The sequence below is a fragment of the Pogona vitticeps genome, chromosome 5 (genome assembly GCF_051106095.1).
Source record: "Pogona vitticeps strain Pit_001003342236 chromosome 5, PviZW2.1, whole genome shotgun sequence".
NCBI classification, from domain to species: domain Eukaryota; kingdom Metazoa; phylum Chordata; class Lepidosauria; order Squamata; family Agamidae; genus Pogona; species Pogona vitticeps.
In genome coordinates this window covers 123,279,836-123,351,924 of record NC_135787.1, presented here as the reverse complement: position 1 = coordinate 123,351,924, position 72,089 = coordinate 123,279,836, and the positions used below count along the sequence as shown (strand labels likewise).

Sequence of the window (72,089 nt, the reverse complement as noted above, 5' to 3'; positions counted from 1 at the left end):
CAGTAGGTGCAGGTGATGTGCAGAAAGGCTCAAAGGAATATAAAGTATAGGAGGTGTGAAGACCTCTTTTAGCAAGAAGAAAATAAGAAATTTGAAAGGAGGAAGAGATGTCAAAGGCCAAAAAAGGAGAAAGCAAGAAGTGAGGCACCTGCTGGGCAAGAGAAGAAAAACTGGGAGGAGGTAGAATATAACTGTTAAGCTCAAAACTAGAAGTAAGTCAAAACTAGAGTAGAACCATTGAATCAGTGGAGATTTAGTCAGTCACTTGCTCCATGAGTTCATTGATTCAATGGGCCTATTCTAGTTGCGACTTATTACATTAAACAACAGGATATCAGCCAATATCTACACCACTAAATTTTATCTCCATGGAAGCAAACAAAGCAGCACAGAGGACATACTCCAGCATCCTCCCAGAAGTATAATTCTGCATTAGAATCAAGTGCAATATCTCCCCCTCCCCCAATAATCTTGTGGCTTTCTTACCAGCATGTTGACTAACATCAAAACCATGGCCCTGGCAGCAGGGTGAGGTCACCAGAGATGAGTAGGTCTATTCTGTTGATTTCAAGGGGGTGTGCTCCAGTTGGAATTAACATTGGACTTAGCCCACATGTTGAGACTTTTTAAAGCCAAGAACTGTCTCAGAAAATTGGAAAAAATGTGAAAGGAATTGGGCAGCTTAGCTCCATACAGCAGTCTGAGAGATGCAGATCACATTAGTTTTGTACTGGAGTCTGCAAAGATGTAATCCCTCAAAGAATTTCAGATATTTCAGGCTGTTTTTATTTGCTCAACAAGAATCAGATTCTTCAGTGTGTTCTGACATCTTCCAGGTTATGTTTACCTTCCTTTTTCTACAACAGAATGTCCTGCTTCCCAAATGTATCATATGTGGGTTTCTGTGAATACATATAGTCAATATACATACTCAATGGAGAGGGAGCAGCACAAGAGATGGGACTTGTGTGTGTTCACGCCCATCCACCCACCCATCTGTGTTTCTTAGTAGTATTATCCTAATAAATGGGAAAGTCTTTTAATTGTTATGTTTTGTCTTCCACTCTGATGTACCATTTAGAACTATTTTTACAGTCCATAAATAGGATCCATGAGATTTATAAAAGAGAGGTTAATGTTTTGCATTCTTTCTCAATATATAAAAGAAAGGCAATTCAGAGACACTCTACATGCATTTCAAAGAAGTAATTTATTGATGAGATGAGCTTTCAAATATGAAATTTCTCCTCATTAAATTTGAACCCCTGTATGCAAATCTAACTTGAGGAAATTAGAAAATTGGTTATACTCATGAAGTAAAATATGCATGATGGATGCATCTAATATCCTGCCTTTTTAATATTCTCCATTATAGTTACCTTTTTTTCCTATTCCCATCATTAATTAAAAATTAAGACAATAAAACAGTCAGTGAGGCAGCAACAAATCACAGTAGCATCTTGAATGTCTAACTACACTAACAGGGCAATTGAACACTAACAATACTGAAGGATAAGAACTGAGTTCAAAACATCTCAGCATGTTTTAATACTGTCTTTAAGCTAACATCATTCCAGAGGCAGCAAATAAAATGAGATTAAATAAGAGATTCAAGCCTTTTAACTTTTCCTCCACAAGCATTGTCAGTTATGACTTGAGAGTCATTGCATAGTCTGATTTTGCGCTACTGCCGAGCAAGACCATTCCTACAGCTTGGGATGAGAGGTGAGCAGCTCCAGAATTACTGTGCAGGATAAGACAGCAAATGAGCTTTTCCAATTCATTGGTTACACTCCAGTGCATTTTCCCTTTCAGGGTTCATCAAAAACAGTTATTTAAACTCAGTGTGGCAGTGCCACAGGATTCCGTGTTGCTAAAGTATATAGTGAATAAATCATGCAATATTTCACACAAGTACAGCAAATGGATGATAGCAAATATGAAACAAGTTGATAGCAGCCAAGGCTTCTATGTTAAGCTTTATATATAAAGCATATTTCAGATGCTGGTTGTGTCTCATTGCCACCAATGCCTGTCATGCTAATAGATACCTAGTAACATAAGTAAAGACATGTTCCTTGCACAAATAGAAAATGCCATCAATAATATGGCTATCATACTGTGCTAAAGTAGGTAAGAACTAGAGTAGGGTCATTCAGTTCAGTGGAAATTATGGAGGAGTTGACTCAATAATCCTTACTGATTCAATGGGTCTACTGTAGTGTAACTTAGAACACTAAGCCACAGGATTTCAGCCCATGTCTTCCAATATAGGCTGTGACTGCAACTTATGTATTGTTTTTTTCAAAAGCATATTATAGAAATGAGTAGAAAGTGTAAACATTGATACACATGGAACGTCCTTTTCCAATAGCATTCTGATTATTGCACACACACCCTTTCTTGGCAAGCTGTGTACATGAGAAATTCTGATCAGAGAAAGGAAGGACATTTTTTGGCCTTTCCACATGCATTTGTGAGTACTAGAAATAAATTCCCATCTGCATCTGCGGCTTATTCCCATTTGAGTCCTAATGCTCATTCAGGCTCAATAGCCTATTTAAATAAAGATATCTTTACTTCAACTGAAATAGAGATATGTATGAAGTGAGATACACTACCTTACATACTTATCTTCTTTATTCTCAATTCCTTTTACTGGCAAAAGCTGTTGGAGTTATTGCAACCTGACATGTTGCCTTTAGTAGTTGCGGATGGGAGGGATATTTCTGGGCTGAGATGACTGTCAATTTATCCAGCACTAACCAATTGCCCCTTCCTTGCCTCTAGGTTCCAAGACAGCCACACCTTTCTGCTCTATACTTCTCTTCCCTCTCTTCAGTCCGTTGGAATAAGGGAGTCTGCTGAGGCCTGTTGCTGAGAAGCACTCATGTTTGTTCTTAGTTTGCTGTTTGATCTGTTCCGCTGTATGTAAATGAAATCTTTTTATTCTTTCTACTACTAATGTCTCAGAGTGAGTTATTTAGACTGCAGGTGCTAGTTAATGAAATAAAAAAGGTAGTCTAATCTAAATTGTGGTGTAAAGTGTGTGTGAATTGTTTTTATGCTACTTGCTGTAAACTGCCCAGAGTAGACTCTGTCTAGATAGGCGGGATATTAAATAAATAAATAAATAAATAAATAAATAAATAAATAAATAAATAAATAAAGAGAAGAACATGAAGCTAATTCTGCTCTGTGGGTCTCTGTACTTCTGCTGCACAGCCAGAGGAATTTAACCAAAATTCAAAAATCTACACCAAAAGTTACATATTCTCCTGCAAATCATGTCGCTAAAGTACATCAGATCATTAGTCAATTTATTCTATGGCAATTAGACATACTTGGTTCCACATGCGGATGATAAAAATAATTTCTCTTTTTGTTTACTACATTTCTCTCTTGGTGTTCTGTCAGCAATAGGGGCATGATTTGGCTGCCTGGAAAGGAAATGCAGGTCCAAGTGACATTTCCTTAAAATGATGGGTTGTTAAAGAGTTTGTTGTTAAGAATGCATCAAATCCAGGAACTTTTCTTGTTTCTTCATTTCACAAGCTTAGCCACTAGCCCACTGAACTTCTGGTAAACAGAGGGTCCCATTAGTGTCATACTGCAGGACTGCTGTGGCATAACTGAGAATCTCTATGGGCAAATGTTTCCCTCCCTCCACTTGCCAACACAAACATGTGACAGTTGCACACATGGCGTGCCCCCTCACTACTACATTAGGATTTTCTGCTCAGCAGAAGTTCACAAGGATTCTGGGGCCAGTATTTTATTCAGGTTGTAAGGCACTTAAGGAGAAACAGAGGAAAGTCTTTGGAAATGTCTTCCTTTTCCTGTGAAACAATAATTACCTTGATTTTATCCTTTGACAGAAATAAAGCTGTCAGCCAACCAGCCTGCACTGGCAGTTTCAGCTGGAGCCATGGCTGGATTTCAGGGTTTTAGTTGAAATTTGGCTTCTACAGGATTCATTTAAACCTGTTTTGATTTTTCTTTAAAATATTGTTCAAAGTATTTTGATTTTTTTTTTAAAAAAAGGAAAGCAATAATATTACATCTAGAATGGATATTGTCTACTGATAACATTTCACCATTTTTTAAAATTTTTTATTATTATTATTATTTGGAAGAAATGGAAACCAAACCAGGGGAAAAGTGCTGCTAGGCTAACTTTTCCACCAGTACCAGTTTTACAGCTGTGGTAGTTATGCAGTTTTTTCCACCAGGGAATTATGAGCCTGAGTAGGAAAATATTGTTTACAGTTATGTATCTTTTTAGGGGTGATGTCATGCAAGGACATAATATTGCTCCCAGAGGAAATTAACATGGTTGTGGTCAACCCACAGCCACCAGAGAAAGTCCTGCCAGGGAAGGTTCTGATTTTGCCCATGTGATATGATGAAAGCACTGGGCAAACTATTTAGATATCTATTTCATTTCCCAGAGTTTCCTAGGAAAAAGGAGTGCATGTTATACTCAATATAATGTTTTTAATAAGGTAAAGGTAAAGGTTCCTCTTGACAATTTTTGTCCAGTCATGTTTGACTCTAGGGGGCGGTGCTCATCCCCGTTTCCAAGCCATAGAGCCAGCGTTTGTCCAAAGACAATCTTCTGTGGTCACATGGCCAGTGCGACTTAGACATGGAACGCTGTTACCTTCCCACCGAAGTGGTTCCTGTTGATCTACTCGCATTTGCATGCTTTCAAACCGCTAGGTTGGCGGGAGCTGGGACAAGCGACGGGAGCTCACTCCATCGCGTGGATTCGATCTTACGACTGCTTGGTCTTCTGACCCCGCAGCGCCACCACATCCCGCCAGTTTTTAATGCCTGATGGCAATGATGGATCTCTAATTCTTTGTCCCATGCCAACTTTACCCAGTTGACCTTCTTGTCAAGTTATGTCCAAATTGTGTTTATATAACGGAGGTCTCAGCGGGCAAAGTATTATTGCATAAAGCAGATCTGGCACTGGAAATATGTTGTTTAAATGGATAAAATTGTAAACCGCCCGGAGAGTGCTTGTAGCGCTATGGGGCGGTATATAAGTCCAATAAATAAATAAATAAATAAATAAATAAATAAATAAATAAATAAATAAAAAGCTTCCTATTTCCCCCTTTCAGGCTCCAAGGTCTCTTAGGTCCCTTGTGCTCTGGGGAAGCCGTTGAAAGCTTCAGGATGGAGGAAAGCCTTTAATAGCTCCCTCCAAACACACACACACACACACACACACACACACAACACACACACACACACACACACACACACACACACACACACACAACACACACACACACACACACACACCAAGAAAACCCACCAGATCGGTGCTACCAAGATTGGGACTCCAAATCGTTATCTGCTGGTAATTTTTAACTATTCAAGGTTACACCTCCATCCTGAGGCTTCCAAAGGTTTCCTCAAGGCAAAAAATTGCCCTAGGGAGCATTTTATGCAGGCATAGGTTTATTCAGCAAGATTTTGCCATGAGTTCTTTTATTCAGCCTACCTGCTTTGGAAAATGGAAGGCTTTGACTTTGAACTGTAAGAATCTAGATTCCCCCCTCCCCCGCAGCAGAATCATCGGGAGTTGTCAGTGGCTTTTGCTGATAGAATTATTGGCTTTCTGCTTCCCATGCCATTCCCTATTTCCCATTTCACGTATTAAACATATGTACTTCTTAATATTGGACAACTTGTAGCTAAAAGGATGTATCACTTGTTAAAATGGCATCGCTGGAGAAGGGTTGGGGGGAAAATGATAATAAGCAATAAAACCAAGAGGTAAGATTCCAAGGTGGAACAATTAAGGTTTATGGTTTTTTGGGTTTTTTTTTTCTAAAATGGTCTCACACAGGGTAAACTATTCCAGATCTTTGTCAAGATTTTTCACATCTGATGGCAATTATTTTAAAAGCCCCTCTGCTCCCCATAAAGTCTCCATTGCTTTCCTGGTGCATGTCACATGAAGGGAAAACATAAGCCCTACTCAGTCATTATAAACATGTGCAGAGGGCATATACAGTGAGGAGCACATACAAACTTTGTTCCTTCACTCATCCCTTCAACCACACAAAAGCAAAAAGTCTAAAGGGCAAAAACAGTTTATGTAGGCTCTCCTCATGAGCCCAGGTCTCAGGTCTTAGAGTACCTACACAGGTATATTTTCCATTCTTTATAGTGTTCTTTTTTGTGTGATTAATGTGAAAACAGAGGTTAGTAGGTCCATTTCACTCCCCTCATTGTGTGTCCCTGCTCCACACATGTTTGAAAAGACAGAATGGGGTTATAATATCTATCCATATTCCTGGCATGGACTACATAGTTATAGGGACAGGTACATTTCAAAGAGGTCGCCTTGTTAGTTTGTTTCAGCATGTATAATGAAAACATACAATCACACACAGAAAGCTACAGAAAAATACAAATGGAAGTACTGTGGTACTTTAAAAGTAAGGATAGATATTGATCATCACTCAACCCAAGAACAGATAAACTATAGGGGAAATGACCAAACAAAATTCTCATCCTTCCCCAGAGAAGCCTCTGCTTCAGGTAAGTTCTAGACCAGGGGTCTCAAACTCAATTTACCTGGGGGCCGCTGGAGGCAGAGTCTGGGTGAGGCTGGGCCGCATCAGGTTTTCCACAAGAAAAGCTTTGTTAAAAAAAATGCCAATCTTCTCAAATCTCTTTATTTTTTAACAGCAAATAAGATGAAAAAAAAACAATTAATAATTAATAAGAAAATAAACAAAACAATCAGTAAAATAATAATAATAATAATAATAATAATAATAATAATAATAATAATAATAATAATAATAATAATAATAATAATAATAATAATAATAATAATAATAATAATAATAATACATTCTCAAGTGAGCGACTATATGTGGTTTCTTCAGTATTTATTTTTATTTATTTATTTATTTATTTGTTCGATTTATATCCCGTCCATCTGGTATATTCTACCATTCTATATCAGCTGAATTCAGATTCCAACGTCTGTATTAACAGTTTTTAACCTTTAATCTTCTTCTAAACATTAATTGTCCTGAACATGAATGGAACATTGAAGAACATGAACTGTTCTTCTGAACATGGCTTCTCTTGCCTACTCCTTGCTGCTAGAGACCTGGCAGCGCTTCCTCTTGCATAGCTGAGCCACATTTGGCTTGAGGGAGGGAGCAGTTGAGACCCTCAGTATGGCTTGCAGATGATCATCAGTCAGTCTGGACCTGTGTAGCATTCCCCTTTATTAGGTCAATGGTTCATGTTTTGTTATGTAATTGTTCATGCATATTCATGTTGCTGAGAGGTGGAGCCTGAGAGAGATGGTCAGAGAGAGAGAGATGAGTAGAGTGAGAGAGTGGAGAAGGGAACAGAGTGTGGAGTTTGGGGAAATCTGAGAGGTGATTAGAGTTAGGAGTGTATTATCAAATAAAAATTGTTGTTAATAATAAATTTACCTAAAGAAGATATTAATGAATCACTATCAATTTCTGTAATCAATAAACAAAAGTTATATTTAAAAGATTTTTAAGTGTGGACCTGAATCTTCATCTTCCTGAAGTAATGGTGATTTAGAGATCATCTGGTGGCAGCAGTGTAAAAGAGCGGATTGTTTGCCTTTGTGTGCTCTGAGGCTTGATGGTCAAGAAAGAGGCACGAGGGTGAACGCCACAACCTGTACTTGGACTTACTGAAGTTCAAGATGGAGAAGAGCTTTCCATCACAAGTATGTGCTCCCAAAAAGGCACATGGTCCACTTGAACATTCAGGAAAGCTCAGGGAAGCTGGGGGTCAATTCTCTCAAAAATTGCCCAAGCTTGTCTGCTTTTCCACTCACCTCTCTGAACTTCGCTTTGAGTTCAGAGTTGCACTGCAGGTCAATGAGCTCCATTTGAAGAAAAGGAGGGGCATCTTGCACATCAAAGGAGAAGGGGTCCGCAAAAATTTGAAATGTGGCTCTGTGCATCCAGAAGGTGGGCCCTCTCTTTGCCCGACAGTCTTCTTGCTCAGGGGTTTGGCTCCTGGGGCTTCTGCTATTAGGTCTCTCTCTCCTGCCCTGGTTCTTCGCGGGTCACCTGGTGAGGCTGTTGCTGCTGTCACCTCCTCCTCTCTGCGCTTCTCCTTCCCCCGCCTGGCGCTCCTCTATGTGCACACACACACAATCCTAGCAGCTGCATGCCCCCCTTCTGCGAGGCTGGCCCCATCAGCAGAGTAATCTCTCCCCCCTAACCAAGGGCTAATGGGGCTTCCTGGGGCCTCTTGATTCCCACTCTGGCAAGATGCCGTGGTCTTGCCCAGTATGGCTCAGGGAGATGGGGGGACAGGAGCGCATGAGAGAAGGCTGTTCTCTCAGCAGCAGCCCCTCCCGCGGCACTGATTTTATTTTAATTGTTTATTATGATGTACGCCACCCAAAGTAGTCAAATGACTAGATGGGCGGGATATAAATATAATAAGTAAATAAATAAATAAATCTGTGCAGGGAGCAGAGGAGTGCCAGGCGGGGGGAAGGAGAAGCGCAGAGAGGATGAGGCAGCAGCAGCAGCAGCCTTCGCAGGTGACCCGCAAAGAGCGGGGGGAGATAGAGAGAGAGAGACCTAAAAGCAGAAGCCCTGGTGGGGCCAAACCCCTGAGATGACTTCCAGGCAGAGAGAGGGCTCCCCTTCGGGACGCTTTGGGGAGCAGGTGGGACCCAGCCTCTATGAGGCTGGGAGGAAGCCCCACACTCACCAAGTAGGTGCCACCGCCGCTCCTGCTCCTTAAACTTTCATATTAAGTCAGGGGCCACAAACTAGCATCCCACGGGCCACAATTGGCCTCCAGGCCACATGTTTGAGACCCCTGTTCTAGACACTAGTGAAGATCAGTTATTCTCAGGGTAGAATCCCACAAACTTCTCCAATGGTGGTTTCTATTTCAGGGAAACAATTGCTGTGCAGTGTCTGACCCAATCTGGATAGTTACTGTTTGATGGTAGTGGTGGTGGGGGGGGGGGGGAAACTTACATTAACTCTTTGCGAAGTAGATATGGCTTGGGTCCAAAGTGATTCGCTCAAAGAGAGAGCCCATATAGATCTGGAGACTCCCGCTTCTAACTGCAGTCAGTCAAGATGTATGGCATAGACCATAGTTGTTATATTTATTTGATTGCCATCTAATTAGACCTCTTTTCTTTATTTCACAACAAAGTGCATATGCTGACAAGCCACACAATGGAACAAATGCAAGTTTTACAGGCAACAGTAGACTGTCCTTTTTAAAAAAATCAAGTGAACTTCTTTGCATTAGATGAATTTCCCTCTGTCCTTTAGCTTTTTATTTTTCACTGTTGGGAGTGGATAGTTTTTACCTCCCTTCTCAGTTATCTTTGTACAAGAGTAGGGAGGGAAATGCCTGGTCTTCCTCTGGGTCACAGAATGGCAGAAATTGTTTGTTTAGTTTGGTGCTCTGTTACTCGTGCTAAAGTCAAAATTGCATTGGGTTTAATTGTTCAAGCCAAGGCATGACTACAGCTCAAATGTTTATTCCTTCTGTCTTTAAGACACACTTTCATTGAAAACCCGATACTATCACCAAAATCAGTATGAGTCCGAAGCACATTTTCTGTAACACTTATATTGTGATATTGTTAATCGGATTCTGTTTTTAGGGTACAAGGGTGCACTGGACAAAAGGCCTGTGGAAATGTAGATTGAACTGGCCTACAGATATATGGCCTATGGAATGGCTAGCCTATAGAATAGCATTCATGTTGGCAAAAAAAGTGGAGGATTCCTCCCAGCCTAGACTTTTCCATAATGGAATGACCAAAAGAAGACTGATACACATTTGCTCTGGCAACAAGGTTTTGGCCAAACTGGAAGAAAATGGAATATTATGGGCAGGCCACAAAGTTGGATGCTTTCAATGGCTTTAGGCCCAGAATGTGCCGTGATAGGACGTGACAGTCATGTCATGTGCTGCAGGACAAAAGGATGATTTTGTTTCTAGGAAGAAAAGTGGGACAATTCACTTTTTCTCCCCGTGTGTCATCTACCAACACAGAATTGAATTTTTGGGGTTTACTTAATTTTGAGAACAGATACATTTTTTTAATGATGGGTTAGATTACTCATGCACACATGCACACACACGAGTGAGTTTACTACTTTATTTTACATTTTTCCTTCCAGTTTTTCCCATCAGTAAAACCATATTGTCTCTTACAAAGGACTCTGTAGTCCTGAATCCTGATCTGATGGAGTGGCAACCATATAAAGAAATTGAAAGGGAAGAGTATGAAGCAATTCCATCTCCTGCTTCACCACCTTCTTAAAGAGATCCTGAATTAAAGAACCATAAGCAACTAGCAGTAACTTCTCACACTCATAAAACCTGAGAGGTTCAAGAGAGCAATGTTCATCCTGAAGCTACTGGAACTATTTTCCAGGCACATCACATTTAAAAAAAGAACTTAGATAATCACTATAGAGCAAATGGCTAAGGTGGATCAATGGGACTAATGAGATGGATATGCAAACATGTCCCTCAATGTCTATGAGCCCATTTGTCTTCCTGTCCTCTGGCCTCAGAGATTCATAGATCTCCATGAAATGGTTTAGCTCTGCAATAAAATCTGAGTATTATCAGTGTTTGCTTTCTTTCAGAAAAGAAACAATAACTGGATATAGAACAGCAATATCGATGCTGCTTTTATGTTGTAAGTTTTGGTAAATCCAGAGGGGGGAAAACTGAAAAGAAATTCTCATTTGTTCCTGATGGGATGGGTAAAGCTATCCATCTTTTCTTCCTTCCACATTGGAATTCTGTAAATTTTGGTCAACTATGTTTTGTTTTTTAAAGGATCTGAAGCAAAATTTTTATGCATTTCTAATCAGGACATTTTTCATTTAAAGTTATATTATGCTCCCTGTTTGAAATTGATCTTTAAGTCACATGAAAGGTGGTTTCTGTCCTGAAAGGTGGTTTCTGTCCTCTTCCCAGGATGGGCGGTTGAGGGGTTTGACCCTGAGAGAGGCTCTGAAATCAATGACTAGAAACCAGACCTTCTTGGCGGTAGCCCCGTAATTGTGGATTGCTCTCCCACCCGACATTCACTGGGAACTTTTAAGAGATTATTAAAAACTTTTTTTATTCAGACAGGCCTTTACAGACTCTACTTTATCTTGATTCAAGAGTTAATATTCAACCCCACCACCTGTTTCCTTTTCCTATTTTCATTTTAATGTTTACTGATATATTTTATTTGTTTAATATTGTTTTAATTTATACTTTGTCCTCTTATTGTATTGTATTGTTTTTATACTCTCTTCTATTATACTATGTAAACCTCCCCGAGTGGCCTGGGTTGCCAGATGGATGAGATAGACAGACAGACAGACAGACAGACAGACAGACAGACAGACAGACAGACAGACAGACAGATAGATAGATAGATAGATAGATAGATAGATAGATAGATAGATAGATAGATAGATAGATAGATAGATAGATAGATAGATAGATAGATAGATAGATAGATAGATAGATAGATAGATAGATAGATAGATAGATAGATGTATCAGGCTATTCTTTATTTATGTATATAGCATGTTTCTATCATTTGATATAAAACAATGCAATCTCTAAGCAACTTATTTCAAAATATATGCCTAATACAAGATGAAATAATTTTTAAGGAATAAATAATTCCAAATACTCCAGCATAAACATTAATATTTCAGTAGGTGTATAAAACAGAATACATTTCATACTAAATTCGGAAGATTATATAGACTAGGATCTAATGCATCTTTTGCCCAGATATGGGGAAAAATGAGGTTGGACTTGGTGGATCAACTACTGGCTTGCTGTACATTTTACCATGGTTTTGTCAATGGTGAGAGAGATTTTAAAGTAGCCAGTATGTATCAGTGACACCCAGGAATTATTCAGGCTAACACAGTTAGATAGTGTTATGGACAACATGGGTTCTTGAAACCACTCTAATCCATTGGAGATCTCTTGTAACAGGCTGCAATCTTCTAGCTGGAGCAGTTCATAGATTGATTAGGAGGGTTTTCCACCCACAAATCTTGCCCCTTCCTGCTTCCCTTACAAGCCACTTACTGTGTGCTTCTTGCTCCCTTATCAGTGTTACTGTTATTGCCTCCCTGCTAAACTGCCTTCCCCTTATGCAAGCCTGATTTTTAAAAGGTCAATTTGCTTCCAGATGTTTGGGGAGATGTAGACTATGACAATAAAAATAATTAAACTACTTTGAGTTCCTGGTCCTCTCACATGAGTTGAAACATAATGCTGTTGCATTGCATTTCTTCTGTAATCTGCAATTGAAGAATGTGCATGTTTGTGTGTGTGTGTGTGCGTGCGCATGTGCATGTGCATGCGCATACGTATGAGGGTTGTGCAAAGGTACCCTGGTTCAGAAGCCAATTTGAGATTCAAAAATTTATCTCTTCCCATTTGTATGAAGAATCAGATGAAAGTTCAAAAGCCAGATCTTCACATACCCCATTGATGTGCATTGGGAAATTAAAGGGATATAATCTCTCACACACACCCTTGATATCCATCACATTAGGATAGATGGTAGCTCCTCCAGAGGGGGATTATGTCAGCATCTCTTATAATTTTCCTTAAAACTCATGATAATGGTTTTTATTTGTCTTTTCACAGAAAGATATGGAATTTGTTAGTATTGTAGTCTCCAGAAATGATTTCTGACATTTCATACAGATGTGTCTTGGGATTTTCATGCTATTTACTTCTAATGCTCACTTTTATATATGCACATTTTTCTGAAGCATTTTGAATCAGTAAGGGTCTATTTCAGACTCTGGGACTAAGGTGATCTAGTACACATTTGATCCTGATCAGTATGTCCTCACTGAATGTGTCTAACTTTCTATACAGCTCACCCATGTACATTTTCTTGAGGCACTCTAGAATCTGACTTGGACAAAAGTTTGTTTGCTGTAAACAACCTTTTTAAACAAGTGCACACCTTTTGCACTTTGGAGTATATTGAATGATCAGCACAATGTCCTATACTATGTACCACAGATCAGACTGTTACACAATGACAGTTTTGCTCATTCTTAAATTTGATACACCATTTACTACCTTTTTTTAACCTTATTTTTCTTCCTGGTCCAGTTTCAATTTCACTTTTGACTCCCAATAGAAATTTCTTACTCTTCCACCAACCTTTGTTGTCATTGTGTCTGAGATCTAGAAAGCTTTTATGGGAAAGATATATTTGAAACATCAACACATTTCACTTACTGAAGAAGCTGTCTGGTGGTGTTTGATTACTAGCCTGTTTTGAACTAGTGCTAGAGGTCAGAAGTGAGGTGGCTTTCATCTTTCTTTTAGTACATATATAAATTGCTCCTTGGTTTACAATGGTGTGTAGAACTAAACTTTATCCTGTTTCTTACACGGAACCCCAAATATATTTCTCCTTTCCAAGATTCCATCCAGTCAAGAATATGTATTGTTTCATTTTCCTCATACATCAGCTATATCACAAGACTTACTAACACAGACTTGTTGCCAGAGTATTCCCCATTGATAGATACCCCACTAACATTTAATACTTCTTCTTCTTCTTAATCATCATCATCATCATCTTAGAACTGTGGAGCTGGAAGGGACCCTATGAATCATCAAATCCAGCTCCTGTCAAGATAGTGGCACTGGGGAATCAATCTCCCAACTTCTGACTCCACAGCCAGATATCTAAACCACTCAGCTATCCACGGATTTCCTCCCTGCTCACTGGTGATGTATAAAGGTGAGACATCTTTCCGATATAGCAGGCTGTCCCACTCATTTATTTTATTTTATTTTATTTTGTTACCTGGTGCTCCAAGCATATGTCTCTTGCTGGGAAGGATATTTGTGATGCCTAACATATTGCTACCTAGTGGTGGATGTGATTTTCATCTTCCTTGGGGTACCCCATGCAAAAGCCACCACACTTGGCCATTCTGTTTCCTTTGTTAGTTTGTTTATTTAAATGTGGTTGTTTCCCATTGGCTGCTTCCTCCACCCATTTTTATGATGTTATTTCCTTGCTATTGAATTATCTGTTTCTTATTAGTCACATTTTCATCTGCTGAAGGAAAACACAGTTCCTTTGATAATGCCTGACGTGGCACTAGGAACTGACATTGTTTTGACCACCTTCTACCAGTAAATAAAAAGTCATAAATAATGGGCTACGTGTGGCAATTCCATCTGGTTTCTCAAGACTCATTCCAAAAATGATTTTAAACACTCAAATGCTAGAAATTAAATTGAACTGAGGGACTGAACATCATGCCTTCCTTCACCTCCTTAGCAATTTTTGTCTTCCCTAATTCCTCCAGTCCTCTAACCAACTTTAGGTTGTTGGCCCATCGACAGTAGGAATTCAAAACCCAAACATGAAATCATCTAACACATAACTGGAATCCTCCCTTCTCAGGTAACCTCTAAGCTAATAGGCCAACACCTCTACCTTAACTGGTCTGGGCACCTTTAGAAGGGCTTTTCGCATTCTCTAGACTCCTTAACACCTCTCTTACAAGATTGTCCCTTGAGGCACCCAGTAAAGGAATGTGGACCTAGACAGATGGAGCTTTCATGTGTAAACATGCATAGCTTTCTCTGGCACAAACACTGGACTCTGAATTCCCAACATAGTAGGCAGAGTTGGGCCACATGTCCTGCCAATGCATTGGACAGACCTGCTTTTGTACAAGGTACCTACTGTCATAGAAGAACAAGGGACAGATGTTTAAAGGCTGTTCCTTGTTCTGAGATGGAGACCAACCTCCAGTGCCGAGGTAGTCAGACCAGCCAACCCTCTACTCTACGCCTGGTGTTGTTGAACGCCAGGTCTGTATCTAACAAAACCCAGCTAATTTATGATCTTATTCTGGAGGAAGATGCAGACCTGGCCTGCATAACCGAAACATGGATTGGCGGAGAGGGGGGTCCCCCTCTAGCTCTCATCTGCCCGCCCGGTTATGCTGTCCAACACCAGGGCAGACTAGAGGGTCGGGGGGGGAGTTGCCATCGTTTATAAATCCAACCTGGAAGTAATTAGGCGCTCCTCGGTGGTAAAACCAGGTCTTGAGGCTCTCCACGTGTGGATCGGGGCCAGGGATGGTATTGGGATCTTGCTGGGTTACCGTGCTCCCCGCGACCCAGCCACTTCCCTACCGGAGCTGGTGGACTTTGTCTCCGCGGCACTGCTGGGCTCCCCGAGATTATTGGTCTTGGGGGACTTCAACGTGCATGCGGGGGCAGAGCCCGCTGGACCAGCTCTTGAGTTCTTGGAGACCATGGCCTTCTTGAACATGTCCCAACATGTCAACGGCCCTACGCACGTGGGCGGCCATACATTAGATTTGGTTTTTTCCACCAATGGGAGTGAGAGTGGACCGATGGTGACTGACCTTGAGTCGATCCCCTTGTCATGGTCGGATCACCACCTAATAAAATGCTTCCTCAAGATGGCCCTCCCCCCTCGCAGGGAGCAGGGATCTATTGTCATGGTCCACCCTCGAAGGCTACTGGATCCGATTGGATTCCAGGATGCCATGAGAGGGGTTACGGCTGACCTGGCTGGCGCTCCTGTCGAGGCCCTGGTTGACGGCTGGCTCACCGCCGCGACTAGTGCCGTTGACACGATCGCACCTAAACGCCCTCTCCGCCGCAGAGATCGCCCGGCGCCCTGGTTTAACCAGGATCTTCGGGTGTCGAAGCGGGTCAGGAGACGGCTGGAGCGCAAATGGAGAAAGGACCCGACGGTTTTCAATCGTATAGCTGTTAAGGTCGCAACTAACCTTTACCAGTCTAAGGTAAAGGCTGCCAGTAGAACTTACCTCGCTAACCGGATAAGTGAGGCATCCAACCAGCAGGCGGAACTATTCCGTATAGTACGTGACCTATCCGGAGTTGGCCCGGGAGATAGGCCTCCCCCTAGTCTTACCCCAGACCAATTTGCAGCATTTTTTAAATCCAAAGTGGAGGCCATCCGCCGGGATCTCGCTCCTTTTTTGAATACAGTGAGTCAAGTTGGGATGTCCAGCGCTCCGTCTTGCCCGGTGTCTTTTGACTCTTTTCAGCCCGTATCGCCCGACACTGTGGCCAGGACGCTTGATCGCTGTCGTGCCACCACCTCCTCTTTGGACCCCTGCCCGGCCTGGCTAATCAAGGCAGCCAGGCCCTCAACAACGGAATGGGCTACTGTAATAATTAATGGGTCTTTCCTTGAGGGTAGATTTCCCTCTGCCCTCAAGGAAACACTCATTAGGCCCATAAGAAAGAAACCCAGTTTGGCGGCGGATGAAATTGGCAACTATAGGCCCGTCGCCAATGTTTCTTTCTTAAGCAAGGTAGTCGAGAGGGTGGTGGCCGATCAGCTCCAGGTGTTCCTGGATGAAACAGATGCCCTGGATCCATTCCAGTCGGGCTTCAGGCCGCGCCATGGGACAGAAACGGCATTGGTCGCCCTGTGTGATGACTTATTGAGGGAGGCCGACAGGGGCAAAGTGTCTCTGTTGGTCCTCCTCGATATCTCAGCGGCCTTTGATACCATTGACCATGGTATCCTCCTGGGGAGGCTCGCCGAGTTGGGGATAGGTGGCCGGGCCTTTGCTTGGCTCCGTTCCTTCTTGGAGGACCGTCCCCAGAGAGTACAGCTTGGGGAGAATGTTTCGGCCCCGTGGTGCCTTAATTGTGGGGTCCCACAGGGGTCGATCATCTCCCCAATGCTGTTTAATATCTACATGAGGCCGCTGGGAGGGGTCATCAGGAGGTGTGGAGCGCAGTGCCATCAATATGCGGATGACACACAGCTCTACATCTCCTTTTTTCCAACTGCAGGAGATGCCGTTCTGTCCCTTCGGCGTTGCCTGGAGGCTGTACAGGAATGGATGCAGGAGAACGGGCTGAGGCTGAACCCGGACAAGACGGAGGTACTGAGGGTGGGCGCCCCCACACCTGGGGACATGGGAAACTCCCTCATTTTTGGGGGGGTGACCCTGCCCGCCAGGGATGGGGTCCGTAGCTTGGGTGTCCATCTTGACCCGGCGCTCACCATGGAGACCCAGGTGGCGTCCGTGGTCCGTTCCGCTTTTTTCCATCTCAGGCGGATAGCCCAGCTGCGGCCCTACCTTGATATGGGGTCTCTCACCACTCTGGTGCATGCGCTTGTAGTCTCGAGATTAGACCACTGTAATGCACTCTACGTGGGGCTACCTTTGAGATTGCTGCGGAAACTACAGGTGGTGCAGAATGCGGCGGCCAGACTACTCAGTGGGCTGAGAAGATACCAACATATCTCCCCCACTCTGGCCGCATTGCATTGGCTGCCCATCCGATTCCGCATTGATTTCAAAGTGTTAACGCTTACTTACAAAGCCCTAAACGGTTTAGGACCTCGATACTTGGCGGAACGCCTTCTCCCATCTAGATCTACCCGTGTCACTCGCGCGAGCCAGGAGATAAGGCTGAGGAGCCTAACGCCGAGAGAGGCCCGAAAGGAAAAGACCAGAATCCGGGCCTTCTCGGCGGTGGCTCCTCGCCTTTGGAACAACTTGCCCCCTGAGATTCGCGCGGCTCCCTCGCTGGGCATTTTTAAGAAACAACTAAAAACATTGATGTATAGGCGGGCCTTCCCAACAGAAAACCCTTGACGATCTTTTTTCTTATTCTGTTCTTTATTATTATTATTATTATTATTATTTTTTATTTACGTTTCTGCTGTAAAGTTTTAAAATTACATTGTTGTTTTTACTGTAAGCCGCCTAGAGTGGTCTAATATGATCAGATAGGCGGGATAGAAATAAAATAAATAAATAAAATAAATAAATAATCACCAAGTGAAGGCTTGACTGGCATCATGAACTTCAACCACAGCTGAGAGTGCTGCTCATCCTATCTCATGGTGGGGGTGGATTGCCAACAACATCTGAAATGCTTCATCGTAGAGAAGTCATGCATGTCCTGGGAAATCATAGCCCTAAGGTGTTTGATGAGAAAGGGATTCAAAGTCAGACATTTATGAGCTAAGCACCTAAAGCTGTATGTGTGAATCTCTCAGTTCTGGTTTCCCAGTTCATTCTCCAAAAGATTATTTCACCCCAAAAATGAAGACACAGATATAGACAGACACATACACAGACACAGACACACACACACAAAGAGAGAGAGAGAGAGAGAGAGAGAGAGAGAGAGAGAGTACTGATCCATTGGTAACAAAAATATTTAACAAATACGATCAAACATAACATTGTTAGAAGAATAGACTCCAAATAAGCTGTAGATCTTCCAGGATTTGGGGTCTAGTGTCAATCAAAATATTTTAAAAACATGAAGACGAAACATACTTTTAGTAGATCATCAACATCCTGCTTAGGAACCATTGCACTATGGGGTACAAAATTCTGATCACTGGGCACATATAAACATTACAATACAGAAGCATGTGTGCCATCATCTCAACCACTCTGGTGCCACAAGGCACAACATCAGATTGCAAGGCATGGCATGGAATCACCCTTCCATCATTTCAGAGGGCATTAATCCTTTCAAGAAAGAAAGCTCTCCTATACTTAGGTAGAGAAAATTTGTTTCAGTAGAGAAGACATGCATTACTAGGAGCGATGTTGAGATCTAATGCTGCAGGGGAACATGATTTACTGGAAATAGCTAACAAATGCTGCCTGTCAGAATCTTGGAACCTGTGCTTAATCAAAGACCTCACATTCATACTGTTATGTCTGCATGGTTCCTCTACACAGACGCTAAGTACAGAGATCTTTTGGGTCATAACTTGTCTCCAAAAGAAGATATATGGGTCACTGAGTGTCAGATAAACATGAGAATCCACATAACCACTGTGACAGACATGATCCCAGCAGCAAAGTGCTTGGCTACAAGCCTAACTTGTCAATGAACATAAACCCCACCTTCAAGTTAATGACTGAGCTAGATATGCATGTGGGAGCACCCAGAACATCTCTCAAATGAGGCACAAATCCTTTCAAGAGACAGATGCAAACCAGTAACTCACACTGGGCTCCTCCTGCGAAAATAAAAACATACAGTATACAAATTTTCGGGGGAAAATGTATAAAAATGAAATGAAATACTGAAAGTCTCACCCAGCCTTCATTTCTAAAGGAATGCTGGCTAGGTTCTGGCACAGCTGGATCTCTCCTGATCTTGCCAGTTCCAGCTGTCAACTTTACAGCATGGAAAGCTACTTTATTGGACTACTTCACCCTAGAATCAGCAAAAGACAGTAACATGCACTATTGGTATGGGATGTGCACCTGCATAAACCTTTCCTGAGGTCACAGTGCTACTGCTCACTGTGTGCTGCCCTGACAGCTAAGATGCAACCTGAAGCAACTGTTGGGACTCCATGACCACTCCTTGCCATGCCAAGCCATAACTGGATGGAAGGTTATATTCCTGTCACTGTGTGTGCTGTTGCAAACTCTCATCCCTATGACTTCTCAGTAACTGACAGTGGCTGATACTGAATTTTAATTACCTTCCCAGGGTCTCCAGTACTGGGGAAGGGAGAATTGCAATAATGCATTAAAAGCACATAAGCCATATTTGTGGTATTTGACACTCTTATGGAGGCTTTTTACATGCTATACTGCTTCTGCCAAAATTGTGATTATTTTAAAAAGCTGATTTCAAGCTTTCTCGTTGAAAATGTTTTGAGTTTACTGCCTGCATTTACAAGAGTATCTAAATACCACACTTCCTAGTCATTGCATTCATAATAGACATCCTCTTGTATTAAAGCAAAGCAAAATAAAATAAAATAGCAATGCTTAGCTAGGCACTTGATTCAGAACGTGTCTTCTGCTTCTCTGGACCCAAGACCAGACTGTCACTATGCAATCTTTCCTCCAAAATAATGGAAGGCATTTGAAATCTGCCCTGGCATTTATTAGCTGGGATTATGTTTTCAGCTGCTCTGATTTTAATGTGTATTTTGTTGAGGGGGATTCTAATTTGTGTAACCAGAAAATCAAAAGGAGTTTGAAACTTGGAAGGGAAGCTATAAAGAAACTAGAGGAGAATACTTAGTAGTAAGGATGTGTAACTGGAGACTAAAAGCGTTGGTATTCCTGATCATTATGTAGGGAACAAAAGCTGGACAATGAAGAATGCCGACAGGAAATATATTGCTCTTTTGAAATGGGGTGTTGAAGGAGACATTTGTGGATACTATCGATTGCCAAGACAAACAAGTGGATACTAGATCAAATCAGAGAGGCAGTGGGGTGGAGTGCATGGAGCGGAAACCTAGTACTCAAGAGACCTGCTTTAGATCTCTGACCATTACAATTCACTGAGGAAGAATGGCAAGCCCATTCTGCTGCCAGTGACTGGGTGATCACCTGAGGAGGCAGAGGAGGGAAGCATGCTTCTGCAGGTGTGTGGGTGATTGCCTGAGGAGGCAAGGCAAGGAAGCCTGTGGTGCCCATGGAACACCTGTGCAGGTGCCTATGCTGAATTGGGCCAAACCTAAACCATTCATGCCCATTTCTAGAAATGACAATATATATAAAAGCAAACAGAATATTTCTGTTATAGCATTATCATAATAAGGGATGCAAAATTCATTTATGTGAACGCATAACATGGTCTACATGGGATATCAATTTCTTATTTCATGATACTACTTGTTATTGATGGGGGGGGTGGAGAACTGAAGTATAGATCCACATTCTATATTTACCAGCATTTCATCTAAAGATCAATAACTTGAAAGTAAAACCTTGTGTAGAGGCCTGTCATCTCTGAGCTGTACATTTCCTTAGATATTGCTTTGACACTTTTAATGACAACCACATAAAGGAGCTTCTACTTCCATCACAGACCAAGTGAGAAACATAATTCCTCGATGATTGTATCTACAAGACTGGCCATTTGTCATTCAAGCCAAGGAGAGGACACAGGAGGTGTTCTTTTTACACAAATCTTTTCCTAATCATAACCCAAGGAACAGTCTTCATGATCCCACAGATAACATTTTCGTGTGTTGCTCTTCACTTACTAGCCCTGCTGTTTTAAGTGAAACAACCTATGGAAGTAAGAAAAAGGAACGTCTGAATTCAAATGTGTAGTCACCTACCTTTTCCACACACAAACAAGAATGAATTAGAAAGAACATGGACTCCTGTCTTTGACTCCCCCCTTTCATTTGCAACGAGGCTCAACTGCTGCTTAGTTGCACTTGCAATAAAATCCTAGACCATTTTCATTGTTTCTTATGAGCAGCTGTCATATACATTAACAACTACAAATTGAGCCTCTGGATAAGCTAATCAAGGGAACAGTAGCTCCATGACCCTTGGGAGGCTAAGAACAAAACAAAGAAACTGACAGTGTATGTGACATATTCCTGGTTTATTTTCCATATTTAATAATAAAATTCGCATTTAATTCAATTCTGACTTTTGGCAACCCTTTTTCAGGGTTTTGCAGGTACAGAATACTTAGAAGTAGTTTCCCATTCCCTTCTTTTGAGGGATAGTGCACCCTGGCATAGTGCATTTTGTCCAGTAGACTGGGTCTACTCATAGGAGGCACAGTGAGAAAATGAATTTCCAAACACTGGCTCTGCAAACAGATCTCTAAACCACTGAGATATCCAGCCAGCTCTCTCTCTCTCTCTCTCTCTCTCTCTCTCTCTCTCTCTCTCTCTCTCTCTCTCTCTCTCTCTCTCTCTCTCTCTCTCTTTTTTTTTTTGCAGATCCATGATGCTAAATGCCCAGCTTTGTCTAGAACTATCCTATCAGTGATCTCAGTCTTGATCTGACTTTCAAATTTACCATCTTATATTTAATACTGTTCTGAAACATGTTTCCTTTTCAAAGACAAAGTATGAATTTAACAATCAAAACATGACCACAATTTTTCTTTTTGGCTTAAAACCCAGGAGGAACTTGACACATGGAAGCTAAATACTGATCCAGTGAGGCCATCTTGGACGGAGTATACAAGGGTTTCAGAATTCTCCAGAGACTTCAAATGGACAAGAACGGATTGACAAACAGTGTGATGCTTCTGGATGTCACACTAGACAAACCGGGATAATGAATGATACATGACATGAGTGAATGCAGGTCATGAGTATATATTAGAGATGGGGACAACTCACCATTTTGGCAACTCCCCAACAAACCACAAAGTTGCCCCCATGAAGCGGCGAATAACAAATATATTCATTGATTCATGGGGGGTATTAAAAATACCCCCTGCCCCCCGCTGCTACTGCCACCCCCCACTGTTACACCACCACCACGCTACCACAGCCCCCTCCACTCCCCCACTCCCACTGACTGTAATTGTTGCTACCGCCGCCGAGATCTCCATCACATCTTGACAGCCACAGCATGTAAAAAGGGAAACTGGCTATCCTGGCTATCCAAAGATGGTGGCTGTGGCTTCATTTAGGGTAGGGATGCTGCAGCTGCCATCTTTGCAAAGGGCAGCCTGGATTCCCGTAGCCTTCCTTAAGGGAATCCAGACTGCCCTTTGCAAAGATGACAGCTGCAGCTTCCCTACCCTAAATGAAGCCACAGCCACCATCATTACAAAGGGCAGCCAATTTCCCTTTTTACACACTATGGCTTCAGACGTCTGATGGATACCTCAGCAGCGGTGGTGAGAATTACACTAAGGGGGTGTCAGCGGTGTGTGTGTGTGGCTAAGGTAGGGAGAGAAAGGGAGTTGGGAGGTAGGCCGTGGGAGTGGGTGGCTGCCTATTGGCCCGCCGATTGGCAGTTGGTAGACAGAATTGTTGTTGTTGTTGTTGTTGTTGTTGTTGTTGTTGTTGTTGTTGTTGTTGTTGTTGTTGTTGTTGTTGTTGTTGTTGTTGTTATGAAGGGATGAATAAAATGGGGAAAATTCATCCCTTCATATTCGTGGGGGTCCCTTGAAGTTGCTATTTATGAGAGGGTAGAATATGTACAGTATTCTTTAATACCTAATTTAGTCCAGTCTAGTCCAGTCTTTAGTTTGATCTTTAGTGTCTTTTGTTCTAACTACCTGTTAAGATTAATAACACTTTTCTCCCCACCACAGTTTCCCAATATAGCTTTGTATTCTGCTGCACACATCTTTTCTTATTGACCTCCTGAAAAAACGTTATGACAGATGGATGTAAGTGTATTAATTTCATGATATTCTGGCTATAAGTAAGTCTCATGATATGATGTGTTACACCCAGATGTACTTAGACCCTTAAATAAATAAACTAATATTTACAAACCATTGAAGTACACTGTACGTTTCTAAGAGGTCAGTGTGGATTTTTGTCACAATGTAATACTAAAGTCTAAAAAGGTGGCATTTCCTCAATGGGTGAAGTGAGAAACAGAAGTACCTCACAAGGCAGCAGTTATCACTTTTTCTGATAATGAGCATTTTCCTGAAATGTGCAAAAAAAACACCTCCAAATATGCACCTTTTTTTCTAAGAACAACTGACCAACCCCCTCCCCAAAATAAGGAAAAAGGAAAAGAAAGAAAAGTAAAAAGTAAGCCTGTTACCTTGGGCTTTAAAAGTATTCTCATTTACTGTGCAAATCAGGTCATGTTTCATATCCCTAGATTCAACCAACTATGTTTTTTTTTATCATCAGGTTGAGCTTTTTAAATCCTGTATGTGGATTCTAAAGAGCAGAGAGGAAACAGAGTGCAGTGTCAGAAGATATTTAATTAGTCCCTTGCCTTGCTGGATTCATTGCATAAACTCCAGATACATTTGCCAGTATTTGTTCTGCACAGAATTTTCGAAAAAGGCATCTGACGTTTGTGTGTAGACTAGCAGAGTCCTCTTCAAATAGCAGTGAGTCAGCATCTCAGCCAGCTCTGTCATTTGTTAATGCTATCTTGGTTATTGCTGTCTCTTTATGAAATCAATACCATATTTTCCACATGCTTGACAAGCTAAATCTGTCATTTTGGTGGATGTCCTTGTATACAAAGTACTACAAACAAGCATTTCATTCCCGGGAAAGTGTCTGGTTTCCCTGAAAGTGGAATTTGGAAAACTGAGGACACTTGGAGCAGAAACAGACAACAGAGTCATCACATTATTAGAAGCTGAGCTTCCTTAAGAGGTTACGTTCAATGGCCAACATCTGCTAATGTCAATTTCCACCATGGAAGCCTGAATCATTAGCTATGGCCTTAATAAAAAGTTTCCTCCTCTCACCCAGAGTCTTAGGCTTGACTGGTTGTGGCAATTTTCAGATTTAATACTTTCCCCCTCTGTCCCACTGTCCCTAAAGGCTTCTTCAGGGTGAAATAGATCCCAATGGAGCCTAGGAACCTTGGGGGAGGGGAATATTTAATTACCAAAACACAGCTGTAGCTGATGATATCATCAGGCTTGTGTGGTGTAATTTACGCTGGTTGATTCCACTCAGTGCTTATTCTAACATGGTAAATTAGCTTGTTTTGGTTTTATGATTGGGCATAGGTTTTGCTTGGAAATTTGTAGCTCAGTCATGGAGGAATGCAGAATCCTGTCTCTGGGAGGAGAAATATTGCCACCTTCTCATTATGAAAGATAACATCTTCTTTGCCCTTTGGAGCACAGGGCCCTCAAGGTCTTGCAGTGGCCACTGTGAGAACTCTGGCTGGTTTTCCTTGGAGATGATGGAAGCAGTGACTTTGTGCCAACTTTGTGGAATCAGGGAAGCTGAATAGCAGCCAATAGCTTCAGTATTTGGGTTTTTTGAAGGAAGCAAATAGGAAGCAGGAAATTAGAAGCAGATAAATAATGGTTATCCCCATCCTTGTCCCCAATGTCATTGTTTTGAGTTTCTGTCCATCAAGTTGCTTTTTTTCTTTCACACAGCAGCACTCCTTGTTTTTTCTGCTAAACCCTATGGATAAACCCCTTCACCTGTCATTGATTCTGAGCTGGCAGATTCCATTTTGTGTTTTATTTTCCCGGCAAGCTACACTGACCCTGCTAAGCATCTGCTTAGCCTGTTCGACAGGAGGTCGCCCTGTTCGACAGGTGTCTATTCAGTGGGCCTGCATTGACAGGCCCTGTTGTTGAAAACACTGACTGACTTTTCTGGTTTAATCTGAAGCCAATTTAAGGCTTCCAAACCTCCTGAAACCATCACTACTGGGTTCCTGTGCTCTTTGACAATCATAGAACAGGTAGAGGTATAGCTGAGCAATCTTTCCTCCATAATTTCAGTCTGTATGCCTAACAATTAAACTAATGTTGGTTGTGAAAAATTATGCTAATGAAACAAAAATAACCCATATCCTGTTTCCCTCCAACTTGAACGACTACAGTCCTTAGTAGAATTCAAACTACTGAAATACTGAAAAATTTGGTAAAATCACAAATAGTGGCAATGCTTTGGCTTGTTCTGACAAGTTGGTTGTTTCAACATAAGTTACCTCATCCTGTTATACTAAAGATAAAAATAGACTTGGGATGATTGGACACTGTTAGCAAACCATGTCACTGGGAAGGATGGAATACATTTATTTTTATTGCTATATCATGTTTTGGGGATTGACTGTAAGCTTCTTTTCTAGCAGAAGGGCAGCATACAGTTTCCTAAGTAGAATAAGCCCTTCATAACTTCTGAAATTCTAGCATATTAACTTCATGTTTGTAAGATGGCACAGTTCACAGGATCATGCTCAAAGTTGGGGATCTCTTGGGAATGGGTTGCTCAATCTATCTTCTGTTGGTGTCACATGTGTTCATTTACAAACCTGTTCCATCTCATTTCTGACTAATCTAATTTTAAGTACTTGGGTGCATAAATGAAAACATATTTTCTCTCAGAACACACATCTCTCTTAGAATACAAATCTTGGCACCTTATTTCAGCTGGGAATTGCTCTGTAAAAAAAGTGAAGAAATGAGAAAACAGAAGGGTGACTTCCTTCTGGTCTGCACATATTAGGTCCTTAAGATCAGGTTTGTTCACTTTCACTTGTTCTGGCAAGCTCCTTAGCAATTGAGATGATGTGGGACAAGACAAACACTAGGTAAGTGGCAATTCCGGCACAGCTAGCATTATTTTGTCTCTTCCTTCCAGGAAAGGTAAAGGTCCATGTCCAGTTTCTAGGCCACCGTGTGATGCTGAAAATATATTTCAATGAATTTTGTAAGATATTGTGTTGTTTCCCATATTTATGACCTTTTGCTGATAACAAGAGAAGCCCTCTTCTCGTATTAAGAGTTTGGAAGTGTGAAAGTCTCAATTTATGGGGGAAGATGTGTGTTGCATGTAACCTTGTTTTCCTTATCCAGAAGTCAATCAGACTTTGAAAGTGTACTTAGCACTCTCATAGAGTTCCCATAAACAGAAGTCCTGTCCTATTAGGGCTCCTGATCATGGGGGCTCTGTAAGCATCTTTAGTTAATCATAGTAAAAGTTCCCATCCAGACTGTGCACTTCTTGCACAATGGTCTGATGGACTTTGGGCAAGGTTGTTATTGAAGATAAAGTCTATCTGCATGACTATTTGCTCACCATCATTGGAATTCCTCACTCTTTCAAGCTGTGAAGCCTGAAGTGGGCTTCTGTTACTTCAGTCTGTTTGGGAACACAACTACAATATTAAGCTTGCTTCCAGATGTCTGCACCAACGCATGTTCTGGTGGAAGGTGTAAAGGCCAGTTTATAAGACAACCACGGTCAGAGGGAACACTGATTTTTGTATATCTTATCTATGATAGAGATATTTGTCCTACACTTATTTTCTCCAATAAGTGCAACAGGAATGAAACTGAGAAAAGTGAAAACATGTGATGTCTATGAAAATATCAGGTAAAATGTTATTTGAAGATTTGGCAACACATATAGAAAATACAAGACTGACTGCTGTGGTGCATTGACAGTCTTCACTCATTAACATCCCAGACATATAAAAAGTATGTCCCTCCTTTTATTTCCTATTGAACACATGAATTTTCAGTATTGATTTAATGCAGCCAGTGCACATAAATCATAGCAATGAGTGCTGCGAAGGACTGTTGGTCATTTAATTAATTTTGGTTCAATAGGTGTTGACCTTCTCCATCACCTCATTCCTTACTGACTTCCTTGGAGACTTCAGTGGAATACTTGAGGCCAAGTTTATCAAGTAGAGCTGGGTCTTTTTGAAAGAACAACATGCCATTAGCTAACTCCAAAGGGGTGACAGAAAGATCAATTTTTGCTGAGTTTGTCCTATCAGTCCTATACAACTGCATTAGCATTGCTTCATTGTGATCTTGTCATTAGAGTCAGCCCGTCTATGCATGAGCAATGATGCAGTGATTAGGAATGTAGGGAAGAACCTGCCCCAGATATAAAAGGAGATCAAGAATAAGGTAGACTAGTTCATTTGGAAAGAAGAGAGGGAGCAGCAGATGTTTGCTCTGATGCCTTGACATGTAGTTCATATTGATTAAGCTCAGCAAGCAAAGACAAGGATATGTGACCTTCAAAAGCTGAGCAGCAAACATCTTACTTCAGTGCAAATAGCAGTAGGTGTACAGCACAGGCAAGCATTAGGTTTATAATTCAATGGCTGGAATGCCTTGGCTTTCATTCCAACTCACTGTCTTGTTAAAGAGTGGGACTTGGAACCCTACTAAATCACTGGAAGAAACAGTCCAATGCACAGTCCAGATTATCTTAAATCCAAGAATGCATCCACATTTCATCTTATGAAGATTAATGGAACTTAATCAGCCAATATCTGTATACAGTACTTCAGTTGGGGCAGGTTATTGTTACATACCCAGAACTAAAATGGAATTCATATTGAGCTCATCACAGAATTATTGTGAGAACGAACATAAATAACTCTGATAATTAAAAAGGCGGCATGCAAATGATAAAAGTATTTAGTTACAAATAATCCAAATAAAACATAATCATGCTTCTAGGGCTAATTCTAATTGCTAGTATCAACTAGAGGGAATCAATGAGACTTTAGTAAATGCACTCTTATATAAATCCTATTTACTCAATGGTTCTACTGTTGTTGGGACTAGCAATTGGACTGAGAATGTTGTAAATCCATCACTGTTGGTTTGTCACAGCGTATTTGGAGAAAAATAATTGGAATTAATGGTCATTGTAAGGGCTAGGAGGGCATTGTAAGGGCTATATGATATGTTGAATCTCTGCACTCAAGGGGGAAAAAGGGGGTTCACCTGCAGAGAAGGTAACCTAAAATTGGAATCCCAATTCCAGCTGCTGAGGGTGGAGAGAAGGGAAAGGAAATGTGCTAGACCTGCAGTGGTGTCGAACTGTGGCCCTCCAGATGTTCTTGGCCTTCAACTCCCAGAAATCCTGGCCAGCAGAGGTGGTGGTGAAGGCTTCTGGGAGTTGAAGTCCAAGAACATCTGGAGGGCCACAGTTCGACACCACTGTTCAGAGAGGATCTGCCAGGAGATGCTGGTGATCTGCAGAATTCACAGCTCTTCAGTCTTGTGAGGTAAAGGTGTGTTTACCCTATTTGAAGAAATGTATGTTTATTCTTCTCATTCTAGTCAGAAGGAGACAATTGTTTAAAAGTGGTCTCAAAAAGGAAGTGAGCAAAAATGGTTCTTCTCCCTCATTTGCCATCATGAGTTTACTAGGGCTTGGATAGAAAGTGCCTTCACATGTTCCCCCATGCACCCAGTAGGTCTGCTCAGTCAGAAGCTAAATTTATAAGAGATGTTCTGGTGTTTATGCTTGTAATTATTACAAGATTTCTACCAGGGGTGTGAAGAAATTTCACCAGTGTGTCATTTATATACTCAGTAGGACTCCTACGGCAAAGGCTCAGTTGACCAGATATCCCCATGTGTTGGATATATTTTTAATCGTATGTAGGATGCTTTATACTGGGATGGGCAACATGCCTAACTATGAACAGAATGTGGACTTCAAATGCGGTCCCCTAGGACTTTGGTCCTAGGTGGATGAGAGCAACCTGGACAGCAGCCTTCTGGTATGAACCTAATCCTCCCTGGGTAACTTTCCTAAATCCGCATACGCTTGAACAGACATGCTCCTAGATTCTGGTGTTGAATACATTGATATGGAGCACCCGTCTTCCTTTTCCCTGTTTTCTTGTCACCTTTTATGTCAATTAAAGTCTTCTTGTTCTACCTGGTTTATCTAATCTGGCCTCCTCATTTTTCATGTGCAACACTGATCTTGACATGTGAAGGATGATCAAAATGCATTAGAAAAGTGGGGTGAGTTCCTTTCCACCCTTTAGATCAAATGGAATTTAATTTCACTGTACCACCTCTAAATCAGGTATCATTTTGCTGCCAATCTGGTGACATGTTGGAGGAACATGAAAGTCTCATCTTCCCCAGCATATAACATTTGCCTCCTCCAGAGCAGGAACACTGACACTACAGAAGCAAAGGTGGCAAGATGTTTTTGCATCAGTAGCAGAAGGCTTCGGAATGCAATTCTCTAAGGGTGGATTTCTTTCTATTACCTTGAAAAGGGTCACTGTCTTTTGAACTTGAGTTCACCCTCCCAGGTATTGTGAGATTGCAGCCTCAGGTTTGACCAAGTATCCTCCTTAAGACATTTCAGTCTTCTTGGAACCACCAAGGCTGCCGCAGATCTGTACACCCAACATCAAATAATGAGATGATGTTACAGGATTGGCGCTCCAAAATAGGATACATTTGTCCCACTTGTTTATACAGGTTTAAGCTATCCAGTTTCATAATCAGGCTTGTGTTTTCCTATATTTAATTGATGTTTTCATTAAATGTTGTTATGAAGCCTAAACAGAGTGGACTAAAACATGTGAAAAATATATTTCCCTGGCTCATAGCTCTAGCTAGGACGTTGTGACTCTGAGAACCTGAAAATGAATCCAGATCTTAAACGTCATGGCTATAAATCCAAATTTAGATTCTTCCCATGTTATAACAATCTGTTGAAGTCAGTAGAATGGTTCCTGTTTACACCTGGCACGATTTTGAGCCCCCGCCTCCCTGATTTTTTTTATCTTTAAAGAATAAGAAGTGAGAAAGGTCACTGTGAACAAGTAAAATGATCTGAACCTCACTCACCTTTAGAAAGCAGAAAAGAAAGGAAAATAATAGCAGCAGAGAATTATTTGCTCTCTCTTGTACTTTTTCCCTCCTCTTAGCTGTTACCCAAACACAGCTGAAATGGCACAAGATTATATGATCTGTAGAACTGCTCTGAGCAGTACCCATGGTGACAAGCTGAGAAAGAGGAAAATGGAAAAATATTACTAGACTGCAAACAGATATATTAAAATCTATGGTGTTGGACATTAGAAACTTTGTAAATATCCCTCTTTTCTCTGCTTATAACATAAAGCCAGTGCAGAAGTATAATGTCAATGGCAAACTAAGCTGCCATATTCAAGTTTTATGCTAATACTTAAGGATGGTAACAACAACAGATACAATGAATGCCATTTCATTTTCCTAATAAACTGCTTTTCACAGGAAGAAATGCCTCTTATTTGTGAAAGCTATGTACAATTAATCTGAAAGAGATCTCAGTTATCTTTACTTTCCATTAAAGTTCACTAATTAGACTTATTATTAGCCACAACTGTCACAAGACCACCTTGGGTCCTTTTAAGGAGATCGATCGATTGATCCAAACACAGAGGCTCCTGGGCCTTTTTGCCTGGTTATTAGACTGATGCCAAAATATGATATGGACTATATTAACAGAAGGCTGTTTAAAGCCTGGCTCTAATAGTTAAAGTAACCTTGATATGCTAAAAGTTGGAATTATCTATTGTTTTTTCCATAGTACCAAGGGGAGATACTAAATACAATGGCCAATTTTAAGTGCAAAACAATTATGTGACTTGGTAAATTATGTACAGAGTCATACATATATATATGTAATCTTAGATAAGTATACATGTCTTAGCTACGACCAAATACAAATTTCAGATATTTTATAGATAGCTCTATTTAATAGTTCAGTTTATTTTAAAAACAAAGAAGCAAGAACAAGCAATATTAAGCATATAAATATTAGTTTGAAAGTGTGTGAAATTCAATTTAAATATTATTTTTGATGCATTTCTAGAAGGCGTTCTGTCTCTTTTTGGTTGTGTGTGTGTGTGTGTGTGTGTGTGTGTGTGTGTGTGTGTGTGTGTGTGCATGTTTATGTGTGTATATGCATGCATGTATGTGTATAGCTTGGAAACAGGGATGAGCCCCGCACCCTAGAGTCGGACACGACTGGACAAAATGTCAAGGAAAACCTTTACCTTCATTTATGTGTACTTCATGGCTTTGTCACTTTGTAGACCAGTAGCTCTAATAAGAGCTACCAGTATAAATAAATAAATACATTTGGAAGGTTGCTTGTTTAACAAATCAAATCTACGTCCTCTGTACACATTTACCTCATAGCTGGCTTACTGAAGTCAGCTGAATGTGAATTAATAGTAATACACTGCAGTTTTTTTTTAAAAAAAAACCACAGTTGACAGACTTATTGACAGTAATTGTTTATAGAGAATGTATGAAAGATAACTGGCATGTATCCAACATCAGTCTGACGTCTGACCACCAGTGCAGTAGACATGTCTTCTTCGCCTGGATGTCTGATAACTTCCAAAAACCAGTTGTGCAGAGTTTCCCTGCCATATGGAGAAGGTGTTGGGGAAGCATGAAAGACTGGTGGTAGGGGATTACTTCCTCCCTATTCTGCTGATGGAAGTCATTTACTCAGGGGAAACTTTTCACCGGATTCTCACCAATTCATTTCAACATGTAAAGCAGTGTTAGGTGTGCCATTATAATAGAAAAGAGGTGCTTCTCTGGATAATCTGAGCATTCTGAAGAGTCTTAAATGTCTTATGATAATAATCAGGTTTTCTATGGAGTTATGTGTAACTTAAATGGAAAGTCAAAAGATGCAGCTGGAAGTATTATGAGTTGTTTGTGAGAAATTAATAAGTGGCAGCTGTGCACTTTGGCACTCTGAGAATTTGTGGGCTGGCTTGAAGTTCCATAATGGTCAAGAACAGTCTTTCTAATTAATAGGTTTCCCCACTGCAGACATCATTCTGGAAAAGAAACCATGGATGAAACTTCTAGCAGCTGTAAATAACTATGAAGTTCATCAGGGATCATTCCAGGGGGTCCAAAGTGAGAGTGGGAGCCCCTCCAAAATATTTCCCACTATCCCATCTACTTTCCTATAAAACTGTATAGAGAAGTAGCTGAGCTTCATGAATCACAGCAAATTAATTGTCAAACCATCACAGTAGATTAATGTCTGAGCATGAATTAAAACACTTAACAGCCTGCAGGTGGTTTTACTGCTGTTGTTTAAAGCCTCCTTCCATCTCAGCTATGAAGGAGGCAGTTCCTTAACTGGCAGGCCTCTGTTGCACCTCCAGAAACAGAAGATGATCCCAAACCAGCTCTGTCTGAGTCCTTCTAGAAATACTGTTCTCCTATGGGAATATTTGACATTTCACCCAGACTGAACTAGTACTCCAGGAACAAATTAATGAAAGGCTCACCAGAGACAAGGTGACCTCTTTTAGGAAGGACAATTGTCTTCTGAAGAATGGCTATAACACAGCCTTCCTTTTGAAGATGCCCTCCGTTTGAAGGATTTTCCAATCTAACGGTTCAGCTACACCGGGAAAAAATAAGGAAATGCTAAAGGTTTGAGGCAGGCCGATTCACATTTTTCCTACTAATCACACGATGTAAAAGGAAATGCCTGAGTCTCTCCTTTCCATCCATAGTTTTTTTTCCCTCCACTGCTGGGGCTTCTACTTTTTTTTAAGCATTGCATCAATTCACATTGGTTCAAGCATGTGATTGCTTGAACCAATACCAAAAAAAGCCATCATACCAGCACATAGTCCTTCACTTTTTCTTCCCTCCCTCCCTCCCTCCCTCCCTCCCTCTTTCTCAGTCTATGTCTGGAGTAGTCATTCTGCCAACCTGCTGACTGACTGACCAACCAATTCACTCAATACAAATCAATACAAAAACTCACTTGATCCCATCCTCATCAAACTCAGTTACTTGCCAGACTGCAGAAGCAGTGACAGCTGCCACATTGCACAGCTTTGGGCAAGGACCCAAGGACATTCTTCCAGTAGCAGCTTATGCCTGCATCCCTCTTGCTTCCCCTGAACACTTCCCACATTTCAGGGTCCAAGAAGACAGAGGAACCGAGATCAGAAGCTTGGGCTCAGTAAGAGCCAAACCAAGCAAAGTTCAGTGCTTCTCAAGTTCCTGGGAGGAGTTTTGCATGCATTTATCTTCTAATCAAAGGAGGGATTGAAAGGAGGAAAGCCTTTACAACTTGTTGAGGCAGTTCCTTTAAACCATGCCTCCTACAGGTGCTTCAGTAGAGCTGCAAACAAGCAGACTTTTCTCCTGTCTCCCTGTGTGAACACTTAAACCAAACAGAACCAAATTTCCTGGCGGAACTTCACAGCAAATGAATGCAAGTGAAATCACATTTCCCTCACTCTGTAGTTGCATCCCACATCCGTTTAATTAAACAAACAAAAAAAAAACAAATAAAACCCCCAAAAACAAAACTGAAAGTGATAATTCTGGGAGTTTGAATTTTGCCCATCCCATCTAGCATCTGGCCATCAGCCTCATAAGGAATGTAACTGACCTAGTCACTTTCTTTCCCACATCACTCAGATGCCTTGCTATTCTGTTTTAAAAATGATGTTTAATGTTACAGCTATGCATAAAAGTTAGTTAACATAGTTGTATGCAAACTGATGTCAACATTCTCGTTAACAGACATTTTCCTGTTGGAAATTTAAAAAAATGTCTCCACATTACTCCCCCCACAACTCCTTCTCAATATCACAAAAATGTGTGTATACTGCCTTTCAGCTACATCCAGTCATAGAGTCCTGCAACACTTCTCTTGCAAGTACTATTTATATAATAGAAGCAGGTACAACACAATCTTCTTCATGCTAGGAATGGCACTACCATTCAGTTTGGCCAATACAAAGGACAACAATTTTTTTGATGAATCCCCTCTCTTTTTACAAGGAAAGATTTTTAGTTTTTTTAAAAAAATCAGAATGTGGGATAAAGCAGTATATTTCACCAGTCTCAAATGTAGAATGCATTTGGGGGATTAGTCTTGGTTATACAGTAGGACCCCAATATCCACTGGGGATCAGTTCCAAGCCTGCAAATGCTGAAAAATGTGGATTATAGCAAATACTATTTTAACAGTGAACACTATACATAGCATGATTCTGGTAACTTCATCTTTAGAAATGTGTATTTCTAGTATTTCTAATATTATTTATATTTTTTAGACTATGGATAAGTGAATCGGCAGATTGTGATCCCGTGGATAATGGGGTCCTACTGTAGTCAGTTTACAAACTCAATTTCTGATAATAATACAAGGAAAACAAACATTTTTTTTCTTTTCATGGTGTGTGTATTGGAAGAAAGAGATTATTTTCCAAGGACCACAACCTATATTATAATTACATTGTGTGTGAAGATATAGTGCCAAAATTTCCACATTCAGGGTACAGATTATACGGAGGAAATTCAGTCTATACATAGAAAATTTAACAAAGAAAAAAAGAAAAAAACCAAAGAATTTTTATTTGGTTCTAACCATGAATTGACATTTCTCTGAATGAATTTTACATGCTATAGCTGATAAGAATGTATTATTTTTATATAACTATCACTTTTCTTCCAAAATAAAAAGACCAGAGTACTGTGTAATAGTAAGATCATATTTATTAATCATACCTAACCTGTACTTTTATTTAGGTTACAGCCTGTTCTATATATGGGTATGCTGGCACTAATTATAGAACAGATTGTGCAAGGATTTCTATGGGACTGCACTATGGCAATACAGATTAAGCAATTAACCTTGATGTCACTGTAATTATTAAGATACTTTAGCAAAATGAACTAATTTCCCCACAGGATGTTAAGCTGAAATCAACTTTCCTTCTCTTTAAGATGCCAAAACAGGAAATGTTAATGGAAAATTAAGTTTGCAGTTTTTAATAAATCTGCAGGGTCTATGGCTCCTTTTCAGTACTGTCTGTCTTAGCACATTGTATATCATCCTTTCAGTTAAGAAATGACATAGTACATACAGTATAATGTATTTCTCCTCAGTCTGCACTGGAAGTACAATGCCTTTATTTTGTAAAATGTGCTGAACACAATTCTTTCCTAGTGAAAAAGCACAGACTTGTTTCATATTATCCTGCCATCTTGAACCATCTTGAACATTTGCAGAGTGGAAGATTCTATGTTTGCCCTCTGCTCGGTATGTCCTTAAAGGACAACACATGTTATCTTCAGTCAGATAACGTTTCCTGCACAGGGACCTTAACACGGTCATTTGCAATCTGTTACCTTCTGAGCTGCATAGACTAAGTAATAGCTTGGACAAAATTACTCTCTTTTTAAAACAACAACCCCCAGACTTTCTCAGCCAAATCAACAGTGGATTCTGGCAGTTGCTATAAACACACCAGCAAGCAAGCAAACAAACATGTAATATAAAAGTGTAATATAATCTAAAAGGTACCCTTGCATTGCCATAACTTTGTGCAAAGGCTAAAGCTGCATCTCAGGGCTGGAGGAGACTTGGATTTGGTGTAAATGGGTTCCTCTCTTGCCTTCTCCATCCCCACCTTAAAAAGCAATACCAAGACCACTTCCTCAAACAGGTCTTAGAAAAAACATTTCTGCCAGCAGTTTGCTCTTTTGGAAGGTCTATCAATAGAACAGGCAATAGAAGAGGGTTCTATTAAGAGAAAGACATTTCTTCATTTTCACTCCGCTTAAGGGCAATGGCATTTCTTTACAAAATAGATGGGAACTTATTCCGCTTTCAAATCAAGCAGCCTATTTAGAACATCACTACAATGAGATATATATTTGCAAAGAAAACGGTAGGCAATACCTGAAACAGGTGAAAGAAAAACAGATTTTATCAGCTAGAACATGAGATCTTCAAAACATACATACATACATACACACACACACACACACACACACACACACACACACACACACACACACACACACACACACACACACACACACACACACACACACACACACACACACACACATACATAAAATGCCGGAGGATGTGGAAAGCAAGCAAGAGTGAGAGTGAGATCAATATAGACAAATATGGCTAATTAATTCCTCCTTCTTCCCTTCTCTGCCAATCCATGCAATCTGGTCTCTTCTATTAGAACACCATTTTGTTTTGAGTGAAAATAGTTTGAGGTGAGAAGTTTACATCTAAAATGAAGGTGTAATATTAAAACTGACAGAAATTGAATAGAAAACCTTTCAAGAAATGTTAGTCTATTAATTGTGACACATCCCTTTCCTTTTATTATGTCATAAATTTAAGAAGTGCAAAAGCTTCACTTGATATTCCTTGTGGATTCAGTTTGAAGGTGTGCTAGACTTTCCCCCACCCTCATCCTTTCTTTTCTGCTAACATCCTAAAAACCACAAAAATAACTATGGAATAGTTTCCTTTTTTAAAAGCATGATAACAAATGAAAACCAGACCTCACTTTCTTTTCACTCAGCCTTCTGGACGTTTTGAACATAATACAATACCTTTGGGGGTAATTTTATGAATATGTAAGCTGCTTGATTTGAAAGCAAAATAAGTTCCCATCTATTTTGTAAAGAAATGCCATTGCCCTTAAGCGGAGTGAAAATGAACAAGTCATTTCTTTATGGGTTTTGTATTTCAGATACTTTAGAAGTTCTTCACAATGTTTCAGTATGTGAAACCATTTTTATTAAATTAATATAGACTTGAAAATGACTATTAATAATCAGATATCAATAATACTTCACAACATATGCCAGGCCTTTCTTTACGGTAATTTACTTTTTTTAAAAATGTGTGGAGTACTGTCCTTCACCCAAAAGCTACTGAAACCAGAGAAAGCACGATTATTGACCTCAATAAGCCTTGATTAAGGTACATTACTTCAAAAGCCTCTATGTGGTAACTTCAGGTAATAGATGAGACTCTGTCTCCTAATGGTCATGGATCTTTTATTCACTGTAAAATTGGAAGTTTGAAGGGAAGCTTCAGCCCCTCTTCAATTCAGTATCTTGACTAGCCAGCAATCAGCACATTGTTCAGCTCCACTGTGACTCAAATGGCTGGTTTTGAAATACCCAACAGTGTGCAAACACAATCCACAGAAAGTTGAACATGCTCGATTCACATAGAACTCAGGCCTTTTTATTGTGGCTTCTACCTAGAATCAAGCCTTCTCAGCTGCGGCTTTCCTTATTGGATAGGCTTCTCCTAGAGGTACATCAAGCCGGCCCTTGTGTACCTTCAGGAGGTTGCTAAAGACTGAGCTGTTCAAAGAAATCTTCAGTGATATCTTCTCTGAAGTAACAGTGAGATTTGGTTTTACCTTGTCCTACCACCATCATTATTGCTTTTATTGTTGTGTCTAGGACTCATAATTTATTTTTGTCTGACTGTGGGGCTTTTTAAAACTGTATTGTGGAGCATTTGGAGGTAGATACACTGTTTTATACTAGGTCTTCTTATGGAGGAAGGCGGGGTAATAATATTTTAACTAAATAATAACTAATTGATGTTGTTGACCAGCTTTAGTAGTGCTTTACACTAAGTCAGGAAGTATACAAATTAATTTGCACTGTTAAAGAAGACCAGGTCTTTTATCTAAACAAGCCCCAAAGCCCCTCACTTTCTCTGTCCTCTCCTACACCCAGCAGCTGGCTTGGGAAAACCCAATCTTGACCAAACTTGGAGATATTGTAGAGGAGAGTCAGTAGAGGCTTCTCTGTGATTTTGGTGTCTCTAGGTGGGGGGGGGACTTTCTTGAGGAATCCCTCTTTGTTAGTGCAAATGTGGACATCTGAAATCCAAACTTCACCAATCTTGGAGAGATTGCAGATGAGAGTAAGAGGAAGCCTCCCTGCAGTTTAGGTGTCTCTAGGTGTCTGGGGATGGGCATTTTAAAGCCAAACAAATAAACAAATGTAAATATCACCAAAAAACCCCATTGATTCGTATTTTTCGGGGCATTGATTCATACAAATGCAAGTTGATGGATCAGTGGTTTTTTAATGCATTTGGTAATTCATTTTTTTTTAGTTCATGCCCATCTCTAGTTATAAGTCCTCTTGTCTGGTCCTCCCAGGGACATTTTTGGCACATTCCTCTTCTCATCTGCAGGATATGTCTGAGGTTCCCTGCTGCTCTCAAATAATCCACCCAATTGGAAAGATGATTTTGCTATTAGCAAAATCCAGAAATAAATTTGCACAAATTTATTACTTCAAACTGGAGGACCATTCCTCAGCTTTAAGTTGTGTTTGGCAATGTAAAGCCTTGAATTGGGTTATTTGTGTCTTTTTTTATATACTCAGTCAATCCCTGGCTGTCCATGTCTTGCTTTTCAAAGAGAAATGGCTTTCAGTAACTTTCAGAGAGTTTAAATAAAGACAGAAAGGCCCATCATCTCACTCTCAGCAGCAGGTGAGGAATCTCCCCTGGCTTTCACTTGGGATATCAAATTTCTCTGCATAGGATCTAAATTGCCAAAACCAATTAGTAGGAAAAAATATTAACAGTACCTTTCACCACCACCCTAATTTTCACTCCACAACTGACACTTTACATTGTTCATTTGAGTAAAAGTTAGAAGTAAAAACTCCAAGTTCTCAGAAAGTGGCAGGATCAAGATGAAGAACTGTTTTTAATACAGACCCCTTGAGTAATTGGAATTACTCAGATAAAACAACAGCAAATGGATGAGCTCATCCACCACCTGAAGTTTTGTTTGTTTGTTTGGTATATTTTATCTCACCTTTCTTAAAAGTCCAATGGAATGTAACAATATTGCAGCAATAAAATACAATAAGCAATATTGAAACAGTAAAATACAACACATCTAGGGGACTGAATAGTGAGCAACAAACAGAAACAAAAAAATGCACACCAGAAATCCAAGCATATCCATTAGCTGGAATACTATTGGTGTTTGCACAAGGTTTGTGTAATTTACCAATGTTAACTATAACTGATTGGGTCCATCTTATGCACAAGACGGTCCATCTCTTCCCCAACTGGGCATGTGACTGGGCATACAGTCGAGACATGACCTGACAACTCTTCAGTTAGCTACAGTTAGCCACAGTAAGTAACACAGCAAATTATAAGAACACCAGTAGGTACTGGGGCATTAACTATCAATTGTATGGGTAAACAGATAAGATCATGCCAGTAAAGTTGGCATGAAGGAAACTTCAGGTAGGGCATGGATTTCAGGTCAAGGTACCACTATGGATAACGTTCTATCCTGTACTACCCACCACCTCATCTACTTCTGCTATTAACTGGACATTGAGATGAACGTCTTCCCCAGAGCTATGGGCTAACACACAAATAGGCCTTTATTCAGCTAGGCCTTTTATGGCTTCAATCAAGATTGTTATGCCCCTAAAACTTCATTTTCAACTGTTATAACTTGGCAGAGAGTAATTTGCTGCAGGCCATTTCACATACAAATGTCAGTTTTACAGCAGAGTGTTTAAAATGCTTTCTGTATTGTTAAAGAATAAAAGCAGAATACTCAATTCAGAGTGAAATCGAATGTTTTAAATATGGTATTTGCTTTTTGTTTTCCAACTAGGACAGCTACAGAACATTAGATTACTTGTGTTGGAAAATATATAATATTATGGTCCATAAATAGCAAAGGAGAAATGAACCTGAGATCAGCCAGCCAATTAATCCATCCATCAGTCAGGCAAGACATTTAGGACAAATTGATTAATTCAGCAGAAAGGGATTCAAGGTTTTAGGCAAAGGGCTACTTCAGAGTTTCTGTTTCTGAAGGAGCATGTTTGGCATTCATGTTTTATTAAGTAATAGCTGAAATTCTGTTGCTTACCATAGTACATCACAAATAAGACAGGTCCATTGCATTAACTGAACTTGTGGTGAAGTTGACTCACAAAATTCCCACTGTTTCAAGGGCTCTACTCTAGCTGAAACTTACTACACTATGCAACAGAATTTCAGGCACTGATTTCCATTTAAAGTTTAAGTCAAATCCAATGACTATATTTCAGAATCTTTCATCTAGAAATCTCACCCATCTAACATAGAGAATGTCTGAAGATTTCTCTGGAAACATCTCTTTGCATGTATTTGCCACAAATGTCTGATAGGACATTTCTAAGGCAGAACAGTTTATGTCTCTCCTTTTCATTGGCTGTTTCTCTACTTTCCTATTGTCCCCAAAAAAGGAGCTTTCACATCCTATCTCTCACAGTCAGTCTCATCTTTCCTTCCAACATGTTAGGGCAGTGATGGCGAACCTATGGCACATGTGCCACAGTTGGCACACAGAACCCTCTCTGTTGGCACACAATCCCAGATTTCGGCACTCCCTTCTGCTGCTGCAGTGGTCTAGTGGAGGGGTGCAATGGCGACCATTACCAATCTAGCCTGATGGGGAATTAGAGGACCAGTATTTATTTGTTAATACCTCCCATGGGGAGGGGCGATACAAGCTTTTAACATTTGCAGTACAGGAGCAGTTGTTTTTTCTAAACTAAAACTTCAGCATTTGATTTTTAATTACAGTATTGTCACTTTGAAATAAATAAGTTGATTTTGTGTTGCAGTTTGGGCACTCAGGCTCAAAAAAGGTTCACTATCACTGCACTAGGCACTCAGAGGCAGCCACTGCCCTCAAGCAGCAGATTTTGCAGTACCAGTGTATTTTTGCCATCTATCCATGGCATAGATCCATATGAATTTTAATGTATGCTCATCACCAAATCATTGCCCATCTCCATTTCCTCGGTTGTGGCACTGGCGTGAGAGGTTGGACTGGAAGCTTCTTTAAATTGGCATATTTTCTCCCCACTTGTACTCTGCAAGGAGCTGTCCATGGAGTGCTCATGGTGTTGATGATGAAGATGAGGCTTGCCAGGTCTCAGAAAATGAGCTGCTGTGCCAGGAAATGGCTGGGCTCCCCTGAATCTCCAGGCCAGGCAAACAAATGTGAGGAGCAGTGGTGGAAGGGAAGGAGAGAGTCTTGTTTATTGTTACGGGGTGGCCATGGTGTTTGGTACCCAACTCCAACTCTTTCCGAATGGCACCAGGACTCACTGGCTTCCTGTGCCTGTCCAACACAACACGTAATATACTTGCTTAGGAGCTCAGACAGGGAACCCACAATGCCTAGCTCACTACCTCACACATGTATGGAGAAATATTATGTTCCCAATTCCTGTGACATCACAAGGTCCCACACCATGACTTCACAAAGACCCACCCCAGGCATTGGGCCCCAGATATGAGGGGATGGGGAAGATAATCCCATGACCGTCCCTGGCAAACAAGACAACACTTCAAAACCATTCTGGAAAATTCTTTTATTGGTTTTGGAAAAGAGGCTAAATGGGTATCCTCAGCGGAGACAAGGGCCTGCATCAGCTCCAGCAGGATGCCTGCCTTCTGCTCCCTCGCATCCCCCTGGGGAAGAGAGAGAAAAAATACAACAACTAAGGGGTGAGCTTGTCCACTGCCATCAACCGGCTTCAACCCAGTTGTATCCACCCAACCAATGTTCTGGCAACTTCATCCCAAAGTTCTGCCTGCCAACACCCACTGACTTCTACCAGGAATATTCACCCATTCATCTCTTCCACTCCACTTATGAAGCCAGCCTCCGCCAGCTCCCAAATGCTTTGGTCACATACATGACCTGGCTACATCCCCAAGGAATGCCAGCCAGCCCATTCTCTCTCTCTCTCACACACACACACACACACACACACACACACACACACACACACACACACACACACACACACACACACACACACACACACACACACACACACACACACACACACACCAGCCACCCCCCAACTCACACACACCTTTACTCCACCAGTCATTCACACACACGGCCAGGCTTCCATCCATCGATATCCACCAAGCTTCCACCAGCTGGTTTCAGGAGGCTAACATCCCCCACTTCATCCGCCAACCTCTGCTGGCCTCTGCCTTGCGGCCTCAGCCAGCTTCCACAGGGAGACTCCACCAGCTTCTGTCTGGCAATGTCCACTGACTTCTCCCCAGTCCATTGCTGACATCAGCCAGGTTCAAGCCATGGATCTCCGTCAGCCTCGAGTTGTTAACTCACAAGCCCACTTAGCAAGTTCATCTGCTTTCGCAAGAGAACTTGCCTTGGGCAGAAGGTCTGGGTCCCCTGCAGCCACTGCTGCTCTCTCTGCCGGACTGCCCTCTGGCCACTGGCCTCCCTTCTGGTCTCCTGCTCTGCCCAGCAAGCCCCTTTTATCTGCCAGCAGAGAGGTGGGGCTCTGTGAGGTCACAAATACCCAGGAGAATGGGGTTGGGTTCCCAAGGCAGCACCAGCATCCTCAGGATTGGCTGAGTCCTGAAGATGATGTCAACAGTCCCTTTGATCATGTGATTCATCCACAAAACTTTGCATTTTGCATGATTTTTTAATTTGTGGCCTATTAATGTATCCCCTGTCACCAATCCCTCTGACTGTTAAATCTCCCCATATTGGCCTTCTGACAGGATTCTAGGCTGGGGCTCCAAAAAGTTATCTTCCAGCATTTGCACCAAAAGGAACTTTCCTAAGCCCTGAGCTAGGGGGAAAAATGAAAGTAATTAATGAATAAGGATGGGCACAGTCACACAATGAACCCTTTGACCCCCTTTTTTGCCTCTTTTTGGACATTTTTTTTTGCCCTTGCCATAAAAAAGATATTATAAGAAGCTCGTTAAGACAAAAATGTAAGTGTTTGAAACACATACGAGTATTTTAACACCATCCCTGCACTATCAAAGATGCAGCTGTGTTTCAAAGACTCTCCCAGCCTTTGGAACTCCCTCTCACTGGGAGGCAGATTTGCCCCACCAGTAAGTATTTATTTGTTAATACCGCCCATGGGGGGGGAGGACAAGCATTTAACCCTTGCAGTGCAGTTGTTTCTTTTTTTTCTAAACTGAAACCTCAGCATTCAGGTTTTAATTGCAGTATTGGCACTTTGAAATAAATAAAATGCCCTTGATTGGGCCAAACTGAAGACACACCTCCACAAGTTACTGGTGTTGGCAAGTCCACATTCCTCACCTGTCTTTGGGCCCAACAGCAATTGAATAATGGTGAGGAGAAAAAAGGAGTGAGGACAACAGGATGTCACAAATTGTACCAACAGGGCAGTGGGGCTATTTTAAATATGTTTACTAACACATTTACTTTCAGATATTCATGTATACATGCTTTAAACCCAGTGGCCATTGCTAATGGGGGATTATGGAACCCAAGCAGTAACTTTTCAAAGTTCTGATCACCTGGGCTACACAAGGCCCTCGCAAAGCTCTTCTCACCTCTATTACTGTTGTGTTTCCTTCCTTGTGATGAAGAAAAAACAAACTCACTCTGTCTGCGAAAGGGACAGAAGTGTACTCATCTCAGTGCTAATGCTGCTAGGAAAACATCTTTTCCCAGCACTAATACATATATATGTTCCCCTGAGTTACCATTTCTATTGCTTTTGCCACTCATTAAATAATGCAAAAGTAGAACTTAGAAAAATGCCACTTCCAGAATTCTAGGAGCAGTGGTCTTGAAAGCAGCATAATTAATGGAGAACACAATTGGTCTTCCCGTGTGTGTGTGTGTGTGTGTTTAATGGTTGTGAACTATATTTAATATTTAAAAGCTAAGTTCTCCCCAATTCCCCCATTCAGTGTGGAACTTTCTTAAACAAAGGATTTGCTTTGGATTTGGAAAATGAAATAAAGTGGAATATCTGTCAATTTCTAAACCAATCCAAAATTAATCTAGGAAGCCTGAAGTGGCATCTGAGCACTGAAGGCTAAAAATTCTGGAAAATACAATTCAGAAAAACAAAACAAAACAATCACTTGCAACAGGAAGTCTCACTTGGAAAATAAAAGTAGTGCTTTAACAGAACCAGGACACCTAAAGCAAATGAAAATCTCAGCCTCTCCTAGGAACTCCAATTATGAAGTCCTATAGAATGCAGATGGCTCAGACTGGCCAGACAGACTTTCCTGTCGCTCTGACTGGTGATCATTTCAAGTCTTGGCAGAGTGACAGAAGGGTGTTAGATACTGCTATATGCAACACTTTCATTTTAAAGGTGAGTGTACATTCAAACTTTTTTTTTCCTTTTAGGCAGCTGCAGGTCTCATTCTGCATTACATTACACCAATCAATTGAGTGCCTCTGTTCAATAGTTTAGTACTTGAATGTGTGCCTGTGTCTGTGCTTGTGTTCCAAACAGGATGACACACAAGACAGCAATCAAATACTTTACCTACTGAGACAATGAAGCTAATATGAGGTGTATTTCTTTCTCCCTTTAAAAGAGGCTTTTGCTGAGCAAATGTGAGTAAATTGCATGGTTCCTGATGGAGGCAGTGGGAAGGAAGGAAGGAAGGAAGGAAGGAAGGAGCTTTCCCTGCATAGTGGAAAACAAACTGTAGTTTATGGCACTGAATTTCATCCCCACTTATCCAAGGTCAGAGCTTTTATTTCCCCCATTTCATGTTTTTGTCCAGATAAATGCAAATATGTGCCAATGCTCCAAATTTTGGGGGTACAAATCCAATCAGATGGGTTAGAAATAGGCTTGAAGTGAATCATTTGTGAATTCTAAGGTAAATAATCCAGTCCAAATCAAGGTGGATGATATTTACACACTCTAATTTAAACAGAAACAACAACAACAGGTTGTTAAGTGCAGACACATCTTCTCCTACTCACTGCGATGTTTCTGGGCACATTTCCTGAAGTATAATAAACACCAAAAATTATCTGCAGTTCTAAGTACATCTATTGAGAGGTAAGTACTAACAGAATACAGTGAGTCTTACTTTTAAGTAAACATATTTATGATTATGTAGCTTATACTTTCCTAATTTTTACAGCAGAAATTAAACAGGCACAGAAATTAAACTGGCCAGGCAATGATGCTCCCCTTTGGTCTAGGTTCTGTCTTCTCCTCTGTCATGTGTGCATTGAGGGCTGTGCAATGAACGATTCAAGGAAAGATTTCAAAAAAGCTGAAGACTGTACTCAGGCCTTGTTTTGTAAGATTAGGAGGACAAAGCATTTGAATGTTGCTATTCTCTGAGTGCCACAGAATGGGACCTGTGTGCTTTACTGACCTGATGTGAATGGAATTGAAGTGTTCATGGAAATATCTGAGATGTTTCCTTACATTTACAAAGCATTAAAGCAGTGCCATCACCTCAAGGGTGGAGCAGGTGCTTTGCATGCAGATGGCCCCAGATTCACCTAGGTTGAACTATTTCTGGTAGCAAGGCAAGTAATGTATGCCACCTTGGAGAACTGGTGCCAGTCCGAGCACACAGTGCTGGGACAGGTGAATTAATGGCCTGATTCAGTAGGAAAAAGCAATAGCAAATTAGGCAGGAGAAAATTACAAAAGCTGCTCTGTTTTCTCTTGCAGTCTGCATTGTGAACTTGATTACAAACTCCCCCTGCCCAAATTCTGGGTCAGGGGAAACAAATGCAAATTTTACAGGAGAAAAATTAAGCTATCCTAATAGAAGAGTTTTATTCAACACCTCAGGAAATGAAGAGTCACAAATCTGGTCTTGGGGGATTCCACACTACAATCATCTTGCAACTTTAAATGAAAATGAATTGCCTCTCTGTGCGTCTCACTTGCTGGTGTGTTTTGAGGGTAAATAACCTGCATGGGATTGGCCACAGCAATTTACTTTCTCTATTTTCCTCTATTTTCCTCCGTCCATGCGACAGAGTGAGCTCCCGTTGCTTTGTCCCAGCTCCCGCCAACCTAGCGGTTCAAAAGCATGCAAATGCAAGTAGATAAATAGGGACCACCTCGGTGGGAAGGTAACAGCGTTCCGTGTCTAAGTCGCACCGGCCATGTGACCACGGAAGATTGTCTTCGGACAAAACGCTGGCTCTATGGCTTGGAAACGGGGATGAGCACCGCCCCCTAGAGTTGAACACGACTGGACAAAAAAAATTGTCAAGGGGAACCTTTACCTTTACCTTATTTTCCTATAAAACAAAAACAAGACATCCAGGAATCTTAGCTAAACATATGGCAAAGTGAACTGCCTAATTCAACTGGAGAGAATTCCTCAGGAATTGCAGGAAAGAAGAAATATTACTGTGAAGCAAATTTTGCACAAGCCCCTTCTCACTTTGTCAACCTATCTGCATTAAGGGTGAATTGACTCATGACAGAATTCTTCTATATTTTCTTAGAGGCAATTAGGGCATTGGAAAACTGAATTGCAGCTGACCTTGTGGGGTAGGGGAATGCCAGAGTGAAGGTGTTGACTTTATCCAAAAGTAGCTTTGCCCATTGGACCTTTCCCAAGTTTGCCTCTTTAGCCCCTTGTTTGAACAGCTTTAGTTGGTCCCTTTCTTTCTCGCCGTTCAGTGCCCATCTCCAACCCCTAGCTATAGCTTTCTCTAGGTTCTGTTTTTGCTCTCAATAATGTTCCTATTTCCTCCATGGAGAAACAGGCCTTTCCATAGCATTATGTTCCCTGAAGTAAAGAGAAGGATACAGCCTTCCCTTATCCCTGCAAAATCCTTCTGGAACTTATTTGATTCTTACTTCAGCACTGCTGAGGGGGCAGCATATTTTGTTTTTATCTGAGAGCTCATGCTACCACGGAGTGTAGGGGAGCCAGGTTTTGCCATGTGGAATGCATTACTTTGTCCTCAAGCAGAAGTGAGGGCTTGTGGCCACCACCACCTCAGTCCCCCTGAGACGACAACCTCACAAGAGTTGGCCAACCTTGGTAACTCTTTTCTTTAAGATCTCTTTCCAATACCATAGAATCATAGGTCAGAAACTCCAAGCTCCTGCTCAAAGCAGAAAATCCAGATTAAACAAAAAACAAACAAACTCACAGTTACATTTATAACTACTGACTGAAGGTCTTCAGCAAGGGAGAATGGAGCACATCACATTTTCAGGCCATTGTTCTCTCAGTGATACATTCTCGCATTCAGGCATTCAGCCAAAATCTCCCCTTCTGTATCTGAAGCCCATTAGATCTACCCTTGAGAGAATAAATATTTTCCTAGTTCTGTGTGACACTCCATGAAGTACTTGTAAATACAGTTTGGAAAGTACAATGCTTGGGCTCAAACCAGGCACTCTTTTATTTCATTTCATTCTGATGAGAGGTCCTCTCCCCTCTGCATCATGAAATATGTCTCTTTATTTTAAGACCTTTTATTCACCTATGTATCTCAGATTTTATATGTTTTCCTTAGAGAGTGATTATTGGAAGGTAAAAATGGGTTTGATTTTGAAATGTGATGAATGAAATGTGTAACACTAACACTGTCCATGGTATTAGGTTCCCTGAAGTGAATAGAAAGATACAGCCTTCCCTTCACTTCTGGAATTTATCTGAATTTTGCTTCCCTCCTCTTGTGGGAGATAAACCAGGTAAGTAATAGGAAATGCATCTTACCCATGGTGTCGAATTTTACTCATACCTTTCCATGCTGTAGAAACAAAATATTAGAAAGAATTTATCCACAAGAAGCCATCATAAGACATTAAAACTTTTACATAATACAAAGGAAACTTACAAATATATTGTTTATTGTTAGCTCAAGAACACAGAAAATTCAGCATAGTAGAATAAAGTCCAGTCCAGGCAGTCCAAAAGAATCATGCACACGCAGGCAGCTTCACCAACACCAGTGTGTATTTACAGGCTATATGCAGCAGTGCAGTCCAGCAGCATAACAGCATAACACTAATCAGAACAGGAGGAATTACATGTACTGTACAGGGTACACATATATACTTATGCACATCTATCTGTGTCCAATCACATTAGACATTGCATCATACATGAGTCAGCTCTCATGAGTCATCATGACTCAGCATTTCTACACAACTGTTCATTGTGGCTGCTCATTAACACACCTTATTCTGCTCAGGCCTGTAAATTTACCTTGACATTTATGTATCAAGGGCTAAAACAACAACAACAACAACAACAACAACCCAAAAAAAAAAACCACCAGAATGGCTGAATTAGATTCTTGTGCTAGCCTGCTATTTTAATCCTATCTCATGCAGAAAAAGCTATTTCTCCACAGAAACACAGAGATAGTCTCCTAAATGAGGGGAAGTTAAATCTTTTCCCCATTTTAATTAGGTAGAAGAAAAGGTATCTATTTAAAACAAGCTTAATTGCATGGAACAATATGAATAACAAGCATTGGGAAGTGTTCTGTAGAACGGGGGTGGGAAAGCAAGTGTCACCATTAAAAAAGGTACTTCACCATGTCTTTTATCAGTTATTCCTTGTTTCTTTGTATTGATATGTTGTCCAATTGCTCTTTGTAGGTACAGGTTAATATTTCACTTATAAGATAAAAACAAATCTTTATGTTCAAAGTTGAATAAGGAATAGGGATTCAGCCTGTGCTAGATGGGGTTACACTCATCCTGAAAAGACAGATGCGCAGCCTGAGGGTCCTCCTGGATTCATCTCTGAGATGGGATGTCTAGATTTCAGAGTCCTGGATGGCCAGGAGTGCACTTGCATGATTAAAACTAGTGCACCAGGTGTGTCGTTCCTTGACATGTCTGATCTGGCCACGGTGACATATATCTTAGTGATATGCATTACTGTTAAATGTGCTCTATGTGGGGCTGCCTTTAAAAAGTATTTAGAAACTTCAGTAGGTACAAAATGCTTCAGCCAGATAGTTAGTGGGGGCTGATTACAGGGAACATATAACTCACCTGTTTCAATAGCTACATTAGCTAATGGTCCATTTCTGAGCATAATTCAAAGCCCTGGAGTGGACGAGTAGTCCAGATAGGCGGGGTATAAATCAAATAGATAGATAGATACAGTAGATAGATAGATAGATAGATAGATAGATAGATAGATAGATAGATAGATAGATAGATAGATAGATAGATAGATAGATAGATAGATACATACATACATACATACATACATACATACATACATAAGGCCTTAAATGACTTGAAACCAAGCTATCTGAAAGGCGATATCTCCCTTTATGAGCCTGCCCAAGTTTTAGGATTATTGGGAAAGGCTTTACTTTGACCCCACCACCCTTACAGATGCTTTTGATAGGAACATAAAAGAGGTTATTCTCTGTCACTGCTCCCAAGCTATGAAACACCATCCCATGGGAGGCCTTGGCTAGCTCCCCTTTTTTTCTGTCTTTCTACAAGCAGACTGTAATGTTAGCCAATTCATGGGGTTCTCTCTATAGCCACTCCTGGGCATCAGTGAACTAAAATGGAGAGGAATGGGTGGATTCAATTCAGACAATTACCACATCTACTTTTGGGGGCAAGAATGCCGTAGAAGAAATGGAGTAGCCCTCATAGTCAATAAAAGAGTGGGGAAAGCTGTCCTGGAATACAATCTCAAAATGATAGGATGATGTCAATACGAATCCAAGGCAGACCTTTCAACATCACAGTAATCCAATTTTATGCTCCAACCACCAATGCTGAGGAGACTGAAATTGACCAATTTTATGAAGACTTACAACACCTTCTAGAACTGACACCAAAGAAAGATGTTCTTCTCATTATAGGGGACTGGAATGCTAAAGTAGGGAGTTGAGAGTTAAAAGGAACAACAGGTAAGTTTGGCCTTGGAGTTCAAAACGAAGCAGGGCAACAGCTAATAGAGTTTTGTCAAGAGAACAAGCTGGTTACCATGAACACTCTTTTCCAACAACACAAGTGGCGACTCTATACATGGAAATCACCAGATGGGCAATATTTATTTATTTATTTATTTTATATCCCGCCTATCTAGTCGATTAAGACCACTCTAGGCGGCTTACAACAATAATATAACAATATGAATAAAAACAGTTTTAAATAAGGGGAAAACATTAGACAAATGGGACAGACACTAGAAAAGGTGAGAAAGGGAAAGGGACCGTAATCAGATTGACTATATTCTCTGCAGCCAAAGATGGAGAAGCTCTATACAGTCAGCAAAAACAAGACCTGGAGCTGATTGTGGTTCTGATCATCAGCATCTCATAGCAAAATTCAAGCTTAAACTGAAGAGAGTAGAAAAAACCACTGGGCTAGTCAGGTATAATCTGTCAGGTATTAGTTATACCTATCTGAATTGTTAATCCAGTTTGTAAAATATTGTAAGTGTTTGTAAGAATGAAACTGTAGGCACGTCTGTAGAAATAATGATTTAGGCAATACAGCTGTGATAAGAACAAGCTAGTAGGTAGACTTAGAACAGCCGTGGAAACAGAATGCAGACAAAGTAACCTGCAGAAGCAAATCACTTATTGGCTAAAGGGAGAGATAAAGCCGACAGCTCCAGCATAATCATTTTCGTGAGTCGAATGTAGAGAGAAGGAGGAACAGTGCTGAATGGATTTATGATATTGGATTCACAACAGACACTGATTTATTGGATAAGTAAATGGACGGACTCTAATTGCTACTCTGTGTATGACCAAGGACTGAACTAAATGACTGCTTGAAGTTTAGACATAACCAACTCCTTCAATCTCATTTTGCTCATCCAGTCCTTCAATCTTGCAACCCTTTTATTCTTAAACAGTTCTACTAAACCCTTTAAATTTGTAGGAAAACTTTCTATTTCAGTCACTAATTTTAATGGTGAAGTCGAGGGACAAAACTTCTCTTTATATTTATTCCATTCCTAAAGGACCACCTTCTTCCATATGAGCCTGCCCATCCTCTAAGATCAGGCCAGGAGGCCCTTCTGAAGGTGCCATCCCTGAAAGAGGTGTGGGCAATGGCGTGTCGAAATAGGGCCTTCTTGGCTGTTGACCCCCAACTTTGGAATGCCCTTCCTATAGAGATCCACCTGGCTCCAACACTCTTGGCTTTTCGGCGCTAGGCAAAGACCTTTCTGTTTAGCCAGCATTTTAATTAAACAGTATTCCCTAGCTGGCCACATGAGCAGCAGGACTTATTAATTTTAATGTTTTAAGAATTATTTTAATATATGATATTTTATATTGTCTTTTAAAATGTTTTTAAGTTTTAATGTTGTACGCCGCCCAGAAGCCACTGGTAATGGTGCGGCTAAAAATATTGTAAATAAATAAATATATAAATAAATAAATAAATAAATAAATAAATAAATAAATAAATAAATAAATAAATAAAATTTAACATATTTCTTAAAAAGGGGTTTCTTCATCTGATTTATTAAACTTCTCTTTACTACATTAAACAAGTATCCTTTGGCATTCCCATTTATTTCTGAAGATTCCATCTATCACCAAATTAATTTTTCTTTATTGTATATAATATCTCAAATAACTCTTAATTGGTTTGCTATATAATAATTTTTAACATTAGGCATACCTAAACCTCCTTTTTTTGAGCCTTATACCAATATATTTTATTTATTCTCAATTTTTTACCTTGATTACAAAATCTATTAATTAATCCCTGCCAATACTTAAAATTCTCTTCTTCTAATTGTATTGGGAGCATCCTAAATAAGAAAATAATCTTTGGTAATATTTTCATTTTAATGATAGCAATTCTCCAAAACCATGATAGTTTCAATTTAGAATACTCTTGCAGGTTATCTTTAATTTCATTTTTTAATTTATTAAAAATTTTCTCCTTTAATTTTTGAGTTGTTCTATGTTTATACCTAAATACTTGATATGATTACACATTTTAACACTAAATTTATTCACAAATGTTTCTTGTTCTTGTATATTATAGTTAAACATCAACATTTGTGATTTTTGCCAATTAATCATTAATTCTGTTATTTCCCCAAATTTTTCTAAATGGTTTTTGATGTTTTCCATACTCTCTAGTGGGTTTTTAATAGTCAATAATGAATCATCAGCAAACAAATTAATTTAATTATATCATTTTTACCTGTTCCTTTGATTGATTTATCATTTCTTAGTGTGTTAGCTAAAAATTCTATAACCATACAAAACAATATTGGTGAAAGTGGACAGCCTTGTCTTGTACCTCGGCCTAGAAAAATCTTTTCCATTAAACCATCATTAACTATTACTTCTGAAGTATCATCTGAGTATAATTGATCTATAACCCCTATAAACTTTTTACCAAATCCCCAATCCCTTATAAGAAGTTTTAGTTTTGGCCATTCAACACAATCAAAAGCTTTAAATATGTCCAATGATAAAATCATCACTTTTATTTTTTCTTTTTGTATTTTATATATAATGTTTAAAACTCGTCTAGTTAAATTATCCATTTGTCTATCCTTAATAAAACCACATTGGTCTTCCCTTTTTTGTATTTTTGTTGTTGTATATTTTTTTTGTTTTGTTTTTTGTATTAAAAATTAGAAATATTTTTTTAAAAATGAACTAAATGACTGTGCTGTATGTATGTGCTGCAGTATTACTTCAATATAAGTTTTCTATTGTCAGCATTGTTTGTCTGCTTAATATCTCCTTGGAGTGCCTTAACCTCTGGTGAAGCTACACCCTCTAGTGCGCCCTAATTCCGCATACGTAAACTGTCATAATCTAAACCAAATCACTTATGAATACACAGTGGAAATGAAGAACAGATTTAAGGAACTAGATTTGGTGGACAGAGTGTCTGAAGAACATTGGATAGAGGCTCGTAACATTGTACAGGAGGCAGCAACAAAAACTATCCCAAAGAAAAGGAAATGCAAGAAAGCAAAGTGGCTGTCCAACTAGGCCTTACAAATAGCAGAGAAGAAAAGGGAAACAAAATGCAAGGGAGATAGGGAAAGTTACAGAAACTGAATGCAGATTTCCAAAGAATAGCAAGGAGAGACAAGAGGGCCTTCTTAAATGCAAGGGAAATAAAGGAAAATAATAGAAAACGAAAAACCAGAGATCTGTTCAGGAAAATTGGAGATATTAGAGGACCATTTTGCACAAAGTTGGACATGATAAAGGACAAAAATGGGAGGGACCTCACAGAAGCAGAAGACATCGAGAAGAGGTGTCAAAAATACACAGAAGAATTATACCAGAAAGATTTGGATATCCTGGACAATTCAGATAGTGTGGTTGCTGACCTTGAGCCAGACATCCTGGAGAGTGAAGTCAAGTGGCCTTAGAAAGGTTGGCTAACAACAAGTCCACTGGAGGTGATGGCATTCCAGTGGAACTATTTAAAATCTTTGAAGATGACGCTGTTGAAGTGCTACATTCAATATTTCAGCAAGTTTGGAAAACTCAACAGTGGCCAGAATATGAGAAGGCTGTACAGTATATTGTTCCCCAGCTTATTTAATTTATATGCAGACTACATCATGCAAAAGGCTGGACCGGAGGAATCCCAAACTGGAATTAAGATTACCAGAAGAAATATCAGCAGCCTCAGATATGGTTCACAAGCTGCACAGTGGCAGAGAAAAAGGCAATTCAAAGGGTGATCAAGACGGCCTAAAACATCATTGGCTGTTCATTCCCCTCTTTGGAAGAATTGTATAAGAACAGATGTAAGAGGAAGATATCTAACATACTGAAAGACTCCTCTCATCCGGGACATCAGCTCTTTAAACCATTACCATCGAGAAGGAGATTCAGGGTATTGAAAGCAAGGACAAGCAGATTCAAGAACAGCTTTTACCCAAGTGCAGTATTGAGTTTAAATGCAGGGTCATAAGTTTTTGGTGGAATTTTAATTGCTGGGAGAAACGGGGTATATATATCTGTATGGTGAGTGTTGTGTATATTTTAACTTTTTTGTAGTGGTGTTGTCCAGTTTTACCTTGGGGAAGAGCACCTCATTTCGTTGCACCCACTTGTGAGTGCAATGACAAATAAATTTCTTATGTCTTATGTCTTATATGCAGATGATACTATTCTGATGGCAGAAAGTGAGGAGGAATTAAAGAACCTCTTAATGAGGGTGAAAGAGGAGAGTGCAAAAACAGTCTGAAGCTCAACATAAAAAACCAAGATCATAACCACTGGTTCCAATCACTTCCTGGCAAATAGAAGGGGAAGATATGGAGGCAGTGACAGATTTTACTTTCTTGGGCTCCATGATCACTGCAGATGGAGACAGCAGCCACAAAATTAAAAGACACCTGCTTCTTGGGAGGAAGGCAATGACAAACATTGACAGCATCTTAAAAAGCAGAGACATCACCTTGCCAACAAAAGTTCAAATAGTCAAAGCTATGGTTTTTCCTGTAGCGATGTATGCAAGTGAGAGCTGGACCATAAAGAAAGCTGACCGTCAAAGAATTGATGCTTTTGAATTGTGCTGGAGGAGGCTCTTGAGAGTCCCCTGGACTGCAAGGAGAACAAACCTATCCATTCTAAAGGAAATCAACCCTGAGTGCCCACTGGAAGGACAGATCCTGAAGTTGAGGCTCCAATACTTTGGCCATCTCATGAGAAGAGAAGACTCCTTGGAAAAGACCTTGATGTTAAAAAAGTGTGAAGGCAAGAGGAGAAGGGGAGGACAGAGGATGAGATGGTTGGACAGTGTCATCAAAGCAACCAACATAATTTGACACAATTCTGGGAGGCAGTGGAAGACAGGAGGGCCTGGCGTGCTCTGGTCCATGGGGTCACGAAGAGTTAGACATGACTAAACAACTAAACAACAACAATAACTGCTTTTGTCTACCAGTTCTAATATTACATCTGCTTAACTGCTTTTTAAACACTGTTATATATATATTCCACACAGTTTGCTTTAATATTGGAAGCCTCCTTGCATCCTCTTGAGGAGAAAGGAGGAATATAAATAAATGAATGAATTAACTGAACAGAATTAGATATAGAACTGCTATCTAATTTGGGTAACGAAACTTCTAGAGACATGGGAAGAATAGAGGACCATTAAAGTGCCATTCATAACACAGTGCTATCATCTTTACCTACCAGATGCTTTTGTACATAAATGTAATATTAGAGCTCTGTGAATAGTAAATAACAATCTGTTCTTTTTACTGAGAGATGGTTTTACAAAAGTCTCAATCTTTCTGCATCTAGCACATTCATATGGAGCTGCTTCTAAAATGTTGAGCAATATGCCAAGGGATGGGGATGCAACTCTTGTAGGCTCTTGCTTTCAGAAATAAACTAAGGCTGTGATTACACTGGTAAAAGTACTGTTTTTTGAAATGCATTCGTGTTCAGATGAATTGATATTTAAATGACTGTCTCCAGTACGCAAATACAAACCAGGATTACTTTGCCAGGGAAACGTGTTTTACACGTGGAATGTGAGTGAAAACACTGTTCTGCTAGAGGGCTGTTTAAAATAGTACACATGAGAGACTCGATTTCTTTTATTCATTTCTGCATATGTACACCCCTGTCACTGCAAATTGTGCCTTGAGGTAACCAGCTAGAGGTGGTAGAATTGGCTGCAGGAAGAAAGGAGGGATGGAAGGTGTGCTGGCAAAGATGATTGTAAAAAGCAGTGCTGCTTCTTTCCCTTTAAGAATGTTTTGCTGATCTCTGGGAGGCGGAGAGAAGGCGAGGACTCCATCAGCAGACAGCCATGATGGGAAAAGGGAAGCTAAGGACTTTCCCTGGGCTCCTCAGCAGGAGAAGTGACTGTGTGCATGCACCTGTGTTTATCTGTGTGTATGAAAGAAAGAAAGAAAGAAAGAAAGAAAGAAAGAAAGAAAGAAAGAAAGAAAGAAAGAAAGAGCGAGATATATTGAAGGGCCATAAACAGTAAGGCTAGAAGGAGAAAAAGGTTGGGGGAGAAGCACATCCCAACCAGAATGTGTCCAAGAATGACCCTGTTTATTATTTATTACCAACCCATCTCTATGCTTTTTTGGGGGGCGGGGAAGAGATCTAAACACACAGCCCCACACAAGGACTGCTGTTGATGACTATTGCCCAGGTGGAACAGAAACAACATTTCAAATAGTTGCATGATTTAAAATCAAATCCATTTAGAATGGAGCTTATTTGGGGGGGGAGGGAGGCAAATGTAAATGTAGATAAGAAACAAACCATTCTTTTCCTTGCACATTTCATGTTGCAAGATCTTTTCCCCTACGAAATCTCTTAGGGAATCTCGCAAAATGTTCAGAACTTTTGTGGCCATATTTTAATGGGATAAATACTAAACTGATCAGGATTGTTGCAATAACACAGCATAGAGTTTGGATTGTCTCAGAAAAGACAGAAGAGTTGCAACATTGTTACTCTTCTTATGCAGAATGACATATTTCCTGTACAGCAGGGATCCCCAACCCCTGGTTCGCAGACTGGTACCGGTCCATTGCCTTGGAAGGACCAGGCCACTAGGACAGATGAGCGGTGAACAGGAGGTGAGTGGTGAGCGAAGCTCTGCCTACTGTCAGCATGCTCCTATTATGTTTTAATGCCACTGCTGCTCAGACAGGAGGTAGAGTTTCACTCCCCACTCCCCTCCTCCTCAATCAGTTGTGCCTGTGGCATTACAGTCTAATAGGAGCCTGCACTCACCTCTTGCTCCTGCTTACCATCACAATACATGTAATGGGTTTGATTCAGAGCTATCCTCCAACAACCTATTGCATAAGAAGTAAACCCTGCCCCAATCCTTGGGACAATGGTCTTCAGCTAAACTGGTCCCTGGTGCCAGAAAGGTTGTGGACCATTGCTGTACAGAACCCTTGGAAAAGAAGATTAAGCTGCACAAAATGTGGCAGTTTCCTTTGCAGAACTGGGTGATAGATAGATAGATAGATAGATAGATAGATAGATAGATAGATAGATAGATAGATAGATAGATAGACAGACAGACAGACAGACAGACAGACAGACAGACAGACAGATAGATAGATAGATAGATAGATAGATAGATAGATAGATAGATAGATAGATAGATAGATAGATAGATAGATAGATAGATAGATAGATGACTTCATGAGGAGTCTCAGCATGGCTCAACACTGAAAATTGAAAAAGAAGAAATATTTTAGATATCATCACATCCCTACCAAGCTCATATGGAAGATGACTCTTCAAAAGTTGATGGGTCATGAAGCACGAAGTTGCCCCCATGAACCAACGAATGACAAATTTATTAATCAATTTGAGGGGGGGTTACTAAAATTACCCTAAATGAAGCTGCAGCCACCATCTTTACAAAGGGCAGCCAGTTTCCCTTTCTACAGCTGTCAAGACCTGGTGGAGACCTTGGCAGTGGCAGCAACGATTACAGTAAGGGGTGTCAGTGGAGGTGGGGGCAGCATAAGGTAGAGAGAGGAAGAGGGTGGGGTAGGCTATGAGGGTGGATGGGTGACTGCCTATCAGTCCAATCAGCGGGTTGGTAGGCAAAAGCTATAGGGTGGTTTTTTCTTCTTATGGGGACAAATAAAAATGGGGAAATGTTCACCAATCCTTATTCGTCAGGATGTAAAATTTGACAAATATGAATCGATGAATATATGACAAATCGGCTATGTTTTTTAAAAAAACTGATCGGTTTTTATATTCATCCTCATCTCTAATGATGATGGATCTAGTGTAATCCTTCATCACATGTTTCATTAAGTTTTTTTATAGTACAATAGGGCTCAAGTGTGTGGTCATCACTACATGTAGTGGCAGTTGTCTTTGGTTTCAAGATCATATATGTCTCAATGGATGAATCAAGACTGAAGGAAGCAGGGTTTCACTGTGCTATGGAAAAATGATTTTTCAAATGTGTTTTTTCACTAAGGGAGGAAGAAAATATTCGGCTGAATTGAGATTAACATTGTATGCCTCTTTCCCAAATTCACCAGACATATTTGGGGTCCTTATTCAGTCCGCCATCCTGACCTTCATGTATTTTAGTACAAGATCCAAAAGGGAGTCTACAGTCATTCTGCTGTAAACATGGAGGCTTTTCCTGAATGTAAGGAAGTGGGGAGGATAGAATTGGGGATATGATGTTGGAACAAAAATGTTGGAATTAATTAACAGATGGGCCCTGCTCTCGAATCTACAAACACATGAATGAATGGAGGGAAAGAATAGGTAAAGATTCTAAAATTATGTTGTAATATTGTATCTTCATTGCTGGAGTAAACAAGGCATAAGAATAGATGGTTGTTGTGAGTTTTTCGGGCTCTCTGGCCGTGTTCTGAAAGTTGTTCTTCCTAATGTTTCGCCAGTCTCTGTAGCCGGCATCTTCGCGAATACATAAGAATAGAATTACATTTTACTTAGTTTGATGACCACCACTCAAATCGACCACTCCCAATGTCCTTCTCTTCACAAGTGGGACCCTGTCCTACCTCAGACTCATCCTAACTTTCACATTTGTTTCTGTTTTTTTTAAACACAGGATGAGGGCCTCTCTCTCTCTCTCTCTCTCTCTCTCTCTCTCTGTGTGTGTGTGTGTGTGTGTGTGTGTGTGTGTGTGTGTGTGTGTGTGTGTGTGTGTGAGAGAGAGAGAGAGAGAGAGAGCATACCTTTCTTTGTACATATGAATATTCACTTTTGCTCCTGCATCTACTCATCCTTGATCACTGTGCTTTCTGCCCCGCCAACCACAATGGACACAAGCATGTGAGGTGATGTCATCTGCATCTAAACTTTCCTTCTTCTCTAGGCAGTGAAGAGTGATGACAGTTTGCATTTTTGTATTACTAGAGCCATAAGGAAAAAAGGAAAAGTCAGTACTGTAGTTTTCCCTCCACAGTCACACACCATCAAAATGAAATAGCTCCACACAAGGAGGCGTGTTTTAAACAGGACCTGAAGTATTCAAAGTGAATCATTTCGGACATTAGGGAAGAGGACCTAGTAGTATTTTGTGAGAAAATCCCCAATATTAACCGTTTTTACAACTTAGTTTCATGTCAGTTGTCCTGACAAGTGCCGAAAGAGAGAGAGGGAAACAGAAGAAAAGTCATGTGAGCTTTTCCATTAAGAAATATCCTTAAGTCTGCCTCTCTGTGTCTCTGCATGCATGTGCTAGCTTGCTGTCTTATTTGTCTACTCTGTATTTCTCCACACAGACGGGGAGAAATAAAAATCACTTTGGAGAGTTACAGAAGCCAACAAAGTAACTTTACCCTGCAGGGTTCTAGAGCTTCTTAATTTAAACTATGAATCACTTGCCAAACCTAGAGAGAGACTTCTAAAGCATCTTCCTTTGGGGGTGATTCTGCCTTTGTTGTGCACTATATATTTCCTACATTTGGAACAAGTTAAAGCACTTGAATAGCTGACAGTAATCTTCTCACTTAACTGGGGTTGATCTGCCTATTACTCAGGTGCCCTGTAAAAAGTATATTGTGTTTTGTTCCTGCACCTTCTTTACTTTAGATGGCAGGTCCCCAGGAAAGGGATGTCATCTGCTATTTGTCTAAAGAAGCTCAACATAATAAATCTGGTTTGTTTGCTTTAGTTGTCTAAAAAATTGGATGTTGCGGGTGAATAGAGGTGCTGCTTTGGGGAGGTTCAATAAATACATAATTGAGGCTATTTCAGTGTCAAAAAATTCCACAGGTTTCCATGCACTCTTGCAGCTATTTACCAAAGAGATAAAATAACCGATTCACATGTATAACATAATACTTTTTTAAAAATATATATATAAATGTGTGTGTAGCTCATGCTTAACTTCATAAGTCTGGAAGGAGAGAAAGATAGCAAAAACTGGAGAACATGTCAATAGAAGCTATGTATTGGACAGATGTGTCTCAAGATGCTGTAAAATTTTGTTTATTGCTGGAAATGGCAACTATCTACACCAGAGTCTCAAACTTGCTGCCTGCGGGCCGATTGCGGCCCTCGGGATGATAGTTTGTGGCCCCCTGTGAGGGCGGCCTGTGAGTTTAATATGTATGGCACTTTACAGTGTTGTGTGCGGAGCTGAACGAACCTGAAACTTCAATGCGACAGTGACACCAAGTGGAATTATATATATTACACAGCCCCAAACATGTCTTTTTCAAAGCCTGCAGTGAAGAGAAAGGTTAATGATGAGTATAGACAATTTCAGGAAAAGTGGGAAATGCAATATTTCTTTGTTGAGCACAGGGACACCCCAACATGTCTTATTTGCACAGAGAAAGTGGCTGTGCACAAAGAATACAATTTGAAATGTCATTACACAACTAGACACGCTGAGGAGTATGCAAAATACCAGGGAGATGAGAGAGCTAACCAGGTTGTCAATCTTAAAACATGTCTACTGAGGCAACAAGATTTCTTCAAGAAAGCAACCAAAGAGAATAATGCAGCAGTTGAAGCTAGCTAATTAGTTAGTGAGATGATTGCTAAATGAGGAAAGCCATTCACAGAAGGTGAATTTGTCAAAAAGTGCATATTACAGGCTGCAAGTATACTCTATCCGGAAAAGAAAGGTCAGTTTAGCAACATCAGCCTTTCTGCCAACACCGTGGCAGAGTGCATTTCTGACCTGTCAAGTGACATTTATGACCAACTGTGTGAGAAAGCCAAATGTTTTGGTGTATACTCAGTCGCTCTTGATGAGACCACAGACATCACCAACACTGCCCAGCTCGCAATGTATGTCTGCAGTGTTGATGCCAATTTTGAAGTGATGGAGGAGTTGCTCACAGTAATTCCAATGCATGGCCAAACCACACTCAGGAGATATTTCACCAGCTGTGTGATGCCATTGAGAATGCCGGTTTGCCATGGAAGACGTTTGTTGGAATAACAAGCAATGGAGCGCCATCAATAACAGAGAGGAAAAATGGACTGGTGGCACTTGTTAAAAAAGAAACCTGGAAGAGGAGGGTGTGGAGGAGGCCAGTGCTCTGCACTGCATTATCCATCAGCAGGCCCTTTGCAACAGATTCCTGAAGTTTAACAATGTGATGTCTGTCGTTGTGAAATGCATCAACCAGATCAGATCCAGGGCTTAAAGCACCGAAAGTTCTGTGCTTTTTTAGAGGAAATGGAGACAGAATATGGGGATGTGTTCTACTTCACCGAGGTACGTTGGCTCAGCAGGGGAAACTTACTGAAGAGATTTTTTGAGTTGAGAGCAGAAGTGAAAGCCTTAATGGAGAAGGATAGAGTGGCTGTTCCTGTGCTATGTGATCCCAAATGGCTCATGGACTTAGCTTTTCTTGTTGATATCACACATGAGCTTAATGTACTGAACAAGAAGTTACAAGGGCAGGGGCAACTTGTCAATGCTTCCTATGACAATGTGAGAGCAATCTCCACAAAACTTGTGTTATTGAAAGCCCAGCTCTCTCAGACAAACCTTTACCATTTCCCAGCATGCAAGGCACTTGTGGATGCAGGCACACCATAAAGTGGTGAGAAGCAGGTTGATGTCATTTTGAAGCTACAAGAGGAATTTGGTCACAGATTTGCAGACTTCAAGACGCACAGAGCTATATTTCAAATTTTTCCGGACCCCTTCTCCTTTGATGTGCAAGATGCCCCTCCTGTGCTTCAAATGGAGCTCATTGACCTGCAGTACAACTCTGAAATCAAAGTGAAGTTCAGGGAGGTGAGTGGAAAAGCAGACAAGCTTGGGCAATTTTTGAGAGAATTGATGCCCAACTTCCCTGAGCTTTCCCGAATGTTCAAGCGGATCATGTGCCTTTTTGGGAGCACATACTTGTGCGAAAAGCTCTTCTCCACCTTGAACTTCAATAAGTCCAAGTACAGGTCCAGACTTACTGATGATCATCTTCAAGCCGTACTGAGGTTCTCAACTGCTTCCTCCCTCAAGCCAAATGTGGCTCGGCTATACAAGAGGAAGCGCTGCCAGGTCTCTAGCAGCAAGGAGCAGGCAAGAGAAGCCATGTTCAGAAGAACAGTTCATGTTTTTCAATGTTCCCTTCATGTTCAGGACAATTAATGTTTAGAAGAAGATTAAAGGTTAAAGAACTGTTAATACAGGCATTTGGATCTGATATGATAAAAAGGCATAAGGAGCAGGAATTAAAAGTCTTGGGGCAAATCAGCCCCTCTTTGTGTCAAGATCTATCTTTGTGTCTACCTTGGATAACCATGCCCCTTCTTCATGACACCATAACCTGGTGGTTGCCCACCTAATATACATCACCCCCATTTGAAAAGTTGAAATATTTTCCCCAAATCATATTGTTGTTGTTTAGTCATTAAGTCGTGTCCAACTCTTTCTGATCCCATGGACCAGAGCATGCCAGGCCCTCCTGTCTTCCACTGCCTCCCAGAGTCGTGTCAAATTCATGTTGGTTGCTTCAGTGACACTGTCCAACCATCTCATCCTCTGTCGTCCCCTTCTCCTCCTGCCTTCACACTTTCCCCACATCAGGGTCTTTTCCAGGGAGTCTTCTCTTCTCATGAGATGGCCAAAGTATTGGAGCCTCAGCTTCAGGATCTGTCCTTCCAGTGAGCACTCGGGGTTGATTTCCTTCAAAATAGATAGGTTTGTTCTCTTTGCAGTCCAGGGGACTCTCAAGAGTCTCCTCCAGCACCACAATTTAAAAGCATCAATTCTTCGGCGGTCAGCCTTCTTTATGGTCCAGCTCTCATTTCCATTCCCAAACCATATTTACTGACAATAAGAACTTTGACCTAAAATAATATTTTTTTTATCATGCTATGGGGGCTTTGGACCCACCTGCTGCTGGAATATTACCCCCAGATAACTTATCTGATATAGTATCCCCCCCAGCTGAAGAATTTCTCTACCCATAGACTAAGCAAAGGCTGACCTCATTCTATTGGCCGGACAGTGAAGGAAGAAGAACTAGGACATAGTGATTATACCAAGAGGCAATGAACTTGCTCAAAAGTGAAATCAAATAATGTCCTTGCAGTCTAGTCAGCATGTGAGTCCATGACTCATTACTACTAATTCATTTAACAATAAACCTGAGGTTAGCATTGCATCTAAATGTAGCCCATGAATGCTAGAATTCAGAAGGTTATTTAGATTGACAAAATACTTAGCATTTGAATGCACACTGACAGTAGTCTAAGATTATGATGATGGTAAGGTTTTTTGATGGGGTTTGTTTTCTGGCAGGTTCTGATTACTGTTGGTAAGAGGTGTGCTTTCCTCGATCTATGGTAAAACCAATATTTTGAATGGGGCTCTTTTCCACCTCAGATTTCTTTGGGACAGGGAACACATTAATAAAAATATAAAAATCCTTCTGTAATAAGGTATCTGCTACCAAGGTTTATTTTAGTCATTAGTCATTGCTTGAGTGTTCTTCATCCACACTCTTCTCCAAAACCCAGGGAGCATCTTCACCATTATTGTCAAGACTTCATTCAACCTCTTCAAACCACTTGCTTCCCTAGGGCAGCACAGCATGGAACATGACAGGGTCCAGCCATTTTGGACCAAGGTAAGGTTTATATGCCAAAATACAAATAATATGTTGCTTATGTGTCCTTGAGACATTTCGACAGAGAATGATGGACAGCAAGGTAACTGTAGTTGGCTCCTCCTTCCTGGCCCAGTTGGCTCCATGCCACCTGGCCCTGCCCTATTACTAGTATGTAATATTCACCACTGAGAACAAGTGTAATCTCACATCTTTTCCTACATCCCTCTTTTTATCACCTTTAATACCTCCTAAACTGGAGAGATTTAGTGCACAGTCTTCTAACACCCTCAGTTAATATGTTTAGTGAGTGATCTGGTTTTCAAAAATGAGACCAGATTATATATTTTTCCTTTTTTTAAAACACATCGTTATCACTGTTATTACATGTACCTTTGTCAAAGCTTTTCTCACAGAATAATGGCATATAAATACTCTTGTCTTCCTTAGTTGCATGAGCATTGGGGCAGGAGTTGAAATCCAACGGCTTTCAATAAATTCACTGAAGACTATGTGGCAGATTTATAAGATATCTGTAACATTTTGTTCCTTGTTTCAAAGATGCTGTAATTTGACAAAATGAATTACCTGCCAGAGCTGCATTACATACTGCCATCAAGATATGCTTTTTAAAAAGGAAAGAAAAAGCTGAAGGGGGGGGGGACAACTCAGGTGATATATTTGGATTCATTTATCTGTTATGAATGGAAGACACTGTTTCTTGGAGCTGTTCTTTCATTTGGCTGCTTTATTAAAACATACCATCTGCTACCCCCCCGACCCAAACTAATAGCAACCTTTCAGTGGAAGGTCCTTCTTCTACTACATTATTACTTTCCTTTGTATAATACTTGGTTCTTTTATGGGAAGGCAGGAGTAAGGAATGGGAGTGGAAACAGAAAACTCTATTAATTTTGTACAACATTAAATTCACTTTGAAGCGTAGCCCAGTTACAGCAAATACATTTTGTATCTGGGGACATGTTTCAGGTGTACACCAAAGTTTGCTAGGGATGACGGATTTCTATTCCATGTGACTTTTATACATATTCATCTTTATCCCTTGTTTCTATGTTAACGTGCAATTTTTAAAAAACTGCAAAAAATAAAAAATAAAACACTCTGAAATGTGAGTTTTAATATATATATACCAAATGTATCTTTTTGCAAAAGTGACACCTGTAGTGGATTGCTGATGGTCATTTGATCTAAACATCTGTATCTGAATTTTTAGAAAATATAGACTTATGTCTCCTTCATGGATTGCTGCCTTGTCGTGGCGAAGGGGCTTGAGTAACTCAGAGAAGCTATGGGCTATGCCGTGCAGGGACACCCAAGACGGACAGGACATAGTGGAGAGTTCCGACTAAACGCAATCCACCTGGAGTAGGAAATGGCAAGCCACTCCAGTATCTTTGCCAAGAACGCCCCATGATCAGAAACAAAAGGCTAAAAGATATGACGCTGGAAGATGGGCCCCTCAGGTCGGAAGGCGTCCAACATGCTACTGAGGAAGAGTGGAGGACAAGTACAAGTAGCTCCAGAGCTAATGAAGTGGTTGGGCCAAAGCCGAAAGGACGCTCAGCTGTGGACGTGCCTGGAAGTGAAAGGAAAATCCAATGCTGCAAAGAAGAATACTGCATAGGAACCTGGAATGTAAGATCTATGAACGTTGGGAAGCTGGAGGTGGTCAAACAGGAGATGGCAAGAATAAACATCGACATCCTGGGCATCAGTGAACTAAAATGGACAGGAATGGGCGAATTCAGCTCAGATGATTATCATATCTACTATTGCGGGCAAGAATCCCGTAGAAGGAATGGAGTAGCCCTCATAGTCAACAAAAGAGTGGGAAAAGCTGTAATGGGATACAATCTCAAAAATGATAGAATGATGTCAATACGAATCCAAGGCAGACTATTCAACATCACAATAATCCAAGTTTATGCACCAACCAGCATTGCTGAGGAGACTGAAATTGAACAATTCTATGAAGATTTACAACACCTTCTAGAACTGACACCAAAGAAAGATGTTCTTCTCATTCTAGGGGACTGGAATGCTAAAGTAGGGAGCCAAGAGATAAAAGGAACAACAGGGAAGTTTGGCCTTGGAGTTCAGAATGAAGCAGGACAAAGGCTAATAGAGTTTTGTCAAGAGAATAAGCTGGTCATCACAAACACTCTTTTCCAACTACACAAGAGGCGACTCTATACATGGAAATCACCAGATGGGCAATATCGAAATCAGATTGATTATATTCTCTGCAGCCAAAGATGGAGAAGCTCTATACAGTCAGCAAAAACAAGACCTGGAGCTGACTGCGGTTCTGATCATCAGCTTCTCATAGCAAAATTCAAGCTTAGACTGAAGAGATTAGGAAAAACCACTGGGCCACTCAGGTATAATCTAAACCAAATCCCTTATGAATACACAGTGGAAGTAAAGAACAGATTTAAGGAACTAGATTTGGTGGACAGAGTGCCTGAAGAACTTTGGATAGAGGCTCGTAACATTGTCCAGGAGGCAGCAACGAAAACCATCCCAAAGAAAAGGAAATGCAAGAAAGCAAAGTGGCTGTCCAACGAGGCCTTAGAAATAGCAGAGAGGAGAAGGGAAGCAAAATGCAAGGGAGATAGGGAAAGTTACAGAAACTTGAATGCAGACTTCCAAAGAATAGCAAGGAGAGACAAGAGGGCCTTCTTAAATGAACAATGCAAAGAAATAGAGGAAGATAACAGAAAAGGAAAGACCAGAGATCTGTTCAGGAAAATTGGACATATTAGAGGAACATTTTGCGCAAAGATGAACATGATAAAAGACAAAAATGGGAAGGACCTAACAGAAGCAGAAGACGTCAAGACGAGGTGGCAAGAATACACAGAGGAATTATATCAGAAAGATTTGGATATCCCGGACAACCCAGACAATGTAGTTGCTGACCTTGAGCCAGACATCCTGGAGAGTGAAGTCAAGTGGGCCTTAGAAAGCCTGGCTAACAACAAGGCCAGTGGAGGTGATGGCATTCCAGTTGAACTATTTAAAATCTTGAAAGATGATGCTGTTAAGGTGCTACATTCAATATGCCAGCAAGTTTGGAAAACTCAACAGTGGCCAGAGGATTGGAAAAGATCAGTCTACATCCCAATCCCAAAGAAAGGCAGTGCCAAAGAATGCTCCAACTACCGTACAATTGCACTCATTTCGCACGCTAGCAAGGTTATGCTCAAAATCCTACAAGGTAGGCTTCAGCAGTATGTGGACCGAGAACTCCCAGAAGTACAAGCTGGATTCCGAAGAGGCAGAGGAACTCGAGACCAAATTGCTAACTTGCGCTGGATTATGGAGAAAGCCAGAGAGTTCCAGAAAAATATCTACTTCTGCTTCATTGACTATGCGAAAGCCTTTGACTGTGTGGACCACAGCAAACTATGGCAAGTTCTTAAAGAAATGGGAGTGCCTGACCACTTTATCTGTCTCCTGAGAAACCTATATGTGGGACAGGAAGCAACAGTTTGAACTGGTCATGGAACAACTGAGTGGTTCAAAATTGGGAAAGGAGTACGGCAAGGCTGTATATTGTCCCCCAGCTTATTTAACTTATATGCAGAATACATCATGCGGAAGGCTGGACTGGAAGAAACCCAAGCCGGAATTAAGATTGCCGGAAGAAATATCAACAACCTCCGATATGCAGATGATACCACTCTGATGGCAGAAAGTGAGGAGGAATTAAAGAACCTTGTAATGAGAGTGAAAGAGGAGAGTGCAAAAAACGGTCTGAAACTCAACATCAAAAAAACTAAGATCATGGCCACTGGTCCCATCACCTCCTGGGAAATAGAAGGGGAAGATATGGAGGCAGTGTCAAATTTTATCTTCCTGGGCTCCATGATCACTGCAGATGGAGACAGCAGCCCTGAAATTAAAAGGCGCCTTCTTCTTGGGAGGAAAGCGATGACAAATCTTGAACGCATCTTGAAAAGCAGAGACATCACCTTGCCAACAAAAGTCCGAATAGTCAAAGCTATGGTTTTTCCTGTCGTGATGTATGGAAGTGAGAGCTGGACCATAAAGAAAGCAGACCGCCGAAGAATTGATGCCTTTGAATTGTGGTGCTGGAGGAGGCTCTTGAGAATCCCCTGGACTGCAAGGAGAACAGACCTATCAGTTCTAAAGGAAATCAACCCTGAATGCTCACTTGAAGGACAGATCCTGAAGCTGAGGCTCCAGTACTTTGGCCATCTCATGAGAAGAAAAGAGTCCTTGGAAAAAACCTTGATGTTAGGAAGGTGTGATGGCAAGAGGAGAAGGGGACGACCGAGGATGAGATGGCTGGACAGTGTCTGCGAAGCAACCAACATGAACCTGACACAACTCCGGGAGGCAGTAGAAGACAGGAGGGCCTGGCGTGCTCTGGTCCATGGGGTCACGAAGAGTCGGACACGACTAAACGACTAAACACACACACACAGACTTATGTAGGATAACTATGTTTTGATTTATACATTTGTCCATGTAAGGAACTAGTCAGTTAATGTCAGAATATATAATGCTCAAATTCCTTAAGTGTCCCTGTTGTTATATGTTCTCAAGGCAGAACAGACTTACAGCTACCTTCATAGGGCTTTCAATAGAAGTGAGATATTTAAGGAGTAGTTTTACCAATTTCACTCCCCCAGTGAGTTTCCATGGTTGAGCAGGGATTTGAACCCTGTTCTCCAGAGTCCTAGTCTGTCACTCTGTCCACTATACTGGACTGGGTATCACTTAAGTATTCCTGCCCACTATAAAATGTGAAACACAGGTGTAACCACAAGCCTTTTCCTACAGAGATCCAGAGGCTGGGGGGAAAAATACTTTCCAGTATTCTCAGAATTCGTTAGTCAACATTAACACTGGCCATGGTGACATGCAGACTGTGCAGGGTTATACTGTACAGTACTTATTTCATTTTTAGTAGTCCAGATGTAGTCCAGGTTCTGCATGCTATCTGTACATAATAAACTGAAATCATTTGTTCAGTTCTGCTGTCTGAAATGGCACTTTGGTAAAGAAAGTAAAGTAGGCAGCATGCTCTAAATGCCAGAAATTTTCATATGAGATAGCCCATCATAATATTTGAATTGACTCTACATTACAGATAACCCATCCTTAGACATGAAATCATTTTATTGCACAAGAGACATAATTCAGGCAGACTTTCGGGTCTCAGTAATCACACTTGTGCTTTTGACCTGAAAATCTGACTTCAAAGAGAAAATCAATTTGCAAGTTACCAAAGAGAAGGCAAACTCCTACAATGACAATCGTACACAATCAGCTCTTAAATAATTCCTTCTTTTAATGAAGCAAGTAAATGTCATCTAGGAAATACAGAAATAAAATATTTAGGACATGTAGTAGGGGGAGGCACAATCAAACCCCTTGAATCCAAAGTAGAGGCTATTGACCATTGGCCCAGACCAACGTCTAAGAAAAAAGTAAGAGCTTTTCTAGGGTTAGCTGACTATTATTGTTGCTTTGTGCTGAACTTTAGTGAGATAGCCGCCCCTTTGTCATAACCACAGGTAATGTACAGTATAGCTCATCTGATCTCCCAGCACTGTGGATCGTGCGATTACAGTGTTTAGGGGAGATGATCCGCTGGGGCTGCTCCCAGACCAACAGTCAACAATAAGGAGAGGGCTGGAGGTCCGGGGGTAGTCAAATTTAGGCCAGCCAGGTTCTTGCTGTCTTCACGACCACGAAAACTTGGGGCTTGGGACTTGCCCATTGTTTGATAAGGGGTCCATTGAGACCCCTCTGCAGAACCTGAGTCCACACTATGGCAGGACCCCCCCCCCCTTTTTTTTATTAAGGGCTATAAATGAATAGTATAAAGTGTGCCCTGTGTTTATTCCATAACAATTGTCTCACGTATTTATTCTGTGGTGAGGGGGTAATGTCCAGTCCGCTGGAGAGCTTTCTTCAGCAGCGCAGGCCACCATTATCCCCTTCCCAGGATATTGTGAGATGCTGCGGTCTCACGAGAATGACCTGGGAAGGGAGGGGAGAAGGAGGATGATACTTAAGGAAGGTAAGTACCCTATTTCCCCAAAAATAAGACCTAACCTGAAAATAAGCCCTAATATGATTTTTCAGGATGCTCTTAATGTAAGCCCTACCCCCAAAATAAGTCCCAGTTAAGTGATAACCTGCCCTCCACCATTGTACAGCAACCAAAAGATGACATGACTGTATTTGAATAAATGTAGATTGTTGTGCATGGAAAAGAAATCCCCTGAAAATAAGCCCTACTGCGTTTTTTTTGGAGCAAAAATTAATATAAGACCCTATCTTATTTTGGGGGAAACAGGGTATCTTCCCCCTCCCTTTGGCCTCTTCCTTTTCAGACAACCCACCTACCTGCCCTATATACTACGGTGTGTTTCACTGGTCGCCTTTTGGAGCCGGATAGGAATTTTTGATCCACATTCTGATTGACTGTTGGAAGCAGATATTTTTTGCCTATCCCACACTGGTTAAGGAGCAATGGCATGTTGGGAGGTGATCAGATTCAATCACACAGGTGGGTAGTGCGGATAGAACAGGTTTCGGTGAGTCCCCTCATAACCACAGGTAATGTATATTCAATAAAGTGTGGCCCATGTTTATTCCATAACAATTGTCTCATTTATTTATTCTGGGGTAAGGGGGTAAATAGGTCTGGTATCCCCCCCCCCCCCCCGGTTTATTTCTACACAAAAACCTGCCGAATTCTGTGCCATTCAATGTCCTTCCCAGGGAATTATGTTCAGGAAAGATGCCACTTTGTGCACGAACCGTAATAAGTCTTCCCAGATTGATATTTCTCTCAGGATGGATAAAGAACGATGAAAAACTGGAGAAATCCTATGAGATTTTCTGTAAGATTTCTCAGAATACAAACCTCACACAGAAAAATCTTGTGGCAAGAGGAAAACAGGGATTTCCCCCAACCTTTGTTTTTTTCTGACAGCAAGAAGCTGCTTATCCTTAGTGGAGACAAGCTGTGAATGCCTTAAAAGGCCAAACCCAGCACTTTTAATTGTGTCAGAAAAAAGGCTAAGAGATGCTGGAATTTGCAAAACAATGAATCGCCTAGTGCCACTGCCAGCTTTTTAATTTGACACAATTCAGCTCTGAAATTTACACTGATGGAGTTAAACTGGTACAAACAGGTAAAAGGAATCTGGTCACTGAGTGCACACAGATCAGATCAATGCATTGACAACTTCCTGCGCTTTGTAGTGAGAAAGATGGATCAAGAAGCACCTCTGATTAGGGATGTACATCCTTGCTTGTTCCAGTGCCTGAGAAAATCCTTCCACCCCTCCCACCCCAAGATGGCAAAATATTTTCTTTTAGTATCTATGAGTCTTCTCACATTTGCAAGCACTACTTTTGCATAGAATATACAAGTTTTCCATAAAGTACACAGGTGAGTTAACACTTTGAGCCAGTTGTTCTGTTCTTGCTATGTGCCTGACATGTTGTGTCACAAAAGGAAAAGGCACTGATTTTGAAAAGGGATGTTCTGTGAACAATGCAGAAAGACTGGATTTTAAAAAAGAGGGCTCCTGGTCTCATTTTTATACAGGAAATGAGAAATCTCTTGAGACTCATTGATATTTTGATAAGATGTCTCATTGGGAACAAGAATTTTTCCAAAAAAGAAATTCACAAGGGATGAGATTTTTGGATTTTCTTGGCCACAAGTACCATAATTTCAATGTAGGCCTTTCTTTCAAGTGTATAACATTGAGGAGTATTTGCCATATGTCTGCAATGTAGGTAAAACTCCCTGAATGGAGAATTATAGTATTTGTAGTACAGAAAATCCCCAAATCCCATTCCTTTCCTTCACATCCCTAACACGATATAACCATATCCTTTATGAGGAGAACAACCTGCAGACTAGGTAAGGTTCCAATATTCTGTAGTTGAAGGTGCTGAATCACTGATCTGTGATTCAAATTTCAGTCTGGAGCTTTTTACATAAAATAGATTGTCGTGATGCGTATCTTGAACCACCTTGTGTGACTTCTCATGACTACTAAGATCAAGTTGGAAATCGGAATTACAGCAGGAACAGGGATGTTCCAGCTGTAGCTTTGTGATTCTGGGATTACCTCCCTAAGCAATGTTTTTCTTTGAAGAGAAAGAAGTGCAGGGCATCTCTATTCTCATAGATACTTGGGAAATGAACACTGTGTTGTGCTTTTGGCTGACTTTTGTACTGATTTGTTGTCAATGATGTGATGGTTCTTATGATACTGTTTTTTGTGTTTAAGGAGAAAGGTGGAATATAGAATGAATAAATGAAAGAATTCAAATCACACTATTAATTAATAGTGTGTTTTGTTTCTCCAATACTTTTTTGTATGAATGAATGAATGAATGAATGAATACTGTAAATAAATAAATAAATAAATAAATAAATAAATAAATAAATAAATAAATAAATAAATAAATAAATAAATAAATAAATAAATAAATAAATAAATTACATTGTACTATGAAATATAGTAGGGTGAATTCAAAAGAGACTTTTGTCCATGGTAGGCCTGTTGCTTTAATATAAGGAAGAGAGACTGGTTTTGAAAAATTTGCTGAGAGAGAGTTGGAG

The 72,089-nt window shown here is 40.6% G+C and overlaps 2 long non-coding RNA genes across 2 annotated transcripts; both read left to right on the top strand.

Moving 5' to 3' along the window:
- The first annotated feature begins 1,638 nt into the window (after nt 1-1,638).
- Nucleotides 1,639-5,110, top strand: LOC144589548 (uncharacterized). Its single transcript, XR_013545716.1, has 2 exons — nt 1,639-1,725; nt 2,791-5,110. It is a non-coding gene; the product is annotated as an uncharacterized LOC144589548 (long non-coding RNA).
- A 42,206-nt stretch (nt 5,111-47,316) lies between these two features.
- On the top strand, nt 47,317-64,557 carry LOC140707738 (uncharacterized). The gene is made up of 3 exons (XR_012087909.2): nt 47,317-47,622; nt 63,351-63,460; nt 64,001-64,557. It is a non-coding gene; the product is annotated as an uncharacterized LOC140707738 (long non-coding RNA).
- The last annotated feature ends 7,532 nt before the right edge of the window (nt 64,558-72,089 follow it).